We start from the raw sequence: 72,089 nt of genomic DNA, 5'->3' as shown, positions 1-72,089 counted from the left end.
TAGACTTCAGGGGTCAGCTGGTATTTAGCAATGATAGCGTCTTTTATGGCGGAATAATCTTCATCCTGCTCCATGGATAACTCCGCAAACGCGTCCAGCGCTTTGTAGCGCAACAGGGTAGTCAGGTGTCTGGCCCACTGCTCTTGGGGCAGACGATACTGACGGCAGGCTTTCTCAAAGGATCGCAAAAACAAGTCTATGTCAGTGTCCTTTTCAATGGGAGCAAATTTAAATTTTGCACTCACGTGTGATGCTGCTCCTTCCGCAGGAAAGTTGGGTGATGAGCTTCGGCTGGGTTGATGTATTCTGGCCATGCTCAGTTCATGCCGACGTTGGCTTTCTTCGCGCTCAGCCATGTACTGTAGGTACTTTACCAGGTCAGTGTCCATTAGTTTTTGGAGGGCCTGCTGCATCATAGGGTCCGTACAAATAGATAGTCCGGTACTGGCCGCTTCCGGGCGAGTACTTAAAGAAAAATTAGGATCCGTACTGAAATACTGCGCTGGGGGGCCAACAGGGCCCGCAGGATGTTCCCCCTCCGAGTAGTCAGGATTCTCAGTCTCCGGTTCTCCAGGACGAGTCAGATGGGCCGGTGTCTCCCGCAGTAGACACATCCAACAGCCGCAGTTGTTGGTTATCCCATCAGAACAAGTCTTTTATCAGGTCGGTCTTCGTCTTGCGACCGACTTCAATGCCCCGTTCTTGGCACAGATTTTCCAGATCTGCCAAAGCCATTTTCTTGTATTCCCCGGACATTTTCACGCCAAATAAAAGATAGATAAAGAAAACAAGATTTCGGGGAGGGTACTGGACTACACAGTCTCTCTGTACACACAGATAAATGTATTGCACTCAGCCACACCACCACCAAATTGGTTTGGTTCTGACAGAGGTAAATTAGTTAATCTCTGTTCAGATGTTCTAAACACATGCAAAAAGGAATCCCAGTAGCTGCCTACCAATATGTGACGAACTGCGACCGCCGCGGCCACAATACGTCACAAAACCGTCACAGCGCCCCTAGTGGTCAATCCGCAAACAGGCCTCCCGGCCACTTTCAGCCCACCGTACAGTCGATAGGCTGAAAGCGCAGGGAGTGGACCGCCGATTGACCGCAAGTAAGCGTGTGACGAACTGCGACCGGAACCACACACAGGGTAGTTTAACTGCCACAACCTTGCAATTTATGGGAGCAAGGAACCCACTATCTAGATAACAGAACAGAGTAGCTTTCTCTTCGGAGAGGCTAGGGTAAGTTTTTGCAGTGTTTGAAAACAGGCATATGGCTAGAGAAATGACTTGGAGGTCATTTATTATATATCTATATACAATACAAATTATCAAGATGCATAGTAATTATTAACACAATAATAAAGGAAAGTATAGTCCAATAAACAAAAAGAGAGAAAAGAAAGAAAATACTTAGTTTCCGCAGAAAAGATGTCCGTTGGTGAAATAGTCTGTTGCAGGGATAAAGTCCAAGAAGCCTTTGTCCAGTGTAATATGCCTTCAGCCCACGGGTTCTCTGGCTGAGGCCCTCTTCAGGTGTTGTTAAAAGTGGAGAACTCCTTTGGCAGATTCTAGGTCTTTGTTATAAAGGATCCCAGAATCAAGGCGGGAATTGAGAGTCCGCCTGCTGGGCAGGCTGTATTCCTGAGGTGAATGTCAGTTCTGAAATATGGCACATGCCATATCGCGGGATGTCTCCGCTGTACACAAGTAACAAGCACATATTCACATTCCCCACAAAATATGGAGTTCAGGGATACCAAATATTACTATTATAACTGGTTCTCTGATGGGGTAACACCATAACTTTATCTGGGCATCTCCTAGAGTTATATTTGTCATATGTACATGTCCAGTGAATTCTGAGTGACACGATGATGTAATTTTTACGTCCGTAAGATGCATGGGCTCTCTTAAAAAGGTAAAAATCATATCTCAGATTCATGTTGCAATCTGGGAAACCTTGGTGCCAGCCTGTCTGCAGCAAGCTAGCTTACAAGCCCCTTATGGCAGCGACACCAAATGGCTCCCCCCAGGTGTCGTCTTCACACCTAGCTGTGATATCTCTGCAGAAAGGGGAGCTCTTTTGTCAACCTAAGGAAGCCAGCTGTAATTGTGTTATCTGCTGGGCATCTATTGACTGACTTGAACTATGTTGTTTTCTGGGTACACAGAAGGAGACGCTCTGAGTAATCAAATTGTAGGTTCTGGGGCCTAGGGAAATAATTACTGTTTAATAGACCTACTGATCAATAAGGCAGAGTAATATTGATAATATTGGGAGGACAGTTCAATATTCTCGCAGATCATCCGTGACAGGTGTAGCCCCAGCCTCAGGCCGCTTTCACATGGTCAGTATTTTTCATCAGTAACTGTAAGCAAAAACCAGAAGTGGAACCTACAGAGAAAAAGTATAATGGTGCTTTCACATGCTTTTTGCGGTCAAAACACTAGCTCTAGATGTTAACCGAAGGTCTACAGAAGTAGAAATGCAGGACATACTGTATACATTTTAGTGCCTCTTCCATGTTTTAGATCCACTCCTGTTGTTGGCTTACAGCCATGGGAAAGCGGCCTTTTAGCCCTATGACCTTTTACAAATTCCAATAAAGTGTATTGTGTTATGCAAAAGTGTCCTATTAGTTTAGCATCGAGAACAAGAGACTGTACATTTAGGAGTTACGCAATACAAAACCACGACTGATGTCACAACATCTGGAGAGTTGGACTCCATTTAGACATCCAATACACTGAGCAATGATCAGGAAACAAGGTTCCTATGAGGCCAGGTCTTGCACTGAAATTCAGCCTAGGCATTTTATAACCAGCCCACTCGCTATATGGTAAATATGAAATATGTTTGTGCACCCCCACCCCACTGCTAATGACATATTTGGATGGACATATCACACATATTATACAGGAGAATAAAGCACTACATACCTATTACACCCAGAGACCTCTCCTCTGATGTACATGTTCTTTTTCATCATCGTCTCTATTTGGAATAGACTGACATGGTGAAATTTTTCAGCCTCGTCTCGTTTCTTGCTCACTTTTCCGTAACCCCCCCCATCCTGCTGCTTGCCCCAATACTATGCCCACTGCATAGCCCAAATGCCCCCAAATACTACACTGACGAAAGAACAGTGCCATTCAGTCCACCACATACTAGTTCTCCCCAAAGTCCTACCAATTCTAATTATCTCCTAGAGCAGGAGTGCACAACCTTTTCTGGTTGGGGGCCACATTGTCAGACTTAACCAATTTCAAGGGCCGAAAATAAAACTTAAAGGGATATTACCAACTGAAATACTGTATTTATGGTATATTGAACATCCAGTATATACCATAAATGTCTATTTACACTTCCAGGACTCCCATCTAATAGGAGAATACATGAAAGTTACATGTGAGCAGCCACCAGACATAGACACATGTCTGTTACCAGATTGTTGTGGGCCGCACAGAATGGTATCAAGGTCCACGTGTGGCCCCCGGGCCGCAGGTTGTGCATCCCTGCCGTAGAGCATCCTCATTATGTTATGCGATTCTCATCCTCTTTGTGTGGTGTCAAATCAATTAGAAGTATAAGTATGCATGTGCTATACTGCTTTCATAATGAGACCAGTTAGTTTCATGGAAAAGCACTTCCTCATCCCCCTGAAACAGAACAAGAGAGAGCTTTATTCAAGTTACATTCACATAGCAGACATGACATCACAAAAGGGGTCTTCCTTAAGAAAAGACTATTGGCTCCTTAACTTGATAGGAGTGGTTTCAACAACTTCTGAGTTGATTTACATATATCTCCCTAACACGTGTTGGGACTTTATTCTTTTATTATTTTACATTTGGCCGCTGGGACCATTAGTGTCCCTTGATTGACACGTGTTAATTCTAAAATGTAACATTTATTACTTGTCCTTAAAATAACTTAATTAGAACTCTATATTGACACTATAATTAAAATTGTCAGCATTGCCTGCCTATTAATAGTATTGACAGTATAGTCTGTAATTATCGAGTATGTCCACTAGATGGCTCTATGCAGCTGCTTGTTTCATACGTCCTTTATTATTCAGGCGTCTCTCTGCTTATGTGCTGCACGCTGTTATTCCCACAGCGTGTTAGCTACTGTGCCGCCTTCCTGGACTATGCTCTTATACTTTGTATCTCTCTCAGACATAAGTGCAGGCCAGGCTACCGCTGGCTAAAACGCTAACATCACTAGCTGCCCCCCCGACATGTTTCGCCGACCAGGCGACTCTGAGTTTCATGGCAACCTAACTTCCCCTCCCCATCCCGCAGTGACCTTAAGACAAAGAAATACACAAGGCTCATATATCTGGTTTGCTGCCATCTAGAAAAGAGTACTACAGGATGTTCACACTAATATATATATATATATTTATTAATTATATATACACACAGTACAGAGAGAGAAATCAAACCTATCTCTCACGATTACCTATAGTGCCCCCGACTGTGATAATGCCCCATGAGAGTGGCCCCTTTAGTAGTAGTACCCCACAGTATCACCAGTAGTAATATTGACCCATAGTGCCCTCAGTAGTAATAAGGCCTTCTGGAAAGCACCCAGTAGTAATATGGTCCAGTAAAATGCTTCCAATAGTAATAGGGCCCCTTCATAAGGCCCCCTATAAAGGCCCCTCCTAAGGTGTCTCCAGTAGTTATAATGCACGCCTGTAGTGCCCCTAGAAATTATAATGTCTCCATGTAGTGGTTATAATGCCTCCCTTTATTGCCCCGCTACTTATGCCCCTTCCTTGCAGTGCCCCCATTAGTTATAGTGTTAGCCTGTAGTGTTCTCAGTGGTTATAATGCCACCCTGTAATGCCTCTTCGAGTACCTCTCAATGTTTCAGTCTGTGAAGCAGGTCACAGGTCTCTTCTGGCCTACGACCTGAATTGCCCACATCCTGGTTCAGGCAGTCACATTGAAGTCATTGTGCCACCTGCATCCTGGCACAATAACGTAAAATTGGCCGCCTGAAACCCAGCACAGGTGGTCGGGATAACATCATTCCTTCGTGACCGCCTGCGCTGCCTCTTAGGCTTCAGGCCTAGTGGGGACCTCCCAAGTGTCCCTCTTTTGAAGGGACAGTTCCTCTTTTTGACCCAAGTCCTTCTGTCCCTCTTTGCGCCTTAAATGTTCCTCTTTTCGATCTGAGGTATAGATTTACATTATTATATTCACAATTTTCACCCAGAAATTGTTTGTCTGGTTCCTCTCTCTATATTTGAGCACATTTTGTATATTTTTCCATTATTTGATGCAGTTGGGATTTAAGAAATTTCCATATTCAGATTATTTTTGTGCCATTTCGTGAGAGAATACTATTGACATTTATAGATCTGTGTATAGAAAAATAGATCTTTCACACAACGAACCATAAGTGTCCCTCTTTAATCATCCAAAAAGGGAGGAATGCTAGTGGCCTGTGACCTATGAGAGTTAGACCAGGAACCATTGGTTCCTATGTCCGGCTGCACTATTCTACTGTATCGCCGTTCTGAGGATGGTAATACAGTTGTATCTGTGGCAGGCACTTCTTTTGCAGCCCTGGGCAACACATTTAGGGCCCAAGCCTCAGATGTTTTGGCCTCGGGCAGCCCACTACAGCACCAGCATATCTGGCATTTGCAAGAATTGCTAGTTAGGCAGTCCAGCCCTGGTTCTTATGAAGATTCATTGGCATTGCCTGTTCATTAGCTGATTTATATGCAACAATGACCACTACTGTACGAGGATGGATTACATTTACTACCATCACTCGTCCCCATACAGATTTATTGTTGGCAGTACCTGTTTACACAGAGCAATGTGCTGCCAAGAAACAATGATTTTATGTGCCACATACAAATGATTAGACATTAAACAAGCAAACAATGGCTGACATATTTAGGCTGGGTTGACATATTGCCGTATTGTGCATTGTTGAATCTACCTAGGTCACAGTAGCTCAACCAGCCTTAAAATTCTGGTCTAGGTGCACCCTCCACGACACATCCACCGTCGGTTAAGCAGAAATAGAAGATATATATATATATATTGGAGGGCACTCTGCTATCTGGTGTTGCATAGAATAATCAGATGCATATTTATATAAAAATAAAAATGTTTTGTATTCTTAAAAATACATATGAAAAGAATAAAGATAAAAAATAAAAATGGAATACTAATAAAAATAGAAGAAAAATATAAATTTTTTGTCCATGCATATAACTATATCATAGTGGGCTGAACATTGACCCTGTATGTTGGTTTGCAATAGGTTGGCAATAGTTTATATGCTGTGAGGGTGCAAATCTGCATTCAATCTCTAAATAAGAGAGTAAAACAATTACTGTAATCACATACTCATAAAAAAAAAACGAAAAATAGATCACTCCCTCCAATCTTTGGCCAGCAAAAACGTAAAAATAAATACATATCAAATGTGCACGATTTTCAGGCAAAAAATTGCAATCCTCCTTTTGTGATTCTTGCAGCTGACATATAGTGGACAAATAACCAGTCTAATATTTATAACAGCATGTCTTGGGTTTGTAGCCCCACTAGTAAATGAATTCATACTAGAAGTAATATTGTGTCCCTTCTATAGTCATAGGATGGTGTAAATTGTGTCTAGTTTATTTATAATCGTAGCAGTTATTTTGTTGCCACATTTCATGTTATTGTTACAAACACGCTGTGTACATTACCACTCTGTATGAACGGGCCACCTCTGTGTCCAGAATATAGCTAAAGATCACCGGCTCGGCTGGTGCAGAGTCCCACGTGTTTGGGAAGCTGTTACTTGAATCGGCCGCAGTATAATGTTATACAGGTCCTTCTCAAAAAATTAGCATATTGTGATAAAGTTCATTATTTTCTGTAATGTACTGATAAACATTAGACTTTCATATATTTTGGATTCATTACACACCAACTGAAGTAGTTCAAGCCTTTTATTGTTTTAATATTGATGATTTTGGCATACAGCTCATGAAAACCCAAATTTCCTATCTAAAAAAATTAGCATATTTCATCCGACCAATAAAATAAAAGTGTTTTTAATACAAAAAAAGTCAACCTTCAAATAATTATGTTCAGTTCTGCACTCAATACTTGGTCGGGAATCCTTTTGCAGAAATGACTGCTTCAATGCGGCGTGGCATGGAGGCAATCAGCCTGTGGCACTGCTGAGGTGTTATGGAGGCCCAGGATGCTTCAATAGCGGCATTAAGCTCATCCAGAGTGTTGGGTCTTGCCTCTCTCAACTTTCTCTTCCCAATATCCCACAGATTCTCTATGGGGTTCAGGCCAGGAGAGTTGGCAGGCCAATTGAGCACAGTAATACCATGGTCAGTAAACCATTTACCAGTGGTTTTGGCACTGTGAGCAGGTGCCAGGTCGTGCTGAAAAATGAAATCTTCATCTCCATAAAGCTTTTCAACAGATGGAAGCATGAAGTTCTCCAAAATCTCCTGATAGCTAGCTGCATTGACCCTGCCCTTGATAAAACAGTGGACCAACACCAGCAGCTGACATGGCACCCCAGACCCTCACTGACTGTGGGTACTTGACACTGGACTTCAGGCATTTTGGCATTTCCCTCTCCCCAGTCTTCCTCCAGACTCTGGCACCTTGATTTCCGAATGACATGCAACAGTCCAGTGCTGCTTCTCTGTAGCCCAGGTCAGGCGCTTCTGCCGCTGTTTCTGGGGAATGCGGCACCTGTAGCCCATTTCCTGCACACGCCTGTACACGGTGGCTCTGGATGTTTCTACTCCAGACTCAGTCCACTGCTTCCGCAGGTCCCCCAAGGTCTGGAATCGGTCCTTCTCCACAATCTTCCTCAGGGTCCGGTCACCTCTTCTCGTTGTGCAGCGTTTTCTGCCACACTTTTTCCTTCCCACAGACTTCCCACTGAGGTGCCTTGATACAGCACTCTGGGAACAGCCTATTCGTTCAGAAATTTCTTTGTGTCTTACCCTCTTGCTTGAGGGTGTCAATGATGGCCTTCTGGACAGCAGTCAGGTCGGCAGTCTTACCCATGATTGCGGTTTTGAGTAATGGACCAGGCTGGGAGTTTTTAAAAGCCTCAGGAATATTTTGCAGGTGTTTAGAGTTAATTAGTTGATTCAGATGATTAGGTTAATAGCTCGTTTAAAGAACCTTTTCATGATATGCTAATTTTTTGAGATAGGAATTTTGGGTTTTCATGAGCTGTATGCCAAAATCATCAATATTAAAACAATAAAAGGCTTGAACTACTTCAGTTGGTGTGTAATGAATCTAAAATATATGAAAGTCTAATGTTTATCAGTACATTACAGAAAATAATGAACTTTATCACAATATGCTAATTTTTTTAGAAGGACCTGTATATGCGGCTGCACTTGGATCTCCTGGCCGTGAGATGTCAGAGTAGACTCAGCCGATCCCCACTATTATGCTGTAGTGATCTATTGTGTTCAATTCCAATCCTGTAAAAAAACGCATTTGCTATACCGCATTCTCGAGTACACTGCTCCAAGGCACCGGATGCGTTTCGGAGTAACAAACTCCTTCTTCAGTGCTGAGCAGTGTGTATTTGCTTGCTGCATTTTAAAGGGTAATTCCTTAATCGGAGGAGGAGTGATATCTATGATCCCAATACATCTAAAAAACATAGACTGGAATGCGTCTATAGACAGTTTTGTGTATATATATATATATATATATATATATATATATATATATATATATATATATATATATATATATACACACACACACACACACACAGTACAGACCAAAAGTTTTGAAACACCTTCTCTTTCATAGAGTTTTCTTTGAAGCTCATCAAGAGAATGCCAAGAGTGTGCAAAGCAGTAATCAAAGCAAAAGGTGGCTACTGAAGAACCTAGAATATGACATATTTTCAGTTGCTTCACACTTTTGTGTTATGTATATAATTCCACATGTGTTAATTCATAGTTTTGATGCCTTCAGTGTGAATCTACAATTTTCATAGTCATGAAAATAAAGAAAACTCTTTGAATGAGAAGGTGTGTCCAAACTTTTGGTCTGTACTGTATATATATCTCTAAAAACCTGAATACTGAACCCTTAGGAGGATTTCTGATAAAAAATAACATAGAATTAAATAGGTGGGATTATAAGTAGCAACAAAGGTAAAAAATTTTTTAAAAAAAGTCAGTAAAAAAAAACGCATCTGCGTTCTCAATGTGTTTTAGGTGCGTTTTTTAATGTTCTGTCTATATTAGAGAGTTGATTAAACATGTCAACATAGGTTGCACCAATTACATGCACTTATAGATGTGGGTAATAGAATAGTAATCCACAAAATAGTTATAAATGCATATTTCAGATAATTTTCCCAATAAATTAAATACCAACATAATGATTGTTAAAAATGCTTTAGATTTGTTACTAAGTATTATGTAGAATAAGTCTATAGTGGCTCTCCCTCTTTTTCAAACGTGGTGATGGTGCACTGTTTTGAGTGACTCACCCCGTCACAACAAATATAAGAAGAAAGAAGAAAAACAGGCACTCACCATCTGGATTTTGAATTAAAATGTACCAATATCTTTATTATACTTTTCCACATAAAATGAAGATTAAAACATAAAATATAGAGCTGCTGCTTCTTTTTATGATCACTGGCTGGGGGGGGGGGGGTAGTTTCTTGTCTCTTGGTTGAAGATCACTAATTAGTACATTTATATTGTGATACCGTTTCAAATGCGTGTATATTAACAGTATGTTTATACTTTTAGAGGAAATATATCAAATATATATCACCTAAAATCTAGTAGGTTTTGTGCTAATATTTACACCATGAATTATGAATGCTTGATAGCTGAATACATATGATATTTTGCATAAAAAGTTGAGTACATTCAACATGAATTATAAGTGCTTAATAGCTGAGTACATAGTTAAAAGCTGTAATAAGATATTGTGCAAAGTACATTCACCATAAATTATTAATGCTTAATAGCTGAGTACATAATTGAGAGCTAGATACTTATGTGGTGCTTAAGATAAAAAGCCGAATACATAAAATCTCTGCAGGCTGAATACACAAAAAATATTTCCTCAAATTGGTTAAAAAAGTTTGTCCCAAAGAACAGAAAAAATATTCATTTTGTTCCACCGTACGTGAGTATAACTGTCACCGCCAGTTCAGTGAGAAGGTCTGACAGACGTCCTTCTCTACCTCTTGCATGATGTTCTTTGTTTTAGTTTCACTTTCTCATCTCATTTCCTTCTCCCAGGTGTCACCTATTTAGACTAATCCTCTTTCCTTTATATTCCCTCCCATACTGCCTCACTTTGCGGTTTATACTACTTCCTGCATTGTAGTGTTTACTGCTGGAGGCTTCTGCTGCTGCTTGTTCAGATAAGTCCTTTCATGTATTGTGTTTCCTTGCTGGCTTGATTCTAGGTGACCCCGACTCCCTCCGTATGAAGTGCAGGAAGCCGGTGGTCATGTCCCCTCACCATTATAGGGTTTTCAGGTGTCACACAGTCTTAGGTAAATGGGCATACAATCGTCTACCTTTGAGACCCTTGTATGTACTTAGCAGTCAGGGTGAGCTCTTAGGGTTTTATAGGGGTCACCTATATGCTCCTTAGTTTGGGATCAAGCCAGTCGGACGTTTATTCATAACTTCCAGCCATCTGCAACATCATCCGTGACAATAACCTTCCCTTTGTTGAGAGAGGTAGGGTTAAAGTCTCTGTGTTATAAAGTGTGAACTTGGTACATTCCTCCAATCAATAGTATAAATATGCATACATCTGCCCAATGGGTATATTAATGTTAATAGATTGATCCTTATGGCAGGAAACTGTTAATCCATCTAAGAATGGGTATTTAAGTCACTCCTGTTGATATGATCTCCAATTTACAGGTTGATGTGTTCCACAAGTTAGTATGTATTGGATACTATGGTGAGTATACTAGTTAGTTAGGTCTCTACTCACAAGAGACCTTTTTGTGTGCTGGCTGGCTGCGGGATGTCCCACCCGCTGCACAGCCACTCAACTGTCCTTGTTTCTCTGCCCGGCACTGCTTCTCTGTTCCCGATGGATTAGTGTAGCGGTCTCACATGGTTTAGAGCCTATCATGTGATGTAGGAATAGGTCACGTGCCTTTTCTGTTCGTGGAGTGACGCTTGTTCTTATTACGATTTAATGGGGATATTGCTTTGATTTCTTAGAATCATGTAGTGCTGGACATCCGATTAAGTATATAGAGGGTCCCGTCCTGTATCCACCAGACGCGTTTCAAAGTATTCCCACCTCTTCCTCAGTGGCCATGAGTAAGATCGTGTCCCGCCTGCTTTTTTATACTCACATTTTCTTTAGTTTTCCACAAAATGTGGAATGGATTTCTTTTATATTTCTACAGCTGATAAATGTAAGAGGTATCCATTCTTATCTTATATTTCATATGATATTGCTTCTCTACTATATAAATAAGCAAGAAGAGAAAAAAAGGGCAGTAAAATCAGTTGCGTTTCTATTGCGATTTGCATGCGTTTTTTGGGGTTTAATGTGTTTTTTTGTTATTGGTTGCTTAATTGCATGAAATGTGTTTTGTATAAAAGATAAACTTCATTATCCACAACAAAACCATTATTTTTCATATATTTAAAAAAAATCCAAGGATGGATCAGCTTCTGATTAGGGATGAGCGAACTCGAACTGTATAGTTCGGGTTCGTACCGAATTTTGGGGTGTCCCACGGACCCGAACATTTTCGTAAAAGTCCGGGTTCGGGTTCGGTGTTCGTCGCTTTCTTGGCGCTTTTGTGATGCTTTCTTGGCGCTTTTGTGATGCTTTCTTGGCGCTTTTTGAAAGGCTGCAAAGCAGCCAATCAACAAGCGCCATACTACTTGCCCCAAGAGGCCGTCACAGCCATGCCTACTATTGGCATGGCTGTGATTGGCCAGAGCACCATGTGACCCAGCCTCTATTTAAGCTGGAGTCACATAGCGCCGCCCGTCACTCTGCTCTGATTAGCGTAGGGAGAGGTTGCGGCTGCGACAGTAGGGCGAGATTAGGCAGATTAACTCCTCCAAAGGACTTGATTAACTGATCGATCTGCAGCTGTGCATCATTGAGCTGCTGAAATTCAAATGCTTACTGTTTTTAGGCTGCCCAGACCGTTTGTCAGTCACTTTTTTCTGGGGTGATCGGCGGCCATTTTGTGTCTTGTGGTGCGCCAGCACAAGCTGCGACCAAGTGCATTTAACCCTCAATGGTTGGTTGTTTTTTGGCTAAAGCCTACATCAGGGTGAAGCTGTCACACCAAGTGCATTTAACCAGCAATAGTCTGTTCATTTTTTGGCCATATACTACATCAGGGGCAAGCTGCGCCCGTCACCAAGTGCATTTAACCCTCAGTAGTGTGGTTGGTCAAGCTGTCACACCAAGTGCATTTAACCAGCAATAGTCTGTTCATTTTTTGGCCATATACTACATCAGGGGCAAGCTGCGCCTGTCACCAAGTGCATTTAACCCTCAGTAGTGTGGTTGGTCAAGCTGTCACACCAAGTGCATTTAACCAGCAATAGTGTGGTTATTTTTTGGCCATATCCCAGTCTAATTCTGTCAGTAAATCCATACCGGTCACCCAGCGCCTAAATACTAGGCCTCAAATTTATATTCAGCTGAATTTGAATACAATACATTGGGCCAAATAATATTTTTGTTGTTGTGGTGAACGATAACAATGAGGAAAACATCTAGTAAGGGACGCGGACGTGGACATGGTCGTGGTGGTGTTAGTGGACTCTCTGGTGCTGGGAGAGGACGTGGCCGTTCTGCCACATCCACACGTCCTAGTGTACCAACTACCTCAGGTCCCAGTAGCCGCCAGAATTTACAGCGATATATGGTGGGGCCCAATGCCGTTCTAAGGATGGTAAGGCCTGAGCAGGTACAGGCATTAGTTAATTGGGTGGCCGACAGTGGATCCAGCACGTTCACATTATCTCCCACCCAGTCTTCTGCAGAAAGCGCAGATGGCGCCTGAAAATCAACCCCATCAGTCTGTCACATCACCCCCATGCATATCAGGGAAACTGTCTGAGCCTCAAGTTATGCAGCAGTCTCTTATGCTGTTTGAAGACTCTGCTGGCAGGGTTTCCCAAGGGCATCCACCTAGCCCTTCCCCAGCGGTGGAAGACAGACTGCACTGACGCACAACCACTTATGTTTCCTGATGATGAGGACATAGGAATACCACCTCAGCATGTCTCTGATGATGACGAAACACAGGTGCCAACTGCTGCGTCTTTCTGCAGTGTGCAGACTGAACAGGAGGTCAGGGATCAAGACTGGGTGGAAGACGATGCAGGGGACGATGAGGTCCTAGACCCCACATGGAATGAAGGTCGTGCCACTGACTTTCACAGTTCGGAGGAAGAGGCAGTGGTGAGACCGAGCCAACAGCGTAGCAAAAGAGGGAGCAGTGGGCAAAAGCAGAACACCCGCCGCCAAGAGACTCCGCCTGCTACTGAACGCCGCCATCTGGGACCGAGCACCCCAAAGGCAGCTTCAAGGAGTTCCCTGGCATGGCACTTCTTCAAACAATGTGCTGACGACAAGACCCGAGTGGTTTGCACGCTGTGCCATCAGAGCCTGAAGCGAGGCATTAACGTTCTGAACCTGAGCACAACCTGCATGACCAGGCACCTGCACGCAAAGCATGAACTGCAGTGGAGTAAACACCTTAAAACCAAGGAAGTCACTCAGGCTCCCCCTGCTACCTCTTCTGCTGCTGCCGCCTCGGCCTCTTCTGCTGCTGCCGCCTCGGCCTCTTCCTCCGCCTCTGGAGGAACGTTGGCACCTGCCGCCCAGCAAACAGGGGATGTACCACCAACACCACCACCACCTCCGTCACCAAGCGTCTCAACCATGTCACACGGCAGCGTTCAGCTCTCCATCTCACAAAAATTTCCCTGGCCCTGAATGCCAGCATTTCTAAACTACTGGCCTATGAAATGCTGTCATTTAGGCTGGTGGACACAGACAGCTTCAAACAGCTCATGTCGCTTGCTGTCCCACAGTATGTTGTTCCAGCCGCCACTACTTCTCCAAGAGAGCCGTGCCTTCCCTGCACAACCAAGTATCCAATAAAATCAAGTGTGCACTGTGCAACGCCATCTGTAGCAAGGTCCACCTAACCACAGATACGTGGACCAGTAAGCATGGCCAGGGACGCTATATCTCCCTAACTGCACACTGGGTAAATGTAGTGGCAGCTGGGCCCCAGGCGGAGAGCTGTTTGGCGCACGTCCTTCCGCCGCCAAGGATCGCAGGGCAACATTCTTTGCCTCCTGTTGCCACCTCCTCCTTCTCGGCTTCCTCCTCCTCTTCTTCCACCTGCTCATCCAGTCAGCCACACACCTTCACCACCAACTTCAGCACAGCCCGGGGTAAACGTCAGCAGGCCATTCTGAAACTCATATGTTTGGGGGACAGGCCCCACACCGCACAGGAGTTGTGGCGGGGTATAGAACAACAGACCGACGAGTGGTTGCTGCCGGTGAGCCTCAAGCCCGGCCTGGTGGTGTGTGATAATGGGCGAAATCTCGTTGCAGCTCTGGGACTAGCCGGTTTGACGCACATCCCTTGCCTGGCGCATGTGCTGAATTTGGTGGTGCAGAAGTTCATTCACAACTACCCCGACATGTCAGAGCTGCTGCATAAAGTGCGGGCCGTCTGTTCGCGCTTCCGGCGTTCACATTCTGCCGCTGCTCGCCTGTCTGCGCTACAGCGTAACTTCGGCCTTCCCGCTCACCGCCTCATATGCGACGTGCCCACCAGGTGGAACTCCACCTTGCACATGCTGGACAGACTGTGCGAGCAGCAGCAGGCCATAGTGGAGTTTCAGCTGCAGCACGCACGGGTCAGTCGCACTGCGGAACAGCACCACTTCACCACCAATGACTGGGCCTCCATGCGAGACCTGTGTGCCCTATTTCGAGTACTCCACCAACATGGCCAGTGGCGATGACGCCGTTATCAGCGTTACAATACCACTTCTATGTCTCCTTGAGAAAACACTTAGGGCGATGATGGAAGAGGAGGTGGCCCAGGAGGAGGAGGAGGAGGAAGAGGGGTCATTTTTAGCACTTTTAGGCCAGTCTCTTCGAAGTGACTCAGAGGGAGGTTTTTTGCAACAGCAGAGGCCAGGTACAAATGTGGCCAGCCAGGGCCCACTACTGGAGGACGAGGAGGACGAGGATGAGGAGGAGGTGGAGGAGGATGAAGCATGGTCACAGCGGGGTGGCACCCAACGCAGCTCGGGCCCTTCACTGGTGCGTGGCTGGGGGGGGAAAGGCAGGACGATGACGATACGCCTCCCACAGAGGACAGCTTGTCCTTACCCCTGGGCAGCCTGGCACACATGAGCGACTACATGCTGCAGTGCCTGCGCAACGACAGCAGAGTTGCCCACATTTTAACGTGTGCGGACTACTGGGTTGCCACCCTGCTGGATCCACGCTACAAAGACAATGTGCCCACCTTACTTCCTGCACTGGAGCGTGATAGGAAGATGCGCGAGTACAAGCGCACGTTGGTAGACGCGCTACTGAGAGCATTCCCAAATGTCACAGGGGAACAAGTGGAAGCCCAAGGCCAAGGCAGAGGAGGAGCAAGAGGTCGCCAAGGCAGCTGTGTCACGGCCAGCTCCTCTGAGGGCAGGGTTAGCATGGCAGAGATGTGGAAAAGTTTTGTCAACACGCCACAGCTAACTGCACCACCACCTGATACGCAACGTGTTAGCAGGAGGCAACATTTCACTAACATGGTGGAACAGTACGTGCGCACACCCCTCCACGTACTGACTGATGGTTCGGCCCCATTCAACTTTTGGGTCTCTAAATTGTCCACGTGGCCAGAGCTAGCCTTTTATGCCTTGGAGGTGCTGGCCTGCCCGGCGGCCAGCGTTTTGTCTGAACGTGTATTCAGCACGGCAGGGGGCGTCATTACAGACAAACGCAGCCGCCCGTCTACAGCCAATGTGGACAAGCTGACGTTCATAAAAATGAACCAGGCATGGATCCCACAGGACCTGTCCGTCCCTTGTCCAGATTAGACATTAACTACCTCCCCTTAACCATATATTATTGTACTCCAGGGCACTTCCTCATTCAATCCTATTTTTATTTTCATTTTACCATTATATTGCGAGGCTACCCAAAGTTGAATGAACCTCTCCTCTGTCTGGGTGCCGGGGCCTAAATATATGCCAATGGACTGTTCCAATGTTGGGTGACGTGAAGCCTGATTCTCTGCTATGACATGCAGACTAATTCTCTGCTGACATGAAGCCAGATTGTCTGTTACGGGACCTCTCTCCTCTGCCTGGGTGCTGGGCCTAAATTCATGAAAATGGACTGTTACAGTGGTGGGTGACGTGAAGCCTGATTCTCTGCTATGACATGCAGACTAATTCTCTGCTGACATGAAGCCAGATTCTCTGTTACGGGACCTCTCTCCTCTGCTTGGGTGCCGGGGCCTAAATATCTGAGAATGGACTCTTCCAGTGGTGGGTGACGTGAAGCCAGATTCTCTGCTATGGGACCTCTCTCCAATTGATTTTGGTTAATTTTTATTTATTTAATTTTATTTCATTTCCCTATCCACATTTGTTTGCAGGGGATTTACCTACATGTTGCTGCCTTTTGCAGCCCTCTAGCCCTTTCCTGGGCTGTTTTACAGCCTTTTTAGTGCCGAAAAGTTCGGGTCCCCATTGACTTCAATGGGGGTCGGGACGAAGTTCGGATCCCGAACATTTCCGGGAAGTTCGGCCGAACTTCTCGAACCCGAACATCCAGGTGTCCGCTCAACTCTACTTCTGATTTGATAAATGAGTGTATGTTTTCTTTTTTGCATTCTTCTACTGTACTCTTTATTATATATAGTGATTTGTAGAAGAAAAGGGGTGCTGGTCTTACCCCGAGAGGAGATCATGGTGCCAAGAAATTGACCAGGCACACAATGTTCCATCAGTGAAAGACCTCCACCCCTGTCATAAGTTAAGACCTCCGGGTATCAGGGTTTTAAAGTCATAAATACATCTCGATTCCTGTCTTGACATTTTCAAAATATGGTTTGTTTAAAATGTAGAGATAGTGAATGTTTCTCATATCCATTTTTAGCTCAGAGATTCTTTTTTAAAAGTTCTTAGATCTTCCTACATATTGTTTTTTACATGGGCACTCTATTATGTATTTTACATTGGTGGAATTACATGATAGAATTCATCTTATTTCCCATGAGTAAGTATTGTTACTAGAGCATACTGTTGTAGTCTTTTTAGGAAATTTTGTGATTTTACAGTTCTTGCATCTACCACATTTATAGAATCCCTTTAGATTGAACCATCCATGTGGGATCAGACCTTTAGATTTTTTTGTTTTGACTGTTGGTGCTACTTTAAGGGATAAGTTTGGCGCTCTTGTGTATGTGATGCATGGAACATCAGTGAGTGGTGGACCTATCACTTTGTCTCTCAATATATGGTGCAAATGTTTTTTTATTATGGCCTCTATTTTTTTATATTGTGCATTATATGGTAATATCATCCTAATTTTTTCTTTCTGATTTCGATTCTCATTAATACTATTTCCTTTGGGTTAAAAAAAAGATTTCCTTTCTATGTTTCTAATTTTGGATAATGATCCTTCTAGTATTTGTGTAGGATTTTTTTTTGCCAAAAACAGTTTCTTCATTTCTACTGCTTCTTTTTCAAAATCTTTATTTGTACAGTTCCTCTTTAGGTGTCTAAATTGTCCCGCCGGCACATTAAGAAGCCATCTTGGTAGATGGCAGCTTGAAAAAAGAATATGACTATTTCTGGATATGGGCTTTTGGTTATTACCACAAATTATTTTGTTTGTTTGTGTTGTGATCTAAAAATTCTACTTGTTGTGTGCTGAATTTTGAAGAAAATTTACAATTATTTTAAATATTATTTATTAATTCCAAAAACTCCTTGATCTCGTTTTCAGTTTTATTCCAAATGAAAAAAATATTGTCTATGTAACGATGCTAGAGTACCAGGTCCTCCCCCAGCTTGAGAGCAATGTGTTGCTCTAACCAATGAGCCATAAACAAGTTGGCGTAGCTGGGGGCGAACCTGGTACCCATGGCAGTTTCTTTTATCTGTAAATAAAAATCTGTATCATAAATAAAATAATTGTGTGTTAATATAAATTCTACTCTTTTTATGAAGTCTATTTGTTCTTTCTGGAGGTGGCTATTTTTCTCTAATTGTATAGTTAGAACTTCTATCCCTTGTTCATGATTTATTTTTGTGTAAAATGAATTAACGTCAAGTGTGCCTATAATCCAATGCGATTCATACTGTAAATCTTCTATTTTTATGATCTGAGTTGTATCCTTAATATATGAAAATGTTTCTGTTAATTGTAATATTTTGTCTATGTATTGTGATAAATTCGATATTATTGAGTCTATGCCAGAGATTATTGGTCTGCCGGGAGGATTTGTTTAGTCTTTGTGGCATTTGGGATGCAATAAAATGCTGGTAACCACTGGCATATTTCCCAAGTGCATGACTGTATTCTCTGGTTGGGTTTTCCTTCAATTTCATATACGTAGTGTTATCTGATAATTGTCTCAAGCATTCCGTATCATATTCTTTGGCTCCCAAAATTACTATTGCCCCACCTTTATCTGCGGGTCTAATCACAATATTATCATGTTTTTGTAGCTTCTTGATCGCATGAATTTCTTGTGTATTTAGATTATTTTTATTTATTGCGTTCCCCTTAATTTTTCGTATATCTGTCTCTACATTCTTCCTAAAGGCTGCTATTGCGTGTCCAATTTCCCGCCTAGGGTACATTATTGATTTTTGTTTTAGATTTGTGTGTACATAGGAGTCTTTATTTTTATGATTTCTAATTATTGGATTAAAAAAAAATATATATTTCAGAAATATATCTTTCTGATGAATTTTTCTACCCCAATGACTATCAAATTTATTTGGTTGAGCCGTTGGTGCAAATTTTAGACCCTTATTGAGTAAACTAATTTGTGCTGGTGTGTTACTGAACTTAAATTTATTATCGCATCTTTATCGTCATTTTCTATTTGTTTCTGTAATTTGATCTTTTTCCTCTCTCCTCCCTGTCCTCTTCTTGTTCTCTTCTTCTTACATCTTGTGGGTACTGATGGTAATAATGATGAGGGTTGAGGGTAAATGTGTTCATTGTCTGTTGATTCTGTTGTGTATCCCCCCCATAGTGTGTTTTTTGTGGATATATTCTCCAATCCTCTTCCTGATTTTTCTCCCTGTGTCTTAAGTTGTATCTGTGTCCTGTTGGGGACGATTTGTGTTGTCTTGATTCTGGTGTTTGTTTCCTTATTTGCCCCTTTACACTGCTCGTTCCCTCCTGACAATCACTGGCTTGTCAGTGGAGGAAACCTCTGCATTTACATGTAAACATCTCCTCCACAGTATGGGGAGGAGCGGCTTATAATGCCATTGCTTGTCCCCATACAGAATCATTGTTTTCCGGGTAGAAAAGGCTGCTCAGACAGCACGATTGGCTGCTGACAAATCATTTTTTAAGTAACTGCATAAATGATCTTATTACCTGATGGACGAGTGTTTCACTCATTCATCAGGTAATCAGCAGATCATCTTACAAAGACTTGTTAGGAATTATTTGCCCAATGCTTGGGCAGTGTAAAGGGGCCTTTAGGGACTCATTTTTGTGTAAAAGCCTGGGCCACCCAATAAACCTCTAGCACTTTGCTGGGCTAGTTTGACCCTGGCCCCTGGGGTCCTATAAATTGAGCTGATGTCTGCAGAAAGGGACCAGTATTCAGTAGGAGAGACTCTGCAAGACTTCTTGAATGACCAGAAGAAGACACTGAGATGAAGATACCCTGCCACAGACCCTGGGCCACCACCCCTTTGGCCAGGGTATCAGCCTTCTAAGAAAAAGCTCAGGCCTTTCCTCAGCACAACACCTTCTACCAGAGAGGAAACTGGAGAAGTCAGCTCAGTGCCTTGCCTGTATTGTTTTACACTTGCGTTCTTCCAGTAAAAACGCAGTAGTTTACTGCAAACCCTGACTCTCTGGACTGATTTCCCATTGCCTGACACCTTGACAGTGTCTGGAGTTCAGATCCCCGTGATCAGTATTGATAGCCTATAATCTGCAAATTCTGGCACTTGAGGTGTTCTGAAACTACAACTCCCAGAATCCTCCTTTCTATGCATATCAGAGCAAAAAACAAGCCATGAGGAGGAAAGAACTGCCTGCAGTGCCCACAGACCTGATCGTGTGGTACAGATCTGGAGAAGGGTACTAAAATTCATTTCTGCTTCACGGAGAGTTCCCAAAAGCACAGTGGTCTCCATAATTCTGAAATGGAAGTTGTTTGGAATAGATTTGACCAAGAACCCAGTGGTCACTCTGGCTGAGCTCTTAAGATCCTGTGTGCATATGGAAACTTACAGAAGGTCAACCATCACCAATCTGGGCTTTATTGCAGAGTATCCAGAAAGAAGCCTCTCTTCCTTAAAAGACACATGAAAGCCCACACAGAGAAACAAAAAAATATTTGGTGAAACCAAGATTTAACTTTTTGGCCTAAATTCTCAGTGTTATGCCTGGAGTAAATGAGGCACTGCGCATCACCTGCCGAAAACTATATATTATTTCATATGCCCCCCCTGTTTTTACTTTCATACATATGGCAAAAAAATATTTGTCCCACACTAAATGGTTAAACGCCTCATCCCCTAGATTAGTATGGACAGGAGTGCATTTGTGTTCCATTGATGCGCTCCCCGCCTGTGCACCGGAACATCCGCGCCCTTCCTGGCCTCTATGTGTTCCACCAAAGCGTTCCACCGGGTCCGGACCAGAAGTAACATCGCCAGACCTAAATTTACCAATAAAGCAAGTAACAAGAAGCACCAATTGTGGAACTGCCGTTTCTTCCTAAGATTCTGCAGGCGATCCAGGCAAGAAAGGTTAGTTTTTGCTGATGTCTTGAGCTTTATCCCGCAAAACATCTCCCTGGTGAAGTGAGTCTTTAGTTTTGGGTCTTTAATTTATTCAATATTTATTCAATTATGGTTATGTATATCCCCCTCCCCGGAGATGTTTTGATGATTTTATGTTTTATGACCCCATGATATATTTTCCTATACTATACTGACATACTACTTGTTAGGTATATTGATGGACTAAAAGAAGTAACTGCTAGTCATTAGTTATACTCTACATAATTTCTACTATTACCTTCAACTGCTCTAAATCACTACTGTAACGAGGGGCCAGCGACGCATGCTTCCTTCGTAGCACTGCCGGCACCCTGCGCAAGGAGAGGGTCAAGAATCTCATCTCCATGGCAGCAGGCGAGCAGCAGAGGAGCTGATCGCCGATAATGATGATTGGCGCTCAGCTGTGTTGGGCTGTGTACTGTGAGTCCCATGACATTGGCCACGTCATGTGACTCACCAGCCAGCGCTATTTAAACAGGCAGCCTGCTGGCCACAGGTTGCCTGTGATTGGTCTTATTTAATTCACCAGCATATCGTCTGCTAGTGTTTGTTGTGTTTTGACCTCGGCTCCGTATTTTGACCTCTCTCTTGCTACCTCCTGCATTTGACGTGACCTCTTGGCTTTGACCCCGGCATGAGTTTGACTTGATCTTGCTTTTCCCTTTTGTATTGTTGTTCCTCCTAGCTCCTGACCTCGGCTCGTATTGACTTTGATATTTGATTAACCCCTCAGTGCCTGCCTGTCACTTTGTTTGTTGTTTTCTCCTTTATTGTATTCTCACCTTTAAGGCCCTGCACGTACTCAGATTAGGGACTGCCGTCAAGTTGTATACCGTCGCCTAGGGTGGACCGTGCAAGTTGGCAGGGCCAGAGGTGAGGGTGGAGCTCAGGACAGCAGTGGTTATACTACCCTTTTTTCATTCTTCTAATTTCATCTATGTAACGATTATTTTGTACATGTATAACCACTTTTGGCAGCCTTCCCATATTTCCAACCTTTTCCACCTTGTCCAGCCCTTAGGCGCCCTGCAGTTATTCTCTGATCCCTCTGAAGTTTATACCCAGGGGTTTCTCTGATTTTACGTGTTTTTTTTTTTTTCCTTTTTCCCTGACCCAATACTATCCCTACAGTGAAGCAGGGTCATGTGATCCTCCATATTAATCTTCCCTACTGTGTTTCGTTTGCTAGTGTACTGAATTTTAAAAGTAAAATAGCAGGTGCCATTTTACGCGATTCGTCCGAAGCGAATTGGGAAAACTTCAGAATCATTTGTAAGAAGAATTTTTGTGAAATTCACGGCAAATCGAATTCTCTTCTCATCTGGCTTAGTCACTGTGGTCCTGAAGTGACGAAGCTAGCAGCACTGCGCATGCACAGTACATACAGTGAGTCCAGAGGGGGAGGGTGTTGGGGACGTTGCAGGGAGCTAGGAGAGCACATGGGCGGTACTAGGATCTCTGAAGAGGTGGGCTTGGGCTCATTGAATAGGCAGGTTTGGACAAGCCCTGCTGGGCATTTTGTGGCTTATTTGCTTATAGAACAAACTTCATTTTCTTGCTATCTCAAATGGACAGAAGGATACCAAAGGTATGTTTTAAACCAAGTTTGAGTAAAGAGCAGCATCATAGCATTAGTTATACAGGTGAAATACTGCTAACATTCTTTTTATGCTTTAACCACCTCAGCTCCCCTAGCTTAAACACCCTTAATGACCAGACCACTTTTTACAATTCTGCACTACACTACTTTCACGGTTTATTGCTCAGTCATACAACTTACCACCCAAATTAATTTTACCTCCTTTTCTTCTCACTAATAGAGCTTTCATTTGGTGGTATTTCATTGCTGCTGACATTTTAACTTTTTTTGTTATTGATCGAAATTTACCGAAATGTTTGCAAAAAAATGACATTTTTCACTTTCAGTTGTAATTTTTTTTTTTAAACCTACATTTCTATATACGTTTTTCTCTAAATTTATTGTTCTACATGTCTTTGATTATAAAAAAAAATGCAATAAGTGTATATTTATTGGTTTGGGTAAAACTTATAGCGTTTACAAACTATGGTACAAAAATGTGAATTTCCGCATTTTGAAGCAGCTCCGACTTTCTGAGCACCTGTCATGTTTCCTGAGGTTCTACAATGCCCAGACAGTAGAAACCCCCCACAAATGACCCCATTTCGGAAAGTAGACACCCTAAGGTATTCACTGATGGGCATAGTGAGTTCATAGAAGTTTTTATTTTTTGTCACAAGTTAGTGGAAAATGATGATTTTATTTTTTCTTACAAAGTCTCATATTCCACTAAATTGTGACCAAAAATGAAAACTTCCAAGAACTCACTATGCCCATCATGAAATACCTTGGGGTGTCTTCTTTCCAAAATGGGGTCACTTGTGGGGTAGTTATACTGCCCTGGCATTTTAGGGGCCCTAATGCGTGAGAAGTAGTTTGAAATTCAAATGTGTAAAAAATGTCCTGTGAAATCTTAAAGGTGCTCTTTAGAATTTGGGCCCCTTTGTCCACCTAGGCTGCAAATAAGTGTCACACATGTGGTATCTCCGTACTCAGGAGAAGTTGGGCAATGTGTTTTGGGGTGTCTTTTTACATATACCCATGCTGGGTGAGAGAAATATCTCTAAAGGACAACTTTTCCCATTTTTTTTATACAAAGTTGTCATTATAGAGATTATTTTTTGTTTTTTCTCACAAAGTCTCCCTTTCCGCTAACTTGTGACAAAAAGTTCAATCTTTCATGGACTCAATATGACCCTCAGCGAATACCTTGGGGTGTCTTCTTTCCGAAATGGGGTCACATGTGGGGTATTTATACTGCCCTGGCACTTTAGGGGCCCTAAAGCGTGAGAAGAAGTCTGGAATATAAATGTCTAAAAATTTTTACGCATTTGGATTCCGTGAGGGGTATGTGAGTTCATGTGAGATTTTATTTTTTGTCACAAGTCAGTGGAAAAAAATCTTCTATGAACTCGCCATGCCCCTCAAAAGTGATCTTTTTATAGCGCTGCAGCGATTTTGCGGTGTTTTTGCAGTGATCAGAAAAAAATATATTTCTGTCACTGGTGGGTGGACTGAACACAAGTGTGCGCACAAGATCAGGCCTGATCGGGCGAACAGTGCGTTTTTTTGTAGAGCCTTTAGAACATGTCCTATTCTTATCCGCAATTGCGGACAAGAAAAGGCATTTTCTATATAGTTCTGGCAATGTGCAGATACGCAAAATGCGGAAAGCACATTGCCGGTGTCCGTGTTTTGCGGATCTGCTGTGTCCGTGTTTTGCGGTTCCACGGATCCGTAAAACACATACGGACGTCTGAATGGAGCCTTACAGGGGGGTGATCAATGACAGGGGGGTGATCACCCCATATAGACTCCCTAATCACCCCCCTGTCATTGATCACCCCCTGTAAGGCTCCATTCAGACGTCCGTATGTGTTTTGCGGATCCGATCCATGGATCCGCAAAACACATACGGACCTCTGAATGGAGCCTTACAGGGGGGTGATCAATGACAGGGGGATGATCAGGGAGTCTATATGGGGTGATCACCCCCCTGTCATTGATCACCCCCCCTGTAAGGCTCCATTCAGACGTCGTATGTGTTTTGCGGATACGATCCGTGGATCCATGGATCTGCAAAACACATACAGACCTCTGAATGGATCCTTACAGGAGCGTGATCAATGACAGGGGGGTGATCACCCCATATAGACTCCCTAATCACCCCCCTGTCATTGATCACCCCCTGTAAGGCTCCATTCAGACATCCGTATGTGTTTTGCGGATCCGATCCATGAATCCGTGGATCCGCAAAACACATACAGACCTCTGAATGGAGCCTTACAGGGGGGTGATCAATGACAGGGGGGTGATCAGGGAGTCTATATAGGGTGATCACCCCCCTGTAAGGCTCCATTCAGATGTCCGTATGTGTTTTGTGGATCCGATCCATGGATCCGTGGATCCGTAAAACACATACGGACATCTGAATGGAGCCTTACAGGGGGGTGATCAATGAGAGGGGGGTGATCAGGGAGTCTATATGGGGTGATCACCCCCCTGTAAGGCTCCATTCAGACGTCCGTATGTGTTTTGAGGATCCGCGGATCCATGGATCGGATCCGCAAAACACATACGGACCTCTGAATGGATCCTTACAGGAGCGTGATAAATGACAGGGGGGTGATCAGGGAGTCTATATGGGGTGATCACCCCCCTGTAAGGCTCCATTCAGACGCCCGTATGCGTTTTGCGGATCCGCAGATCCATGGATCCGCAAAACATAGACACCGCGGATCCGCCAAACTCATACGGACATCTGAATGGAGCCTTCCAGGGGGGTAATCAATGACAGGGGGGTGATCAATGACAGGGGGGTCTATATGGGGTGATCAGGGGGTTAATAATTGACAGGGGGGGGGTGTAGTGTAGTGGTGTTTGGTGCTACTTATTACACAGCTACCTGTGTCCTCTTGTGGTCGATCCAAGCAAAAGAGACCACCAGAGGACCAGGTAGCAGGTATATTAGACGCTGTTATCAAAACAGCGTCTAATATACCCTTTAGGGGTTAAAAAAATTGCATCTACAGCCTGCCAGCGAACGATCGCCGGTGGCAGGCTGTAGATCCACTCACTTACCTGCAGTTCCTGTGAACGCGTGCGCCTGTGTGCGCGCGTTCACAGGAAATCTCGCGTCTCGCGAGATGACGCCCCGGCGCGTCCAGGAGGAATAACAGGGCCGCCGCAAAGACGCAATCCTGCGTGCGGTGGTCCTGTACTGGTTAAGAACTTGCTAAATCTAACTACCTACATCTGCTCATGAGGGCAAGGAAGAGTTACTCCGTTTTATTCAAAGGACAGAAATGATCCCTGGATTGAGAGGTCTTTGCTAGGTAAATGTATCACATACACCAAGCACTATAGATCTCCAATCCCCTCATATATCAGTAATGAAAAACCCTATTCAGTTCACCAAACATTAGCACCGCCCTCATAAAAAATAAAATAATGTAACCAGCAACTATACCTGTGGATAACTCAATATGTAGATTAGTATATCAGGCGCTATCGGCCCTAATTCCCGCAGAGAATACTCCCAGTGTTCTGTAATATTCACTCACACACATTGAGAAAACCAAGCATGTAGTAACCGAATTTCTCCAGTAGTATAACGGTTCACTGGTGATTTCCTGCAACAGTTAAACAGGAAAAACCTGAAAAAAATAGTTGCAGAATGGGTAGATAGTAGTATTGTATCTGGTTTCCTGTACATTCATAGCTATAAAAGGAAGACATATAAAAATATCTAAATCACAATATTTGTGAAAAGATTGTGCAGAAAATAATACAATCCTTAGGATAGCCCAGCGGCAGGCAGCAATTAACTCATACCCTCCCTCACAAGATTATACAAATGTCTAAATTTCATTTTAAATTTTAAAATGTACATTTAACCCAAAGGGTTTCAGCATATTCAATTTCACTTTTTTAAGCTGTTAAATCCTATTACCTCCTTTTTGTGTATCTGTTATGTGATAGACATATCTAACTCTCACTGTGTCCTTTTCAGCAAAATGTTTGGGGACCAGTAAGGGTGGGTTCACATCACCTTTATGGATTCCGTTTTTGTTTTCCGTTATAACGGGAAATAACTAAATCCGTAAGATGGAAATCAAAATGGAAGCCTTTAAGAGGCATTCCGTTTTGATCCTTCATAATACAAGTATATGGGCAATCATAACAGATCAGTCTGGTTCCCGTTATGCAAGACTGATCCGTTATGATTGCCCATAGACTTCTATTATGATGGAAAGCAAAATGGAATGCCTATTAAAGGCTTCTGTTTTGCATTCCGTCATAATACAAGTCTATGGGCAGCATAACGGATCCGTCTGGTTTACATTATGCAGAACTGGACTATGCTGCCCATAGACTTGTATTATGAAGGATCAAAATGGAATGCCTCTTAAAGGCTTTCGTTTTGACTTCTGTCTTATGGATTCCGTTATTTTCCGTTATAACCATGTTATAACGGAAAACAAAAATGGAATCCATAACAGTGATGTGAACCCACCCCAAGTCTAAATGCATTTTTTTTGTTATTGCATATCTATTGTGGTTCATGGTGTTTTTAAATCGCAAGTAGTTTCTCATACAAATTGTAGAAAACATGGAAATTGGACATCATTAATCATTAATAACAAAAAATCTATCACAAGTTGAATAGTGTGTAATAACCCCAGATTATGTGGAAATAACAAGGTTCATTCCCTCTGTATTCTTTGTGAATCTGTTCTTTAAAGGGGTTATAACATGATAATCATATAGTACATGGCAATCTCTAACAGAGCTAAAGCCAGTCCTGTACTTAACATGGATTCAGAGCTCTTCCCAATAATTGGTCCAATTGCTTTGCAAGATTTATATCAAGCTGGCAGCTGATGGGGATGTCCTTTCTGGTGCAGCTGGGGGGGGGGGGTCTTTCTGATGCAGCTCTCACTCCCTATTACATCTCAGGAGGCAGTTGAAGGATGGAATTGAGCATGTGCATCCACCTCAGCAAGGTGGTCAGAGAAATAAGAAAGAACAAACAGCATGTGGCACTGTACAGATGCATTTTATTGAATAGCACAGCGGCTCTATGAAATTTGTAATTACATACAATTTCAAAAGTATTCTGCTGGTTTGAAAATGGCAGAATATTTGTGGGACAACTATAAAGCCTGTAGGTAGGGACAGACAAAGACAGTGAACCCTAACCTAGAATCCAGCCAAATTTCCCTACCTAATTGCAATATAAGCCCTACTTGGTAGAACTGCAACTGGAAGATGGTCCCTACTCTAAATAAGTGCAGAGATGGACAAACACCAACAGCAAAGCAGACTCGTACGTAAATGGGTGAGAACCAGATCGGCTACACAGTACCAAATGAGAGACAGAGGGTAGTCAGAAGACAAGCCGAGGTCAGAAGCACAGAGGAATCAGTATGCAAATGCAGGAATAGTGAACAAAGAACCTAGCCAGTGAAGCAAACAAGACTCTCACTGGCAATGGTGTATGGCCAGGAGGTGTTTAAATAGAGCGCCGAGTCCCTGGATTGAAACCTGATAGGTCCATGACTTGGCACTCCATTAGTCAGAAACACTAGTACAAAGTAATACAGCAGCGAGGCAATCAGCTCACCCCTAATCTCCACCAGCACACGCTCGCTGCAGGGAGAAACAGAGCATTGCATCCGGTTACTAAGGTTCCTGTTGTGTCACATGGGGACTAGGCTTAGCAGTGCATCTCTCCCGGCACAGCCATGCTGAGGCTGAGGATCGCGCCGCTGGAGCCCGGACAGGTAAGTTTGTTACAACAAGGCCTCCTATGGAGAATTGGCTAGTTAGAATGCTTATCCACAATAATTTTGATGGATGTACTCAGTTCACTATATGTGGACACCAATGGCATTCTAGAACTATTCTGCATTTTTTTTTTGTAATTAACTTAGCTCTTATAGCAGATTTTACCTTATCCAATTGCGCATAAATAGTACATTATGGAAAATTCCACTTTGAAATTTTGAACCATAGTAGATAATGCTGTTTCCAGCTTGTTCTCATCATTAATAATATGTTTAGTGTAAACATTGGTGTGCTGAGGAATTCATTTGATATACAGTACAGACCAAAAGTTTGGACACACCTTCTCATTCAAAGAGTTTTCTTTATTTACATGACTATGAAAATTGTAGATTCACACTGAAAGCATCAAAACTATGAATTAACACATGTGGAATTATATACATAACAAAAGTGTGAAACAACTGAAAATATGTCATATTCTAGGTTCTTCAAAGTAGCCACCTTTTGCTTTGATTACTGCTTTGCACTGCACACTCTTGGCATTCTCTTGATGCGCTTCAAGAGGTAGTCACCTGAATTGGTTTTCACTTCACAGGTGTGCCCTGTCAGGTTTAATAAGTGGGATTTCTTGCCTTATAAATGGGGTTGGGACCATCAGTTGCGTTGTGGAGAAGTCAGGTGGATACACAGCTGATAGTCCTACTGAATAGACTGTTAGAATTTGTATTATGGCAAGAAAAAAGCAGCTAAGTAAAGAAAAACGAGTGGCCATCATTACTTTAAGAAATGAAGGTCAGTCAGTCCGAAAAATTGGGAAAACTTTGAAAGTGTCCCCAAGTGCAGTCACAAAAACCATCAAGTGCTACAAAGAAACTGGCTCACATGCGGACCGCCCCAGGAAAGGAAGACCAAGAGTCACCTCTGCTGCGGAGGATAAGTTCATCCGAGTCACCAGCCTCAGAAATCGCAGGTTAACAGCAGCTCAGATTAGAGACCAGGTCAATGCCACACAGAGTTCTAGCAGCAGACACATCTCTAGAACAACCGTTAAGAGGAGACTGTGTGAATCAGGCCTTCATGGTAGAATATCTGCTAGGAAACCACTGCTAAGGACAGGCAACAAGTAGAAGAGACTTGTTTAGGCTAAAGAACACAAGGAATGGACATTAGACCAGTGAAAATCTGTGCTTTGGTCTGATGAGTCCAAATTTGAGATCTTTGGTTCCAACCACCGTGTCTTTGTGCGACGCAGAAAAGGTGAACGGATGGACTACATGCCTGGTTCCCACCGTGAAGCATAGAGGAGGAGGTGTAATGGGTGTGGGGGTGCTTTGCTGGTGACACTGTTGGGGATTTATTCAAAATTGAAGGCATACTGAACCAGCATGGCTACCACAGCATCTTGCAGCGGCATGCTATTCCATCCGGTTTGCTTTAGTTGGACCATTATTTATTTTTCAACAGGACAATGACCCCAAACACACCTCCAGGCTGTGTAAGGGCTATTTGACCATGAAGGAGAGTGATGGGGTGCTGCACCAGATGACCTGGCCTCCACAGTCACCGGACCTGAACCCAATCGAGATGGTTTGGGGTGAGCTGGACCACAGAGTGAAGGCAAAAGGGCCAACAAGTGCTAAGCATCTCTGGGAACTCCTTCAAGACTGTTGGAAGACCATTTCAGGTGACTACCTCTTGAAGCTCATCGAGAGAATGCCAAGAGTGTGCAAAGCAGTAATCAAAGCAAAAGGTGGCTACTTTGAAGAACCTAGAATATGACATATTTTCAGTTGTTTCACACTTTTTTGTTATGTATATAATTCCACATGTGTTAATTCATAGTTTTGATGCCTTCAGTGTGAATCTACAATTTTCATAGTCATGAAAATAAAGAAAACTCTTTGAATGAGAAGGTGTGTCCAAACTTTTGGTCTGTACTGTACACACATTATATATATATATATATATATATATATATATATATATATATATTTATTTGTGGTCAAGGCTACCAGTAAAATAACCCACCCTCCCCCCTTTACTCATAAAAGATACTTAACGGTTTGAATTGTGCCATAACCATTCTCGTCGAAGGTACACCTTAAAGAGGGCATACCCTGTGGGAGAATATTAAGAAAAGGGTGGGCAGGCAGGGAACGCTGATGACGTCCATGCCCCGTGTGGTAGGTGAGCAGCTGATAAAGGCGGCAGGGCGCCCCTCTCACAAATTCAGGCCAATAAATCGGCCTTTATATTTGTGGTCGAGGCTACCAGTAAAAGAACCCACCCTCCCCCTTTACTCATAAAAGATACTTAACGGTTTGAGTTGTGCCATAACCGTTCTCGTCGAAGGTACACCTGAAAGAGGCCAAAAAAACCAGCATGAAGTTCAAACACATTTATTATGATATTACAACACCAAACTCTGGAATATACCTATTAAAACATGACGAGCGCCAGCGGCCCAATTTATGAATAATATGTGCAGGCACTCGATTCTTGGAAGCAGCTGACGCTGCACCTATCCCAAAAGGATGCCCTGAAATTATGACTGGGTTGATACCTAAATTTACGGCCAAAACACGCACATGAGATACAAATTGGGAGGTGGATAGAGACTCCGAGCCGAAGGGTAACAAAGGAGTATCAGCACTGCGGTTGGCCAACGAGCATGACAACTTCTGCAACACCTGAACTGGACACCATTGGTGCGTGGTGCGTAAAAATTTGATCTGAGTAGGAGGACCTGACAGAGGTTTTGGTTACTGGTAAGGACAGGATAAAACCCTCTGAGCTAGGGAGTAATTGCCTGATGGCAAGAAAATTGCTTTTAGGTGATGAACAAGTGAACTCCCCCGGTCTCATGAACCTGTAAAAAGCCAAGTAAATCGCAGCTTTGATTACCAGGCTTTGTAGAACACCGAAGGGGCTCCTATCCAATAAGTCAGACATGCCTCTAAATACCATGCCGGAAATGGGTTGTCTACGGGAGCTGGAACCTGGACTACTATTCTGCAAACCTTTCAAAGTGGCCTTGACAACATGAACTGAGAACAATGACCTTCTCTCCGGATGTGAGAGTGACAAATGATGTTGGACACCAGCAAGATAAGTTCTGACAGTACTATACGAGAGGTTCATTTGTGCATGGCAATATCCGATGAAGGACAATATGTAGTCTATATGACTTAAATCGCCTTGTGAATGCTCCTGTTGGAACCTACCGCCAACCGGTGTTGTATGCTCTAGTTGTGTTGGCTGAGAGTGACCTGGCAAATAGAACATGGGCAGCAGCTAAATATTGATTTAACCCATTACTAGTGAGGCAAGATGAGGAGACGGTGTTCTTGAGGCATCGGCTTCGGGGTAAACCTGGGAAAACAGAGAGGAATCATCCTTAGCTAAAGCATCCACTGCTACCATCTGAGAGTCATGTACAAGGGTGCCACAAAAATGGAAATTATATACTAACGATAATTGCACCAGACGCCTCATGAATGACATTGCTAGTTGTGACTTGGATTTACCACTGCTCAGGATACTAATGGTAGTGGGACTATCGGAAGCAAAAACAACGGTACGGTCTGCCCAATAGCTACCCCAAACATAAGCTGCAGCCACCATGGGATATAACTCCCCTGCTTCTGCTGAGTGAAAAAACCCTGTGACCTTGAACATTTCTACTGGCCATGTCACGTTCAGCCAATGGGGGCCAAAAATGGCAGCAAAACCAGTATTGACCAAACTTTTAGAAAAAATAGGGGAGTTCTTCGAAACTGCTGGAATGAACATGGATACGCCATTCCAGTGACTCAAAAATTGATCCCACATGACTAGATCTGCTTGTGCTTGGTTATCCAGGAACACCAGACTATCTTGACAGGGGGCTTCTGAAAGGAGTGGTAATAAACATGCCACAAAAGACCTACACTGAGGAATGACGCGCATTGCAAAATTAAGCATGCCTAATAGTGACTGTAACTCAACCTTTGTGGTGACCCTACCAACTGTAAATTTGTGAATAACTTCCTTGACCCTTACTAATTTCTCTACCAGCAACTTGGCGGACATGCTCCGGGTATCTAAAACGATGCCTAGGAAGGTAATGGTGGTAGAAGGACCATCCACCTTCTCAGGGGAAACTGGAATCCCTAACTGTGCAAAACAGGCTAAGAGATTCTGTAAATCTTCCTGGATGCCCTGTGGAGATTCGATCAGTAGTAGGAAATCGTCTAGGCAGGGCCGGTGCTACCATAAGACCAAGCGGCTGCCTTAGGGCGCACCCTGGGGGAGGGCGGAAAAATGTGACATGGGGGGCTGATGGCTGACATGGGGGCATGATGGCTTACATGGGGGCATGATGGATGGGGGCTGATGGCTGATATGGGGGGCTTATGACTGACATGGCGGCATGATGGCTGACATGGGGGGCTGATGGATGGGGGCTGATGTCTGACATGGGGGTCTGATCTGAGGCTTTAGGGGTCTGATCTGAGGTCTGATTATCATTGGGGGTCTGATTGCTGGTCTGACCTGAGGTGTAATGGAAAATATTTTTTTCTTATTATCCTCCTCTAAAACCTAGGTGTGTCTTAGAGGGCGAAAAATACGGTCCTCAAACCAGCGATTGTCTGAAGCAGAGAGAAGATACCAGGACCACACAGAGGAGAAGCCAGCTGCTGCAGACGGGACCAGGGCCTGGTGAGCTGCGAGGGGGGGGCACCAAAATGTACCTTCGCTTGTGTTGGCAAAAATCCTTACACCGGCCCTGCGTCTAGGTAATGTATGACGTGTTCACAACCAAACTTGTTCTCCAGAATCCAGTGTAACGCTTTTGCCCAGCAACATAGACTGTTCTTAATACAATTTTATCTTTGTATTTTTGTAAGTATAATAAACCATTCTATCTGCAACCATTCGTACGTACTTCACCATTCCTGCGCCTTCCTTCCTCTCCGAGTTCTATGGAAGTGTGAGACGGGTGACATCTTAAAGTGACGCTCTGCTGGTGGGATCGTGGTTCTGATTAAGGTCTCCTGAATCAACGGCTCCTGCTTCTTGCCTGCTTTACAACTAAAGCTCCCTGATTGAAGACACACCGGTCTTTTTCTATGCGCATCACGAGCGACTTTTGTGAGTATATATCGCATGCACTTGATGCGATAGGTGTTTAGAACATACTACACCATAGTGCGTTTTTTTTTGTTACTGAATTTAGGTTTCCATGCAACTGTCGAGAATTAATGATTGAATGTGGTCCTTCTAACTGAAGATTTTTCCGAATGTAAGAAAGAAAAAAAGAACATTTAAAAGAATCTTCTCTTGCAGCGCAATCCTTTTTCTCATCATGAGGGAATTCAGGCTTGGGACATGTGCCCCGTGAGGAGCTGACAGATCAAAGATTAGTCTTTCTCTCTTACTAAATTTACCCGTGACCACCCCTATCGGACTAACTCTCCAGCGCTCAAATGGGGATGCTACAAAAGGGCCAATGACGTAACCTTTCTCTATTTCATTCTGTAACAGCCTGTCTATGGAACCAGGACTGTGTAAAGCAGACTGTAAATTCCTGCATTCGAAAGTATTTTCAGGTAAGGCCACAAGGCCTGTGTGGAAACCGGTTGTGAAACCAGACACGAGAAACTCGCAAAAATAAGAATCTTCATGCCCCTGCAAGTAAAACTGCAAGAGATCCACATTTACGACGCTCATGCAGGATTTATCAGTTTTTAATGAACATGCTACCTTGGGATGAGCTCTGAAACAATTAACGCAAATGTGTAACAGACGGCACTGGCTATAATTGCATGCAGAAAAATTATAATTGTTGCAGATCTGTGATCTGCCTAAGTACTTGATGGAACGACCGAGTTTATCCACTGACAAATTCTTTTTGCTAATTTCCGACGAACCTGCGGTAGGAGCTGAAGCATTGGACCCTGGAGCATTGGCAGCGTTGTGACACCACTCCCCTGTGTGATATATATCGACTGGCATGAGGAACATGCCGGGGCATTAAGACACGCAAAATGCCTACAGAATATTTCGGTGTCGATATTTGCCCAATTGGTGGTAAATTGGAATTGGCTAAGAGCCGCTGCCACTTTAGCGGAAAAGGAGCAATGGTAGTCATAAAAAGCAAAGCCTCCGTATTTATAACCCAACTCCGTAATCCTAAACATGTAGAGGTCCAATTCTTCTCTCCTATCAGGTCGAACGGAACAAATGATATCTCTATACAGACTAAATGCTAGCACAAATTCTGGGATGGTCAATTTCCTACTGAGTCTGAGATCTCAACCTTTCAGGATGACAGAGACATCACCACAAGCAATGACCCGATTATCTGACAGATCACGAGTGGCGATTAACAGGGATGCGAGGTTCACGTCCCTACCATCCAGGATGTCCTTTTTAATATTGGCAGGAGTAAAATGAGCTGGAGTAACATTGGGCACGGTAACGAAGTTACCTGAAGTGCTAGCTACTGGTGCAGCTGAGACCGACAACTGTGTAGGTGGTGAGGACAAGACCGTGACCCTTGACTCCACTGACTCCAATCTCGATTGTACATCAGAGATTGAGGATGTTAAACTATTCAGCATAACATGAAGTTGGGTCAAAGAAGTTTGAACGGTAGCCATCGAGACCTCTTGCTGACCAGTTTCTGCTGAGGTGGATACCAACAATCGATATAGCTCTGCTTTCCGGGCGGTGGCCGGAAAAGGAGTGCCTTTTTTTGTTAACTCAGACATTCATTTTGGTACAGTCCAATTCCGAAGTGAGGGAATACTGCCGGATTCTGAAATCCTGGAACCAAAGTCTTCACCAGAAGCGTCCATGATATCCGACACGTGAGACATGATAAGACTGTAGGGATAAACAAAATTTGACGTATGTAACCTGTACAGTCTGATGAACTGCCACCTAACACCCGTGAGCCTATATCGATAACGTGTCCGCTGAAACCGACATGCAAGAAAAGAACCAGCGACCCCTGGTGACAAAAAGGACAGCTGAGGGTTAATGAACAGAACTAGGCCCCATGCACACGGCCGTGTTTCACGGCCGTGTGCGGGCCGTGGAACCGCGGCCTGGATCCCTCCTGAGAGCAGGAGCGCACGGCGTCACTGGTTGCTATGACGCCGTGCGCTCCCTGCTGCCGCCGCAATACAGTAATACACTGGTATGATCTATACCAGTGTATTACTGTACTGTGCCGGCAGCAGGGAGCGCACGGCGTCATAGCAACCAGTGACGCCGTGCGCTCCTGCTCTCAGGAGGGATCCAGGCCGCGGTTCCACGGCCCGCACACGGCCGTAAAAAACACGGCCGTGTGCATGGGGCCCTAGGGTGCTGTAGAACCAGAAAAACGCGCAAGCCAGTGGAGAGAGGATCTTACCACAACAAAGGAACGAAATGCCTCTGTAGCACGGACCCTTTAGCGACTGAGGAAAAACAACCTGCCCATACAAGTTAATCAGACATGAGAAACCACAACCATAAAAGTTTCCACTAGCACACTAACAGAGCATAGTTTTATTTATTTTTTTCATTTATTTTTTTACTCCAGTTACTACCAAAGCTGCATGCAGCAACAGACAGCTTTTTTTTCCCAACAAGTAAGCATGGCTCATGCACAGTAACACGGGTAACGTATGCCAAGGACTAAACCACTAACAAGACTTCGAATGCAGCCTAAGACCGGAGCTAAAAAATAATAATAATTATTATTATTATATTATTAATAATATTATATTATTTTTTTATTGTTTTTTTTTTACTTGAAAGAGCTAGTGACCCACAGAAGCCTCTGACTTTGAATTTCCAACAGTGAGGGTGGCATGATGACATGAACCTGCACCCCCAGGGATCCCATTTGCACCTGCTCTACGCAAGCTTGCTGAAACGGACAGTACCATACTGTGGTCATTTATCTTTTACGGAACCCTGAGCAAAATGTGTACAGGATACCTAAGCAATCTGATCTACCTACTGGCCAAAATTATGAGTGAGCCAATGGCAGTCTGTATAGGTATAATATGTTACACAAGGCCACGGCTGCACAAGTAAGTAGGAACATCATATGCAGGGTAAAATTGATCTGTGTATTTCATATCCGACACAAACATGCACTGAGTACCATCAGTAGCAATGTTAAAACATGTAAGCCGCTCTTCTCCTTTTCCCCTCTTACTAACCAGAATGTTTAATAAATCATTACCTTGCAACCCTACCTGACTAAGAGCACGGTGGCCCGTGCCAGACTTTTGTAAGACAGAAGGTAACCAAGTGGAAGTTGTCATCAAACCGCCCCTTCCCCTTTTCCCCCCCACCTCTCTCTACGTCCCCTAACCTCGCCGAAATAGTAACCAACAAGAGAATGCAGACGGAGTCACGCTGACTCCTGCTACCTAAGCGCCAGTCGCGTGGGAGCTGAGAAGGCTGCCGGACTGCCGTTCCGGTGTGGGGATGTCCCTTCCATACCTCAAAGAGACCGACCGGACTGATGCGCTGATGCTGCGCTAAGAGGCAGCTACAACTTACCTGCCGCACGAGCAGCGCGGATGCCGACTGTAGAGGCGAGGAGGATCAGGTGATCGGAAGTTAGGCAGAGATCTTCCTGTGATGCTGGAGTCCCGGACGGCTTCTTAGCGCTGATGACGTCCGTGCCCCGTGTGGTAGGTGAGCAGCTGATAAAGGCGGCAGGGCGCCCCTCCCACAAATTCAGGCCAATAAATCGGCCTTTATACATTGTGAACTGTTACGCCTTCCTGCGGGGTTGTTTTGGGCCAAAACAGGTACACTGACACCTTTGTAGCTTGTGCGTCACACTGTTGCTAGTTTATTTTGCAAGTTGCTCAAATTAACAAACAAAACCAAAAACAATAGCCGTCTGGCTCCTGCCTATCTCACTCGGCAGCCCTAGCTAAACTCATAACACAAAACACAAAGAGCATTTTCAAGGGGAAAACAGAGCAACTTACAGTTCAGTAGTTAGGTGGAGAAGCTAACCGTTCTCTGAGCTCCTGGGCTTGCAGCTTCTCAAACAGACTGCCAGAGAGAGAGCTCCTGGGTCAGGGCTGCTGACTTAATTAGTACATCTGTGTGAGCAGTCCCCCCAGGGAGGTAGAACCCGGACTGGCTCCGGGTGGTCAGGGAACCCACCCAACTCTTCCCTGACCGGTTCCAGGACCCTAAACTGGTTTTCTTTTTCCCAGAAAGCTTCTGGATACAAGGAAAACCAAACCTTCCTGGAGCCTTTTAACACATGAAGTGCTGGAAACTTGGTGCAATGTACACACCATCCAGCACTTTCTCTGCAAAACATTGTGACACCCTGTCACAACATATACACTTCCAAGATATGTACTATAGGAAGTGAACCATAGTGTGCATAGATGAAATACAGTATAAATTAGAAGTTTTCTGGTTTCCTATAAATAAAACTGGATTTAATTATCGTTTAGGGAGTATAATGACTTTCAGACTGTTTTATTTAAAAAATAAAAAAAAATGTTTACAATAACAGAAGCTTTTTCCTGGCTGGGCATGAATACATGAAAGCATTTTTTGGGCCTCATCCTGTAGCTCATCCAAACGTGCACACAAAAAAAATTCAGGCGATGACATCATAAGGTTAAAGCAGGATTTTAGAACAATAGTTTCCAAGATTTTACAATTATTAATTCTGGTCTGATTTATAAAAAAATCAGACCCTGCAGTTCAACATCATCAGGTACAGTGCCTTGCAAAAGGATTCACCCCCTTAAATGTTTCTTATTTTGTTACATTACAGCCTTAAAGGGATTCTGTCACCTGCTTTTACCATTTTAAGCTGGCACCATCGCTATGTTCACTAAAGTACCTTATTTCCAGCAGTCTTTACTTTATTTCGTTATTTAGTTTTGATTTAAAAGCGCTTTTTATGTTATGCTAATGAGGCTCCAAGGTGCCCAGAGGGGCGTTTTTTTTCACTCTCCGGTGCCCAGTGACGCCCCCCTGCAGTGCCCAAGAACGCCTCCTGATCCTTAAATAACCTCCCACAGCCCGGCAAACGGTTCCGCCCCTCCCCACGTCATAGTCTACCTTATAGAAATGCCCCGTCCTTCTTCCTGTCTGCGGCCAGAAAACTCGCGCAGACGCAGTACCGCCTGCGGCCTGCGCCTGCGCGATCATCAACGTGCTGAGGGCAACAGCGCTCAGGTTACATCACTGGGCTCGGCGCATGCCCAGTGAGACTTTTGAGGCTGTTGCCCTCAGGAGGTTGATGATCGCGCTTTTAAATCAAAACTACAAAACGAAATTAAGTAAAAAGAAGACTGCTGGCTGCTGGAAATAAGGTACTTTAGTGAACATAGCGATGGTGCCAGCTTAAAATGGTAAAAGCAGATTCCCTTTAAGTTCAATATTTTTTTAATCTGAATTTTATGTGATGGATCAGAACACTATAGTCTAAGTTGGGGAAGTGAAATAAGAAAAATATATAAATAAAACTATTGTTTAGAAATAGAAAACAGAAAATTGTGCGTATGTATTCACCCCCTTTGTTAGGAAGACGATAAAAAGCTCTGGTGCAACCAGTTACCTTCAGAAGTCACATAATTAGCTAAATGATGTCCACCTGTGTGCAATCTAAGTGTCACATGATCTGTCATTACATATACACACCTTTCTTGAAAGGCCCCAAAGGCTGCAACACCTAAGCAAGAGGCATCACTAACAAAACACTGCCATGAAGACCAAGGGACTCTCCAAACTAGTAAGGGACAATGTTGTTGAGAAGTCAGGGTTAGGTCATAAAAAAATATCCAAATATTTGATGATCCCCAGGAGCACCATCAAATCTATCATAACCAAATGGAAAGAACATGGCACAACAGCAAACCTGCCAAGAGACGGCCGCCCACCAAAACTCTTAGACTGGGCAAGGAGGGCATTAATCAGAGAGGCAGCACAAAGACCTAAGGTAACCCTGGAGGAGCTGCAGAGTTCCACAGCAGAGACTGGAGTATCTGTACATAGGACGACAATAAGGCGTACGCTCCATGGAGTTGGGCTTTATGGCAGAGTGGCCAGAAGAAAGCCATTACTTTCAGCTAAAAACAAAAAGGCACGTTGTGAGTTTGCGAAAAGGCATGTGGGAGACTACCAAAAGGTATGGAGGAAGGGGCTCTGGTCTGATGAGACTAAAATTTAACTTTTCAGCCATCAAAGAAAACGCTATGTCTGGAGCAAACCCAACACATCACATCACCCAAAGAACACTGTGAAACATAGTGGTAGCTGCATCATGCTGTGGGGATGTTTTTCAGCAGCCAGGACTGGGAAACTGGTTAGAGTTGAGGGAAAGATGTTTGGTGCTAAATACAGGGATATTCTTGAGCAAAACCTGTACCACTCTGTGCGTGATTTGAGGCTAGAATGGAGGTTCACCTTCCAGCAGGACAATGACCCCAAACACACTGCTAAAGCAACACTTGACTGGTTTAAGGGGAAACATGTAAATGTGTTGGAATGGCCTAGTCAAAGCCAAGATCTCAATCCAATAGGAAATCTGTGGTCAGACTTAAAGATTGCTTTTCACAAGCACAAACCATCCAACTTGAAGGAGCTGGAGCAGTTTTGCAAGGAGGAATGGGAAAATATCCCAGTGGTAAGATGTGGCAAGCTCATAGGGACTCATCCAAAGAGACTTGGAGCTGTGATTGCCGAAAAAGGTGACTCTACAAAGTATTGACTTTAGGGGGGGTGAATAGTTATGCACATTTCTGTTATTTTGTCATATTTGTTGTTTACTTAACAATAAAAAAAAAATAAAAAAAAAATCTTCAATGTTGTGGGCATGTTCTGTAAATTAAATTATGCAAATCCTTAAACAATCCATGTTAATTCCAGGTTGTGAGGCTCCAAAATATTAAAAATGTCAAGGGGGGTGAATACTTTTGCAAGGCACTGTACATGCCACAAATTATGTCATACCTGCATTTAAGCCAACAATCACAAATAAACTGGAAAGGTCATAAATCCTTAAAACACCTCTCTAAATGACACGTGGACAAAAAAAACCATAAAGTACAATGAAAATAAACCCAGAAGCCGAAACTGCAATAAAAGTTTCAGAATTATTTGAGGGTCATATCTGCTTGTAATTTATAGGACATTCATAAAGGTTTATGGCATAATTTACTGAGGATGAGGCCGAGTAAAGTCCTTTTTTTCTACCATAAAATGTTAATGGATTATAGCACTGATTTGTGCAAAAAAAGCTCTTTGACCTTTAAAAAAAAAATCAGCAGATTTGCCCCTATGAAACTGACCTGTTGTATGTGTGCTTTACCAAACCTATATATGGTGTAAACTTATACCGTCTCTCTAGGCCGGCACTAGATTTATCACTGGGGCTTTGGAGCATGGTCAGACATTTTTTTAAACTCTATACCAACTGCTGGTTGGCTTTTTTGGAGTTTTACACCAGAATTGTGGTGCTAAATGTCGCATGTTAGCCCACAACCTTTTTCATAAAGCCACGTCCCTTTCTGGTAGGCCACAACCCTTGTCAAGCTATGGCAGAGAATTTTCATGAACTAGATGCTTCAAAAATGGGACGCTAACTAATTTTCATAGAAAACAAGTTTTTGGCAATTCTTTTGTTTTTCATTTCAGCAGTACTATAAAACTAAAAAATAAATGGAATATACAGTATATTCCTTCTGTAGCAGTCAGCACAAATGATAAAATCTCCTATAAAAATAGGTAATCCATTGTTAGTTTACTGCTGCTGTGAGCGGAACATCCCATCTGAAGGATAATTCTCATGTTAAAAGTATATAGTATGGTATAGAATTGGGCTAGGCACAGTATAACAGATCTAATGTTCTCTTGATAGGCTTATGCAAAGAGGTATACGGTGATACAGCATACATAAAAAATGTATCAGGAGGGCGTGGAATCCGACAGTTATAAATTTGTCTTAGTTGCATTATTACTAATGCTCAAATTTCACTGTTAAGCAAAGGACTTGGATTCTCACCAGCAGACAATGAAAAGTTTGCTGCAATTTAACACTGAGAGAAAGTGTTTCTATGTTGCTAATTAGAGATGGCCTTGCGGTTCGCCCGGCGGTGGTCTTGCGGCGAATTTTGCTCGTTCCCGATTCGCCAAACATGCGAACATATGGCGATGTCCGCTGGTGCCATATTCTTTTACATTGTGAAGAACTTTGACCCATGACACATCCATCAGGTGGTACAGGACAGCCAATTGAGACGTTTCAGCACATGGACATACCCCCTACCTTATAAATAAACCCGATCTGGCCGCCATTTTACATTCAGTCTTTTGCCAGTGTAGGGAGAGGTTGCTGTGTGGAGCAGGGACAGGCTGTTATGGACACCAAATGCAAGCTAATAGGGCCACAAAAGTCCTTTTAAGGACTGGTATAGGTGTGCCATCGATCGGTGTGCAGTATAGAGAGGTGTAATATACTTATAACATACTTTCTAATATGGAAAGTATATTATAGTGCAGTTGTATTGTGCAGCAGTTGTGTGTGGTTCTGCTGCGATACCGCAGCTACACAGAGTGTCAAACACTATTGGAACAAATAATTTCAACTGGTGTGATATTCCAGTTGCCCCCCCAAAAAACTGATTGAAGCAGGGGTGTGATACACCAATAATATACTTTTCTATATAGCGCATTTGGGTAGTGCAGCATTTGTTTGCGGTTTTGCTGCGTTACTTCAGCTACACAGAGTGACAAATGACATTGGAACTAATAATTTCTACTGGTGTGATATTCCAGTTGCCCCCCAAAAAACTGATTGAAGCAAGGGTGTTATATCCCAATAATATACTTTATATATAGTGCATTTAGGTAGTGCAGCATTTGTTTGCGGTTTTGCTGCGTTACCTTAGCTACAGATACTGACAAACGACATTGGAAGAAATAATTTCTACTGGTGTGATATACCAGTTGCCCCCCAAAAAAAGGGGGGGGGGGAGTGGGCTACAGTAAAATTGTTATTCAGTGACCGCATAATGTACCTCGAGCCACATAATCACAATTTCTTTTATGTCAGAGATTTTTTGTTGGAATTTTTGTCATGGATTCCCCCTCTAGTATGTCACTGTCCATGTTATGGGACTATTTGTACACTTCTACTAAGTATTTGGTGGCTGCAAGTATGACCTGAAGGTTTTTCAGGTTCGCCAGCCATTAAAGTGAATGGGGCCCGCCGCGAACTTGCGGTTCACAAACATTTGATCGCGTTCGCGAGCCGTCCTGGCCGATGTTCGTCCATCACTATTGGTAATTTCTAGACTAAAGAAACGGAACATGTCCAGTCTGGTGTGATTTCTGAAGACGTGGACATGCCTGCAACTAGAATTGATGAGAATCCTATGTGTCCAGGAATGAAAAGTGGGAGAGATTTATCAAACTGGTGTAAAGTAGAACTGGCTTAGTTGCCCATTGCAACCAGATTCCACCTTTCATTTTCCAATGGAGCTCTGAAAATGAAAGGTGGAATCTGATTGGTTGCTATGGGCAAATAAGCCAGTACTACTTTACACCAGTCTCAGGAGACCACATGGTGTCAAGTCACCTTCTTCAAACCACTTTTTTCCTCTTTTATTCTTATTGCAACTAGTGTTTGTCACGTCATATGTACACAAATAAGTTGCCTTGCATATTAAAACCAAATAAAGATTAACACGATACTTCACGTAATTCCTACGGAGTGCCTAAGTTTATTTCATCTTTGCTTACTACGGGGGTGGGACCCCACAACTAGAGCATCCAACCAATAGGACACGAGTGCCACTTCCCACTAAAAGTGTTTCTCCCCCAGTGGGTTTAATCCTGCTGAGCAGATGAACACGGTGTCAATTGCGAGCTCTATATTATGAATCTTTTCCATATTAGGCCCCATGCACACGACCATATCCGCAAATCTTGGCTCCACAAAATACAGATGTGGTCCACATTGCATCCCCACTATTTACTAAGCATGTTGCACCAGAATTATGGTGTACAATGCGCCAAAAAGAATGGTGCTTAGATTTGCGCCAAATATATTAACAGTTTTCTTCAGAATTTTCACCATAAAGAATGCATCATGCCAGAAATGACTTATAAATGTCAAAGTGGGCGGGGCCATCAAATTGGCGCATACTACTCCTTATTTATCATCCATTTATTTTTATCTAATATAAATGAGTTAAACAACAGGGTTTTGTCAGTAAATTGACATTCAACAAAAACAAAACAATAACAAAAATGTCCCGAGTCTGAGACAAAAGTCACAATTTACCAGTGGAAATGTCGCAAATATGCTTCAATAGTCACTAATATGTTTCAAAAGTCGCAATATGGCCTGGCAAGGGTGGCTGAAATGGCGCATTTTGGTTTAAAAAAGTTGCATTTTATTGCTATTGGCGTTAAAATGTTGCAAATCGAGAGAAATTGCCAGATAATAATATTTATATTTAAAAAAGTCACATTTTAAACGTGGTGTACACCTTTTGATATATGATGTGACATAAATCACCACTTTTGTTTTGCAATGTTATTGTGTATGTGTATTTTTTTTGTGCACATTACTCCATTATTGATAAATGTCCCCCATTGACTTCAACAGGTCTGTGGCCTACATTTTTCAGACAAGTATAAGACATGTTCTATTTTTTTTTTTTGCTGAAATATGGATTACCCATGTGCTTTCCGTATCTGTATGTCCATTATTTAAAAACATAGACTAAATAAATAGCTTTGAAACAAATGCAGGACAATCGTGATCTCTTTGTCAGAGCAGTGGACAAGGGAGGATAAGTTGTTGTCTTGCAAATCTATATGTCAAATCTAATGCAGTTACACTCAAGTGTAGGATTACATATCAGAGGGTGATCAGTAATCCTATGCCTTTAGTTCAGGCTTGGTTGAAGGTGCTGTTTAGAGATGAGCGAATCAAAGCTGATGAAGTGGAATTCGATGGGAATTTCAGGAAAAATTTGATTTGCACTGAAGCCGAATTTCCTCCTGCTTCGTGGTAACGAATCGCATTTGTTCCTAAAATGGCTGCTGCACGTGTGAGGACATGGAGAAAGGAACTCTGGGAAGGTGAGATCACCTATAATGCCAGGCATGCAGCCAATCAGCAGCCAGCCAGCTCTGTGATGTCACAGCCCTATAAATAGCGGCAGCCCTCTTAGATTCTGCCATTTACCAGTGTACTTAGCATTTGTGTAGAACAGGGTTCAGTAGGGGAGGTTACAGACTGGGTAATAGGAACAATACTGTTACACCTTGCTGCATTGACTGGGGATCCAAATTGCCATTATACAGCTCTGTAATTCCAGCAAACCGTTCTTGTTATTGGGGTGCAAGTGCTGTTTGATACAGCTATTAAAGACTTGATTGTGGTGAAAAAACTATTTATTAGTGCAGGAAAAAGATAAGGAGGAATCGTTCCACAGCATTTATGTAGAACAGGGTTCAGTAGGGGAGGTTACAGACTGGGTAATAGGAACAATCCTATTACACCATGCTGCACTGACTGGAGATCCAAATCACCATTGTACAGCTCTGTAATTCCAGCAAACCATTCTTGTTATTGGGGTGCAAGTGATGTTTGATACAGCCATTAACAGGGTTTATTACAAGAAAATATTTCTAGAGTATGTTTTATTTGCCCTTATGAGGTGCAGTCATATGTTGTGAAGCCCTTTTTGCAGTGTATTAGTGGCGAAAGAAAAATATATTTGCCCTTGTGCGGTGCAGTGATATACTCTAAAGGTCTGTTTGCTGTGTATTAGTGGCGAAATAAAAATATATTCGCCGTTCTGCATTGCACTTATCTGTTGAAAAGCCTTTTGTGTTGTGTAAAAGTAGAAAAAAGTTAGGGCCTAATTGCCGTTCAGCACTGCAGTGATATACTCTAAAGCAGGCATCTCAAACTGCGGCCCTCCAGCTGTTGCAAAACTACAACTCCCACAATGCCCTGCTGTAGGCTGATACCTGTAGGCTGTCCGAGCATGCTGGGAGTTGTAGTTTTGCAACAGCTGGAGGGCCGCAGTTTGAGATCCCTGCTCTAAAGGCCTGTTTGGCGTGTACTAGTGGCGAAAAAAAAAAAATATTCGCCGTTCAGCGTTGCACTTATCTGTTGAAAAGCCTTTTGTGTTATGTTAAAGTAGAAAAAAATAAGGGCCTAATGTTGTTCCTGCACAGCCACACCAGCAATTTGGCCAGGTGATGCCGCTTCCGCATCCATGTTGCCACGCCGTTGGTCCTGCGACAATATCTGCCTCTGCCTCCTCATCCTTCACCGTTTACTTAGCCTCCACTGCAGGGACAATTCATAGTGCGCCTCCAGCATACCACATGTGCAGGGCATGGCGGTGTCACAATGTTCTGCACCTTGTTTGCCTGGGCGAACAGTGTCACAAAGGAGAGGTACTGCTCTATGTCCTTCAGCAAGAAATTGAATCCTGGCTTTCTACACGACAACTAAAAATCTGAACCATGGTGACTGACAACGGAAAGAACATTGTGTCGGCACTGCATCAAGGAGGGGCGAGCCATGCGCTCTGCATGGCACACATGTTCAATCTGGTTGTCAAGTGGTTCCTGAAGTATTCCCACCCATCTGCAAGACATCCTAACTATGGCCAGGAAACTTTGCGTGCACTTAAGCCACTCGTACACCGCAAAGCACACCCTCCTCAAGATGCATCGGCAGAATGGCATCTCCCAATGTAGGCTGCTATGTGACGTTACACCCGTTGTAATTCCACCCTCCATATGTTGGACCCACTGTACAAACAGAGAAAGGCCATAAACGATTTCTTGATGATCCAAGCGGACAGGAGTACTCCCCTGTGTAACTTCGATGTCAGCCAGTGGCAGCTCATGCGTGACACCTGCCATTTGCTCAGGCCCTTTGAGGAGGCCAAGTTATTTGTCAGTCACCAGGACTATGGGATGAATGATGTCATTCCACTGCTTCATTTCCCGGAACAGGTGCTGGTAATTCTGGCTGGTCAGGGGACTGGAGATGTGGCAGCTACATCTCATGGCCATATGAGCACTGTGGGGGATGAACTGAAGGAGGAAGTGGAGGAGGACATTGGAGCACAAGCAATGTGTAGCAAAATGGGTGGTTTTGCTACAAAGGTAACAGGAGAGGAGGAGCAGGAGCAGCCAGAAGAGCTACAGGGCGATGAGGAAGATGAGGCAGAGGACCCAGACACACCGTAGCAGTATACAGTGGAGATGGAGGCACTCCGAGTCACTGACACCAATGGCCCGCTGACTGCTCACTTGCTTGGGTAGTTACAGCTGAATTGTAACTATTCGGCAGAGGGATGACTTCTGGCTCTCCACCTTGTTGGACCCTCTCTACCTGTCCAAAATGGGGGCCGTCATTGAAGATCCGCTGGACTACTGAGCAGCCAAACTGAATTTGTGGCCGCAAATGGCAGAGTTTGCCCTGGAAAAGCTGTCCTGCCCGGCCAGTAGTGTGGCACCAGAGCGGGTGTTTAGTGCGGCAGGGGCCATAGTTAGCCCAAGAGGAACTCGCCTGTCCACCCAAAATGTGGAGAGACTGACCTTTTATCAAGATAAATCAGGTGTGGATCAGCCAGGATTTCCAACTACCAATTCCTGATCCATCAGACTAGATCATCCATGGTGCCACACTAACACTTTGACAAAAGAGAACAGTTTATTCTGGTTACCTGCCTCAGCTACTATTCTGATGATGCCACCCACCTGATGCCACATATATGATGCCAAGTACTCCTTCTTTCACCCACCATCTTCAGCGGGTATGCTATGTCATCTTGCCACTCAGTGGCCTCCTGATGCTGCTGCCACCTCCACACTATGTCACCTTGCCACTCTGTGGTCTCCTCATGCAGCTTCCACCTCCACACTATGTCACCTTGCCACCTTGTGGCCTCCTCATGCTGCTGCCACCTCCACACTGTCACCTTGCCATTCTGTGGTCTTCTGATGCTGCTGCCACCTCCACACTCTGTCATTGTGCCACTCTGTGGCCTCCTGATGTTGCCGCCACCTACAGACTCTGTCATTGGGCCACTCTGTGGTCTCTTCATGCTGCTTTTACCTCACAACTATGTCATCTTGCCACTCTGTGGTCTTTTGATGCTTCCGCCACCTCCACACTCTGTCCATGTGCCATTCTGTGGCCTCCTGATGCTGCCGCCACCTCCACATTCTGTCATTGTGCCATTCTGTGGTCTTCACATGCTGCTTCCACCTCACTACTATGTCACCTTGTGGTCTTCTGATGCTGCCGCCACCTCCACATTCTGTCATTGTGCCACTCTGCGGCCTCCTGATGCTGCCGCCACCTACAGACTCTGTCATTGGGCCACTCTATGGTCTCCTATGCTGCTTTCACCTCACCACTATATCATAGTGCCATTTTTGGGACTTCTCGTGCTGTTTCCACCCTCCCCACTTCATGACTGGGCCACTATTTAACCATTTTGGCTTGGCTGGCATCATCATTTATTTGACCCTTTCTCTGATCTGTCAGAAGGAAGGTAAAATGAGACGCACAACAGATCCTCTCTGTGTAGCGGCTGTAAGGCCTGTATGGTCCCATCATAATTGGCTTATGATTTGGTAGCCAAAAGCAGGAGTGGGTACAAAACAGAGAAGACATGCAAATATTCCGTTCATGTGTCATCTCTGTTTTGGATCCACTCCTGTTTTTCTTGGCATTAGCAATAATGATGGATTAATGACCAAATGCTGACCGAGTGAAGGCGGATGCTCCACAGACAGGATCCGTTTTTTGTGGGTTATTGTTCTGACGGATCAGAGGAAGGGCAAAATAACCAGTGATGTCAACACAAACTTACTGCTGACATCCTCTCCACTCTTGTGTAGAGAAGGGTCGGCACTGCTGGATGGACGCGGTGCACGAGTCAGTGGGTAGACGTCCCAATACTTGCAATAAAAGGAAAAAAGACCGGCACTCGCGATGATGATGAATGTTGCGTTTCCTCTCCACTCTGTCAGAGGGCTCTACTTGTATAAGCATTTAATAGAACAGTTTCTGTAGACATCTATGTGGAATCAGCTGACTACGGTGTAAAAGGAGTGCGCTTCTTCTTGGCGCTAACATTGACCTGTAAGGCTGAGTTCATAGGGATGTAGTAGAGTTAATACTCATGATTTATGAGACGTGTTATCTAAACTAAGCAAACATCTTCAATTGCTTTTCAATGACTTTTGTCTCAAGATAACGCGATGAGTTAAAAAATTTGAGTTAAGAGCTTGAGTTCTAACGCTGCTACATCTGTACTTGAGTTATTTTGTCAGGTTTGGCCCTGTGACTGCCAAAATAAGTGAAGTGTGCAGTGATTCTAAGAGCGACGCCTGTCATCTGCATGTCATACGGACTCACAGTATTATTTCACTACCAAAGCAGACTCCCTATGCGTGTCACTGCAAAGCACAGTGTTCTACAACACTATAAAGGCTCTCTGTAGCCAGGAAATAGCCATTTTTTTAAGTAATATTCAGATCAAACCAAATGTTTTCAAAATTTGCTCATCACTAGTGCTGTTGTTGGGGAAGTTGTGGCATTGGGCATTTTAAATAAGATAGCACAATACTTAAAGGCTATGTACACCTTTGGGGACAATTTCTATTAATTTTTTATTTATTTTACGCACTTATATAGCTTTGGTATATTCCGCAGCGCTTTACAGACATTAGCATCAAGCTGTCTCCAATGGGGCTCACAATGTTAGTTCCCTATCAGTATGTCTTTGTAGTGTGGGAGGAAACCCATGCAAAACACGGGGAGAACATACAAACTCCATGCAGATGTTGGGCGGATTCGAACCTAGGACCCCAGAGCTGCAAAGCAACAGTGCTAACCACTGAGCCACCATTGCTTTTTACTAATTTGGGGCTAAAAATATTTTTTTTTACTTGGTCTTTATTAAAAATATTGAGCCGTTCTGTCACAAATGATTAACTGTTTTTCTACCTGTGTGCTTTCTACTTTTTGCCGGTCCCCTAATAACCCCATTTCAGGGAAAATGTATTAGTTACCACGAAGCACGAGGAAATTCGGCTTTGCAGCAGCTTCGGTTTAAAGTCAACTTCAGATATTTCAATTCGCTCAACCCTACCAAATACGTTTTGGGCTCTTTGAAAGAGTTAGAATACAGTGATAATTTTAATTAGGCTTCCTGTGATGTCAAAGGATTATCTTCTTCAGTACCTATTTATGGGTCAAAAAGATACCAATAGACCATCTTAATTCATAGAGTACCTACAGTGGATATAAAAAGTCTTCACCCCCCCCCCCCCCCCCCCCCCCCCCCGTTAAAATGTCAGGTTTCTGTGCTGTACAAAAATGAGACAAAGATAAATAATTTCAGAACTTTTTCCACCTTTAATGTGACCTATAAACTGTACCACTCAATTGAAAAACAAACTGAAATCGTTTAGGTGGAGGGAAGAAAAATAATAATAATGTGGTTGCATAAGTGTGCACACCCTCTTATAACTGGAAATGTAACTGTGTTCATAATTAAGCAATCACATTCAAAATCATGTTAAATAGGAGTCAGCATACACCTGCCATCATTTAAAGTTCCTCTGATTAACCCCAAATAAAGTTCTGCTGCTCTAGTTGGTCTTTCCTGAAATTTTCATAGTCGCATTCCACACCAAAAGCCATGGTCCACAGAGAGCTTCCAAAGCATCAGAGAGATCTCATTGTTAAAAGGTATCAGTCAGGAGAAGGGTACAAAAGAATTTCCAAGGCATTAGATATACCATGGAACACAGTGAAGACAGTCATCATCAAGTGGAAAAAATATGGCACAACAGTGACATTACCAAGAACTGGATGCCCCTCCAGAATTGACGAAAAGACACAAAGAAAACTGGTCTGGGAGGCTACCAAGAGGCCTACAGCAACTTTAATGGAGCTGCAGGAATATCTGGCAAGTACTGGCTGTGTGGTACATGTGACAACAATCTCCCGTATTCTTCATATGTCTGGGCATCAGAGTAGAGTTGCAAGACGAAAGCTTACGAAGAAAAACATCCAAGCCAGGCTACACTTTGCAAAAACACATCTGAAGTCTCCCAGAAGCATGTGGGAAAAGGTGTTATGGCCTGATGAAACCAAGGTTGAACTTTTTGGCCATAATTCCAAAAGATAGGTTTGGTGCAAAAACAACACTGCACATCACCAAAAGAACCCCATACCCACAGTGTAGCATGGTGGCGGCAGCATCATGGTTTGGGGCTGTTTTCTTCAGCTGGAACTGGGGCCTTAGTCAAGCTAGAGGGAATTATGAACAGTTCCAAATACCAGTCAATATTGGCACAAAACCTTCAGGCTTCTGCTAGAAAGCTGAACATGAAGAGGAACTTCATCTTTCAGCATGACAACGACCCAAAGCATATATCCAAATCAACAAAGGAATGGTTTCACCAGAAGAAGATAAAAAATTTGGAATGGCCCAGCCTGAATCCGATTGAAAATCTGTGGGGTGATCTGAAGAGGGCTGTGCACAGGAGATGCCCTCGCAATCTGACAGATTTGGAGTGTTTTTGCAAAGAAGATTGGGCAAATCTTGCCAAGTCAAAATGTTCCATGCTGATAGACTCATACCCAAAAAGACTGAGTGCTGTAATAAAATCAAAAGGTGCTTCAACAAAGTATTAGTTTAAGGATGTGCACACTTATGCAACCATATTATTTTATTTTTACATTTTTTTTCCCCTCTACCTAAAAGATTTCAGTTTGTTTTTCAATTGAGTGGTACAGTTTATAGGTCACATTAAAGGTGGAAAAAGTTCTGAAATGATTTATCTTTGTCTCATTTTTTGCATCACAGAAACCTGACATTTTAACAGGGGTGTGTAGACTTTCTATACCCACTGTATAGTATATTTGAAGGAAAACATTGTTGAAAACCATTTCGGTAGTATTCTTTTCCAAACTAGAGAAGCATCGATGGAAGTGCATTTTACCCCATTGTTTGCTAACATCTTCATGTGTGCTTGTGAAGAAAATGTCCTGAACCCCTAATAATCTTTTTTTTGCATCTCTTTGCAAAGTTTGGCTGCTTATAGAATACTTGTTATTTGCCTGGAGCTGCTCTCAAATGGAGTTTAATCAGTTTTTTTTATGACATTAACGATAATGATTTTCATAAACATTGTAAAACCTTTGGATGTTACATTGAAAGGTGATACTAAGGTTAAGAGCAAACCTTCCAGGAAGGAAACTGCTGGAAATTCAATGTTATCTGGTAATTATTGTCATCCTGGACATTCCATTAATATCATTCCGTATGGAGAATGAGTTCCTAGACGCCAACATTCTACAAACGATGTTATGTTTAACCCCTTAAGGACCCAGCGATCTTCTATTTTTTCAGTTTCATTTTTTTACTCCCTGCCTTTAGCGTTGAGCAAATCGAAGCATCCAAAGGGAGATCATAGGAAAAGTTTTTACACACTGTAGGAAGAGCATAGAGAGAATATAGGGAAAGTACAGGGACAGTGCAGGCTGTGTAATTAGAAGTTGAAAGGATAAGCAATTCCATTACACATTGTTTCTCAAATTTGGGTGAATAAGTTCTGTAATTTAACTGTAATTTAAGTGTTATTGGGGTGCCCACCTTGTTTAATAGATATGCATATCCAGTACGCCTTGATTCTCAAATTGGGGTACTTAAGGGTGGGTTCACATCTCATTTTCCATACTGTGGCATCCATTCACCATAGAGTTCCATTGTAAAAAAAAAGTACATTTTTTTACCATCGTAACGTGGTATGCTATGTATTTGTATCCTTTTTTTTGTAATGTATACATCAAATGGAGGCATAAAACGTGATGTCAACCCACCCTTAGCTGTCTAATGCTACTGTTATTGTGGTGTCCACCTTGTTAAATAGATAACCAATTCTTTTAAGCCTTGATTCTCAAATTAGGGTGAATCATTAGCGTAATTTAACTGTTATTAGGATGCCCACCTTAATTAATAGATACTCAGATCTATTACGCCTTGATTCTCAAATTGGGGTGAATAAGCTGTCTAATACTACTGTTATTGGGGTGTCCACCTTGTTAAATAGATAAGCAATCCTATTACATCTTGATTCTCAGATTGGTGTGAATAAGTAGTGTCATTTAACTGTTATTGGGGCTCCCCCTTGTTAAATAAATAAGCAGATCTATCACGTCTTGATTATCAAATTTGGCTCAAAAAGTAGTCTAATTTAACTGTTCTTGGGTTTTCCACCTTGTTTTATAGATAAGCAATGTCATTAGGCCTTGATTCTCAAATTAGAGTGAATAACCAGTCTTGTTCTACTATTATTGAGATGTCCACATTGACATTGAATAACTTATTTTACATATACAGTTACTGTTATTGTGCAGTATGTCCAACAGACAGGTGCCAGGGCCCTCCAAGGGTATGGGCAGTGGCAAAAATGTTGCTGGAGCCGGCAGAAGAAGGGGGATGTGGTAGCAGCAGCTGCAGGAACAGTCCAGAGCTGCCACTATCATCCAGCTTTATGTTTTGACCAGCAATCCAGCTGTCCTTGAATGGTTGACTTGGTCTTCAACATTATCTTAATTGACATCAGACAACCACAGCCAGGAGTCCGTTGGTTTCCTCTGACACCACACTTAGTTGGCTTGGCCCAGGAACAAAGTCTGTGCACACCTGTCCTGAACCTGCCTCTTTCTTTATCTGTTCCTTCCGATTGGGAAGTATTGTATGCTGCTGGCTCTTCTCTGCTTTTCAGCGAGGATGAGCCCTTTTGAGGACAATGAGCAGCTACTGCCCAGCCAAGATTTGGAAGATAGGTCCGCTGTTTCCTCTTGTAGGCATGCAAGTAGCAACGCGTGGGAGCAGGAGTTGTGAGCGGTCATGACACTGGTGTGGGTGATATGAGTGAGGAGCAGACAGTAGTGGATGATGTAACCTATCACACATGGGAGCCGGGTGAATAGGGGGCTTCATCATCATCATCAGGGGTGAGGGTGGCAGCTTGCCTGTGATACAGCAGCAGGGTGGCAGCATGTGGCTGAGCCAGCAGGGTGCAAGCATGGCCATAAGCCAGCAGGGTGGCAGCAGTGTGTGATCTGGAGCCAAATGTGCCCGGGTTAGACCATCTGCTACTCAGGTGCCTACCTGTCTGGAAACTAGTGGTGCATGGCAGTGGCAGGCAATCATCACGGAGTGGTGGGGGTAAAATGCCATACTCGCTGGTATTGGGAATTTTTCAGCCAAGGGATGTCAGCATGGCCGCATGTAGGATCTGTGGGCAGAAGGTGAAACTCGGCCAGGGTGCCAATGTTGGTACCACACCTTGCTTCAACACATGGAGCATCACCATAAAGTGGCCTAGGAAAGCCATGGCGTTAATGTTGTAGCTGGCCAGCTAAGATCTGTCCTAGGTTGCTAATATAGCTTATATGTTTATACAGCTAAACCTGCCAATAACTTTAATACAGTTCCTATGTTTGTGTGTTAAAGACAAAAGCAGAGTTATTTACAGTGACTTCATGTTTGGATGTCATAAAACTGTTATATACAGTGGGGCAAAAAAGTATTTAGTCAGCCACCAATTGTGCAAGTTCTCCCACTTAAAAAGATGAGAGAGGCCTGTAATTTTCATCATAGGTACACTCCAACTATGAGAGACAGAATGGGGGGAAATAATACAGGAACTCACATTGTAGGATTTCTAATGAATTAATTGGAAAATTCCTCGGTAAAATAAGTATTTGGTCACCTACAAACAAGCAAGATATCTGGCTCTCACAGACCTGTAACTTCTTCTTTAAGAGGCTCCTCTGTCCTCCACTCGTTACCTGTATTAATGGCACCTGTTTGAACTTGTTATCAGTATAAAATACACCTGTCCACAACCTCAAACAGTCACACTCCAAACTCCACTATGGCCAAGACCAAAGAGCTGTCGAAGGACACCAGAAACAAAATTGTAGACCTGCAATTGTAGACTGGGAAGACTGGATCTGCAATAGGCAAGCAGCTTAGTGTGAAGAAATCAACTGTGGGAGCAATTATTAGAAAATGGAAGACACACAAGACCACTGATAATCTCCCTCGATCTGGGGCTTCAAGCAAGATCTCACCCCGTGGGGTCAAAATGATCACAAGAACGGTGAGCAAAAATCCCTGCAGAGAGCTGGGACCAAAGTAACAAAGGCTACCATTGGTAACACACTACGCCGCCAGGGACTCAAATCCTGCAGTGCCAGACGTGTCCCCCTGCTTAAGCCAGTACATGTCAGGGCCCATCTGAAATTTGATAGATTTGGATGATCCAGAAGAGGATTGGGAGAATGTAATATGGTCAGATGAAACCAAAGTAGAGCTTTTTGGTAAAAACTCAACTCGTCGTGTTTGGAGGAGAAAGAATGAACACCAAAGAACACCATACCTACTGTGAAGCATGGGGTTGGAAACATCATGCTTTGGGGCTGTTTTTCCCCAAAAGGACCAGGACGACTGATCCGTGTAAAGGAAAGAATTAATGGGGCTATGTATCGTGAGATTTTGAGTGAAAACCTCCTTCCATCAGCAAGGGCATTGAAGATGAAACGTGGCTGGGTCTTTCAGCATGACAATGATCCCAAACACACCGCCTGGGCAACGAAGGGCAACGTAAGAAGCATTTCAAGGTCCTGGAGGGGCCTAGCCAGTCTCCAGATCTCAACCCCATAGAAAACCTTTGGAGGGAGTTGAAAGTCCATGTTGCCCAGCGTCAGCCCCAAAACATCACTGCTCTAGAGGAGATCTGCATGGAGGAATGCGCCAAAATACTAGCAACAGTGTGTGAAAACCTTATGAAGACTTAGAGAAAACATTTGACCTCTGTCTTTGCCAACAAAGGGCATATAACAAAGTATTGAGATGAACTTTTGTTATTGACCAAATACTTATTTCCCACCATAAATGGAGGCAAATAAATTCTTTAAAAATCAGACAATGTGATTTTCTTGATTTTATTTCTTATTATGTCTCTCATAGGTATACCTATGATGAAAATGACATGCCTCTCTCATCTGTTTAAGTGGGAGAACTTGCACAATTAGTGGCTGATTAAAAACTTTTTTGCCCCACTGTATTGTGTTCACAGAAGCAGAAAAGATAATATGCCTTTAAGATTCAATATATAATGTAAGGTAAGGTCAATGGCACAGCAGAAACAACAGAAAGCATAGAGTTAAACTGTTGCTGCTGGGCAGGAGTTTTGACCAATCACAGCCAGCCTCACACACAGCAAGAGTTTTGACAAATCACAGCCAGGCTCACACACATCCTGTGTGGGAAATTCCCCTAGCAGGAGCTGCTAGAATTATTTACCAGAGAGAGAAGCTGAACAGTCAATCACTCCACTAAGAGCTGTGTTTTATGGAAGCAGACAGGCCAAAATAGTTCCACCAATTGCAAACTACAAAGTTCACAATCCAAATTCAAATTCCATACTGCAATCCAAATTGCATACAACCATACCAGATCATACTCAACCAATCTGCAAATAGTTACTGCCACCTCTCAGAGAGATCATAAAGTGCTTAAATAACTTAAAGTGAGAGTACAGACACTCAAGAGAAGAAATATATCCACCATTTTATGTTGAATGACAAGATTGAATAGTGGAACCACCATCTTATGCATACCGCCATTTTGTGATATATTTTCAACACGTGTTATGTACATGGACTATCTGCTGCGGAGGCGGCAGTGTTATATATGAAGAAAAGTTGAAGTTAACAAAGAAGTTATTTCAAGCATTTGGTGTGCTCTTTAAACCTACTGTTTCCATAGAACGGCGCTAGAGAAATTACAGAGTAATAGGCAGTCTGGTTAGACTAAAAAGTCAGAGATATCAGAATTCGTCTAATGCCCCAGTGCAAAAGGCACTTCAGAGTGCTGCACCTGCCACAGTGGAACTATTACCCTCAGAGGGCGAAGTGATAGTGTTCCTCAACTTGCACAGTAAAGAGCGCATTAGAGCAGCGGAGCGCCAGCATATACCGTCGTGCAGCAACTGTTCCCTGAGTGAGCAAGCAAAGACACCTCAGCGGTGCTACCATAGAGGCCATAGAACATCTGCATTAGTCAAACTGCAGCCGACTCTTAAAGTGGCAGAACGGCAAACGCAAAATAGTCAGAGAAAGAGCGCCTGCGATCCCTAGAGAGAGAGAGACAGAGACACATGGTGGGAGGCCAAAGTGCAGAGCTAGAGTGCCCGCACTTCTATCCATGGAGAGACCACGTACTGCAGCCAGCTAGTTTTCCGCCTTTAGGCCCAAAGCCTGCAGCAGCGTATCCAAGCCAGCGCATTGCAAGTCTGCACAGAGCATCACAAGTCATCGCAAGTCATCGCAGAGAATTGCAAGTCAGCACAGAGCATCCCATCATCAAGAAAAGACATGTCTCCTTTAAGACAGACATTTGTTCCTGCTCTTCAGAATAAGGCCAGAGCTTTCCTTATTACTTATCATTGCACATAGGTTTTGGTATAAAGTGACATTTTCGTGTTCAGGAATAAAAGACAAAGGACAGTTTCTAATACACGGACTCTAAAGCAATTAAAGTAAAAGTCATTTGATTCTGCATTTGTCAGTATTGCATTTAAAGTGAAAGGCATCTTATTATTTGTATTGATTGTGATAGCATTGAAAGTAAAATGTCTGAGCCTAGTATTACCATGCCACTGTTAGAGGATGCAAAGATAGATAGAGTAGAAGTTGAAGTGCAAGGTAACCTGTCTGAGGTAGTAGAGTCTGATGCAGCATTAGTCTTGCCTCAAACAAATATAGCTCAAGCGGATGAACTAAGACGTTTATCACGTGCCAGACCCCAAAGATTCTTGAAAATAAATTTGGAGCAAAAAGCAGAGCTGAAATGAAAAAAGTTTGCCAGAATGTATGATAAGTGGAAATTATACATTAGAGACATTTGTAAAAAGCTAAAGCAAGGAAGTATAAAAGGGAACTTGAGTGATATGGTAGAAACGGTAGAAGAATCTGAATCAGAGCTCATGGCAGCATATGTCATATGCTGCCTGTAGGTTGTTTACGACAACTTCCCAGGATATTGTACTGAACATGGACACATGTACTGCAGTCACTAAAGATTTAGTAAAGCTCATGAGAGAACTTTCATCTACATCTAATTATGATGTGTCACACCACTGTACCACTGTGACCACTGAACTCCACACTCACCCCTGTCCCTGCCTACTTGCCTCACAAGTCCTAGCGACAAGGGACAACTGATCGACAAACCCTTAGCTAGGCTAGTGCAGGGAAGACAAACAACACATAAACAGAAAGGTCAAACAAGCCGCGTCAAAACCAAGAGAGCAGAAGAGGTACCAGAGGAGCAGAGAATCGTCAGGACAAGCCGAAGTCAAACCAGAGGATGAGATGGACGGGAAATCAGAAGCCAAGCAGGAACAAACAAACAAACCAGGTGAGTATCATGCAGAAAGGACCTCAATAACAGGCAATCTGTGGCCAGCAGATTGCCTGTTTAAATAGTGCACTAGTGGAGTCATGTGACGTGGCCAGTGTCACATGACTCCTGAGTTCCAATGCAGCCCATACAGCCGAGTGCCGAGTGATCAGCTCGGCACTCAACCCCAGTGTGGTTCCCACGGAAACGGGCAATGCCGGTTGCGATGATGATGCAAGCACGCCTCGGCCGTGCCCGCCTCCTGGAACCATGCACAGAGCGCATCGTGACAGTACCCCCCCCCCCCCCTTCCACGCGGGGCCACCGGACCCAAGGCCCCAGGCGACAGCTTCTCAGGATGTTCCAAATTAAACATTTTTACAAGCCTAGTGGCATGAGCATCCTTATCTGGTACCCAGGACCTTTCCTCAACATCAGATTTTTGTGATCAGTAACAACGGTAACAGTGTTTAGCCCCCTCAAGGAAATGTCTCCACTCCTCAAATGCCCATTTAATGGCCAGCAATTCGCGATTCCCCACATCATAATTTCCCTTGGTTGGGGAATTTTTTTTGGGAAAAGAAGGCACAAGTCCTTAAATTCGTAAGACTAGCGGGACCTTGAGAGAGGATCGCCCCCACTCCGTACTAAGAGGCATCCACCTCCACAATGAAAGGGTCTCTCTTGATCCGGCTGATTCAAAACTGGAGCGCAGCTGAAAGCCTTCTAAAGTGTCTCAAATGCTTCAGTAGTCTCAACAGACCAGTTCTCCAGGTCCGCCCTTTTTTTGGTGAGGTCGGTCAAGGGCCTCGCAATTACCAAAAAATTCTTTATAAATCTGCGGTAATAATTAGCAAATCCTAAAAAACGTTGTAAGGCTTTTAAGGATGACGGCCTTACCCAGTCTAAAATTGCCAATACCTTGCTAGGATCCATTTTAAAAGCATGAGGAGTGAGGACATACCCAAGATACAGAATCTCTTGTACCCCAAAAACACATTTCTCCTGTTTGGCCGCCAATTGATTCTTCCTCAAAACCGCCAATACTTGTTTCACATGAGACACATGACTCTCAAAATAAGGGGAAAAAATCGAAACATCATCAAGGTAAGCAATTATAAATTTACCCAAGAATTCCCTTAAAAATATTGTTCATAAAGTTTTGAAACACATCTGGCGCATTGCGGAGTCCAAAAGGCATAACAAGATATTCGAAGTGTCCAGCTGGTGTATTGAAAGCTGTCTTCCACTCGTCTCCCTCCTTAATTCGAATCAAGTTACAGTTGCAAGAAAAAGTATGTGAACCCTTTGGAATGATATGGATTTTTGCACAAATTGGTCATAAAATGTGATCTGATCTTCATCTAAGTCACAACAATAGACAATCACAGTCTGCTTAAACTAATAAAACACAAAGAATTTAATGTTACCATGCTTTTATTGAACATACCATGTAAACATTCACAGTGCAGGTGGAAAAAGTATGTGAACCCTTGTATTTAATAACTGGTTGAACCTCCTTTGGCAGCAATAACTTCAACCAAACGTTTCCTGTAGTTGCAGATCAGACGTGCACAACGGTCAGGAGTAATTCTTGACCATTCCTCTTTACAGAACTGTTTCATTTCAGCAATATTCTTGGGATGTCTGGTATGAATCGCTTTCTTGAGGTCATGCTACAGCATCTCAATCGGGTTGAGGTCAGGACTCTGACTGGGCCACTCCAGAAGGCGTATTTTCTTCTGTTTAAGCCATTCTGTTGTTGATTTACTTCTATGCTTTGGGTCGTTGTCCTGTTGCAACACCCATCTTCTGTTGAGCTTCAGCTGGTGGACAGATGACCTTAAGTTCTCCTGCAAAATGTCTTGATAAACTTGGGAATTCATTTTTCCTTCGATGATAGCAATCTGTCCAGGCCCTGATGCAGCAAAGCAGCCCAAAACCATGATGCCCCCACCACCATACTTCACAGTTGGGATGAGGTTTTGATGTTGGTGTGCTGTGCCTCTTTTTCTCCACACATAGTGTTGTGTGTTTCTTCCCAACAACTCAACTTTGGTTTCATCTGTTCTGTATTTTACCAGTACTGCTGTGGAACATCCAGGTGCTCTTGTGCAAACTGTAAACGTGCAGCAATGGTTTTTTTTGGACAGCAGTGGCTTCCTCCGTGGTATCCTCCCATGAAATCCATTCTTGTAGTGTTTTACGTATTCGTAGATTCGCTAACAGGGATGTTAGCATGTGCCAGAGACTTTTGTAAGTCTTTAGCTGACACTCTAGGATTCTTCTTCACCTCCTTGAGCAGTCTGTACTGTGCTCTTGTAGTCATCTTTACAGGACAGCCACTCCTAGGGACAGTAGAAGCAGTGCTGAATTTTCTCCATTTACATACAATTTGTCTTACAGTGGACTGATGAACGGCAAGGCTTTTGGAGATACTTTTATAACCCTTTCCAGCTTTATGCAAATCAACAATTCTTAATCGTAGGTCTTCTGAGAGCTCTTTTGTGCAAGGCATCATTCACATCAGGCAATGCTTCTTGTATAAAGCAAACCCAGAACTGGTGTGTGTTTTTTATAGGGCAGGGCAGCTGTAACCAACACCTCCAATCTCATTGATTGGACACCTCACTCCAATTAGCTCTTGGAGATGTCATTAGTCTAGGGGTTCACATACTTTTTCCACCTGCACTGTGAATGTTTACATGGTGTGTACAATAAAAACATGGTAACATTTAATTATTTTTGCTTATTAGTTTAAGCAGACTGTGATTGTCTATTGTTGTGACTTAGATGAAGATCAGATCACATTTTATGACCAATTTGTGCAGAAATCTATATCATTCCAAAGGGTTCACATACTTTCTATTGCAACTGTATATGCCCTGTGGCAATGTGAACATTGAGGTGTGCTGTAAAGTCATGGGGAAGCAGGATAAAAGGGGTATTGTGTGCACCGGGAGCATGTCACGAAGGGGCCCGGCCTTGGTGGAGTAAAAGCCCTAGTTCAGGTGTCCACTAAAATAGTTGGGGGACACCATGTAGATAGTTTAGCTGTTTCAGCTAGTTCAGGGTGGGCTTTTACTGGGAACAGGCAATGTGTTGAGTTCCCCAGGTTCCAGTCCAGGACTTGAGGCCTGCTCATGTCCAGGGATCCTATTTAATCCTGCTACTGGATCTTGGGTGTGTCTCACTCTGGGGAGTGTGTTATCCGGAAACAGAGGCCTGTTAAGTCTCTGCATGTGTGGTCTCAGCTGGGCTAGGCTGAGGAACCACGAGGCTGAGTGACAGCCTGTCATTTGGGGGACACAGTGATGCCTGCGGCACAAGGGTCACAAGGCCAGAGTCGGGAGGACTGCTGGACCAGAATCCCTCAAAGGGACTTGCATTTGCTACAGCCTGGAGGCTGCTGGACTATTGGGCTGAGAAAGCCACACCTGAGACAGTGTGTGAACTGTGATGTATATTTGAGTCAGAGAGATACGTCATATGTTTAGTTAGAGCCTAGAGGGGCAAGTGTTTATTATTTTGTGCGGTTGTCACACGCAATGAGTTGAAGCTGCGATTTTATAACCTGTTTTGCTGAAACGTCCGGAGTAAAACACGAGTTAAAACACGGACATTCTACACAATTGGTGGAGGATGCGGGCAAGTTGTCCATGAGAAAAGGGGCAACATCAGCCGGTTGCTAGGGGCAACAATGAGCAAGAGCAGGTGCTGCTGAATCCTGCTGTGGTGAAGTTAAAGGGCCAAAAGCCTGTTTGTTCGGTGGAGCAGGTGCTGGTTGTGCTATTGTGGACTATTTTTGCTGTGGTGCAGAGTTTTAAAGGGCCAGAGGCCCAGAGAAGAGACTGTTGTTGTCACTATGAGGTCTGTGCAGACCCACCTGCAGCAGGACTACGCAATGGATGATTGTGAGGCCAGAATATCTGATACAGAAAGATCCTGCAAGTTGGTGATTGGGGGAATCCCGCTGTGGGTCACTTTAGATTCCTGCCAACGCGTGTCCCGGGTTAAGCCCGAAGAACTGGACTTTCTAAAGAGGGGGCCAGAGACAGATGTCACCGTGTCTCTGACCTTTATCACGGACTATGGCCCTGTGCAATTCAAGCTCCTAAAATGTGAGACCCTGGAAGAGGAGTTTGTGCTCGGCAAAGACTTTCCGTTCTTATGGCAGCTATGGAGAAGAAAAAAGCCTTTGAGTTGTGCGGCCAAAAGATGTGTGCCGTTGCCAAGGGCAACCGTTGGGAAGACAAGATGGAGAACAGTGTGGTTTTCCGGAGTTCCTATATTACCTGCGACTGTGCACAGAGTCCAAAAGGGTGCGGCTGGAGTGACTGTCCAGGAAAAGTCGGGACTCCAGGCCATGCTGTTTCCGGTGGCAACGTTTGCAGTAAGGAGTCTGCCGGTGTTCGGGATACCAGGAACCAAGAGAAGGCTGGTGATCTTGGTAGAGATGTCCTGGGAATATCGTCGCCTCCCGAATCCACGACGTCAGGTGGTAAGACTGTTCCTGTTAATAGTTGTGTAGCAGGTCCAGTGACCGTGAGCCGGCCGCAGTGGAAACCGGCTGGGTCAGTGACAAAAAATCACTGAGGCGAAAAACCGTCTCGGAAGTGTATGACATTGTGAAAAAAACTCTGAAGTGTCTGAACAGGCGGGTAAGCCTGTTGCGGATACTCCCTCACAGGAACCTGCAGGGGTGAAGGTTTCTGGGTCGCCCAAAGAACCTGTGATCAAAGCTAGATTTGGGGTGGTGAAAGTCAGAGATCCCATGCTAGCCTGGGTAAGAGGTAACATGATGGCCGGCCCAGAGACCTATAGAGTGTTACATGTTCGGGACAATTATGTGGATAATACGGACTATTAGGTGGTTTTCACTGAGGGACAGTCTTCGGTGAGAACTGGGACTTGTGAACCTGATGTTACAAATACGCTCATACATGAGGGAATGGTGGGTCGTAATTTCCCCTTATGCTTGGAAGTTTTAAGTAATGGAGACACTTCTGCAGAGAGTGACAAAACTCCTGCAGAACCTGCACCTGTCCCTTTAAATGATAATGTGAAGGAGCTGCACATTGAGAACAAGGCTGCAGATAAGGTGCAAAGTGATGCTACCATGTTTGCCGAAATGCATAATGGAAATATAATGTCATGTGAAATATGTGATAATAATGACATGCCTTTTCCTTTGCAGGCTGTGATTGGGGAAGAAGCTCCCGCTATTGGTAAACATGTGTCTGATTTAAAGTGTTGATAAATGTTGAAGGAACACCACTAAGAGACCCCATTGTAGACAATGTGGTGGGGATAGAGTATGTACCACATGTACCAGAAGTGGATATGCAGTCTCCACGGGGTTCTATGGTTACTGAGGAAATGTCCAAGGTGGGGATTAGCTCATGTGCCCCTAGAGGTCAGCATTAATAATGACACTAGTAACATAGGCGATATATGTGCTGTGACCATTAGCAACTCAGAGAGGAAAGCTACCAGGTCAAAGTATTGCGAAACTCAGGCGGTTACTAGTAGCGACCAGATGACAGCTATACCTGAGGTGACGAGAGCTGAGTGGGGAGACGGCAGCCTAGTGTCTGAGACCCATACCCAGGCAGGGGTAGATAACCTGACAGGTCAGTACAGCTACAAACTTGATGCTTTCCCTCGCTTCACACAGTCCCTAGATACACTGGGAGAATAGGACTGAAGATGGTGGTGCCATGGTGCCGGCCGAGGCAGAGAAGAAGATAGAAGATGTATCTGCTGAACCAGTTGATGGGGATGATGTGGATGCAAAAGACAAGAGACTCATGGCAGTGTGTGGCTAGGACCTGGTCATAAAAGACCGTTCCTCTGCTGTCAATGCCCTCCAGAAAGCCAGCAGTCTGCTGGGGAAGAAATACAGGGTGACGGACGACCAGTATGAGGATCCTGTCTACTACGATGGACTGGCTCTCCTGAATCCTGCCTGAAGGGAGAGCAATATGCTGGGTGAGCCTATGAAGAAAATACCAGAAGACAACGAGTCTAGTGAAGACCCCGGTGTCCTCAGTACCACCAACCTTGATGAGAAAGAGGAGGACGGGTTCAGATTGGAAGTATATGATGCGTTGTCTGAGAAGGATGATAAAGCTAACAAAGTGAAGGAAGACTCTAAAGGAGACTCAAAGGCTGAAAAAGCTAAGGCCGATGAGTTGGAGTGGGAGAAATCGTCAGATGTTCCAGAGACCAAGAATAAGGCTGAAGAGAGGTCTGCCGAAGTGGGGAGAGCCACTGAAAAAGTAGAAGACTCTGAAACTGAAGCCAAACCTGAGGTAACACCTGTGGGGACTAAAGAAAAAAGAGAAGTACTATCTGGTGGTAGAATAAAGAAACAAAGTGAGTGTGAACACCAGGTGACATTAGAGCGGCTGAAGGCTGACCAGCCAGATCTCCAACAAAAGGTGGAGGCGGGAACTCCCAGTGGAAAACGCGGCTGTAAAGGTTGCGGAAGTTAAAGGTTGGGGGCCTGAGAAGAAAACTGGAAAAGAAGCAAGCCAGAAAGCTAAGTTTATGACAAACCAAGCTCTGATGGGCTGGGTCTGGCAAAATAAAGGGAAGCCTGAGACGCTGGCCATCTCTTCCAGGGGGAACGTTGAGCTGGAAGATGGCAGTATAATGCGGATGCCCTATCACAAGCATCCGGTTGGTACATGTGTTCACCCCCACAGGTATGAACAGAGGGAGGGGATATGTGGCAATGTGAACATTGAGGTGTGCATTAAAGGCACGGGGAAGCAGGATAAAAGGGGTGTTGTGTGCACTGGGAGCGTGTCACCAAGGGGCTCGGCCTTGGTGGAGTAAAAGCCCTAATTCAGGTGTCCACTAAAATAGTTGGGGGACACCATGTAGATAGTGTTGCTGGTTCAGCTAGTTCAGGGCGGGCTTTTACTGGGACCAGGCAATGTGTTGGGTGGGTGCCTGTTCCCTAGGTTCCAGTCTGGGACTTGATGCATGCTCGTCCAGGGAGGCTGCTGGACTATTGGGCTGAGAAAGCCACACCTGAGACAGTGTGTAAACTGTGATGTATAGGTGAGTCAGAGAGACACGTCATATGTTTAGTTAGAGCCTAGAGGGGTAAGTGTTTATTATTTTGTGTGGCTGTCACACGCGATGAGTTGAAGCTGCGACTTCATAACCTGTTTTGCTGAAACGTCCGGAATAAAACACGAGTTTGTTTGGACATTCTACCCTTGTCTGGTGAAGTAATCTGTGATGGCGACCCCCTAAAAGTAAACGATCTCTTCCAGCCTCCTTTAGATCAATTTTAGAGAACCAGGAAGCCCCCATTACCTGATTAAACAAATCAAGAATCAATGGAAGGGAGTATTGATTCTTGATCATAATCTTATTCAACTCCCGGTAGTCGATGCAAGGTCTGAGGCCTCCATCTTTCTTTTTGACAAAGAAAAATCCCACCCCCATAGAAGATACAGAAGGCTTAATATGTCTCTTGCTGAGACTCTCTTCAACATAATCTTCCATGGCCTTGCGTTCAGGTCTAGAAAGATTATAGATACGTCCCTTAGGATGTCTGACCCCCTTTACCAATTCAGTGGTGCAATCATAAGGTCTATGGGGCGGTAGCAACTCGGGGTTCGAGGAGGAGAACACATGCATATATTCCTTTAAGAGTAAAGGCAATGTATTGGATTCTGCTGAGACCCCCGCTTGCACTACGGACAAGCACGAGTCGCATTCAACCCCCCATTTCACCAATTCCCCCTTAATCCAGTCAATAATGGGGTTATGTACAATAGAAACAAGCCCCTTGTCGGCGATCTCTACGAGTCATCCCAACCTGCATGGGTTCCTCAGAAGAGAAATCGGCTCTACTCACAGGACAGACCTCTGACTGGAGCACCTCCTGGGGAAAAAGCAAACGTTCCTGCCGTCTCTCCCTAACACATCTGTCAAGTCAAAAAGCGTGTGTCATAGTCTCCTCTAATGTATCAGGAAGCTGGTAGTTCACTACAGGTCTTTGAGATTTTCAGACAACCCTGACCTGAACTGGCTTTTTAGGGCTGGTTCATTCCAGCCAGAAGGAGCACACCATCTCCTGAACTGGGTACAATACTCTTCGGCTGGTTGGTCTCCCTGTACCAAATCCTTAAGAGCGGTCTCAGCTACCATGGCCCTGCAGGTTCATCATACAAGGTACCCAGGGCCTGGAAGAACCCCTCGACAACCAGCGTCAGAAGGCAAGGAAAAAGCCCAATCCTGGGGATCTTCCTGGAGATGGCAGATTACAATGCCCACGTGCTGGCTCTCAGAACCGGATGACAAGGGGCGTAATCAGAAATAAAGTTTACAATTCTCTTTGAAAGACAGAAACTTTCTACGGTCACCTGAGAATGGTTCGGGAAGCTTAATCTGAGGCTCCATATGATGATTAGATACATGCGGAGTGGAGGCACTCTGTCCTGACTCACGTAAATTGAGTTTCTTCCCTAATTCCTGAGTCAGATTCGAAACATGCTCCATCAGGGTAACCAGAGGGTTCATGATAACAGTGGTAATGTGGGTCTGTTATTCTGTCACACACACAGGGGGTGGGGTAGTGACCACTGAACTACACCCTCACCCCTGTCCCTGCCTACTTGCCTCGCAAGTCCTAGCGACAAGGAACAACTGGTCGACAAACCCTTAGCTAGGATAGTGCAGGGAAGACAAACAACACATAAACAGAAAGGTCAAACAAGCTACTTTAAAACCAAGAGAGCAGAAAAGGTACCAGGAGAGCAAGCAGAGATTCGTCAGGACAAGCCGAAGTCAAACCAGGAGAGCACGCCGAGACCAGAGGATTAGACAGAAGGGAAATCGGAAGCCAAGCAGGAACAAACAAACCAAGTGAGTATCATGCAGGCAATCTGTGGACAACAGATTGCCTGTTTAAATAGTGCACTAGTGGAGTCATGTGACGTGGCCAGCATCACATGACTTCTGAGTTCCAATGCAGCCCATACAGCCGAGTGCCGGAGTGATCAGCTCGGCACTCAGCCGAGCGCGCCTCAGCCGTGCCCACCTCCTGGAACCATGCACCGAGTGCATCATGACATGATGAAGTTAAAGCAAGAAGTAGAATGAACAAACTTTTTATGAGAGACTATGCTAGATCATTAGGTGGTACCACAATCTGAAGTGTGACTTCCTTCGCTAGCAGAAGTGCCACCCACATATCAGAGTCCTCAAATACTTCAGCCAAAAAAAAGGAATTAGCTAAACAACTTACTGTCAAGAAAGCAGAAATTGAGATGGAAGCTACCATCGAGGCACAGCGCCAACAGATGGCTGAAAAGGATGCACAACGCCATCAAAAGGAAGCTGAAATGGAGGCACTGCGCCATCAAATGGAAGCTGAAATGGAAGCACAGCGCAGACAGATGAAAATTCTGGTAAGGCAGAAAGAAGTTAAAATTATAGAAGCCAGACTCAGAGTATACGAGGAGATTATGAGTCAGAGTAGTCATAGGTCCAAATCAGTACCAAGTGAAGAAACAGACTCCTACTCTCCTTCCTACACCCAGGAGAATGAAAGGAAATCTCCAGCATGTAGTGAACAAATAAATCATTATCCTTCCATCCCTGCTCAGAAAGACAAAGAGAGACCTAGGCCAGTGTTAGGAAAATGATGTGTGAATTTACCCTCTATCTCTACTGGAAAAGAAGAAGAAAGGGACTCACCTAATTCAGAAATAAGAAAAAAAAATAGAACCAGATGATTCTATTCCTAGATGCCACGGCAATGCTCAAGAGAATGTTACAATCATTGTCCCAGCAAGACCACAGAGAACATTCCTAGCTAGACTTCCCGTTCCGGAACCTACTGGATTTTCAGGAGACGTACTGACGTTCATAGAGTGGAAGGCAAGTTTTGAAATGATCATTGAGCTTCATTGCTTCAGTTTATTTGACAAGTTATTCTACCTTCAAGGATATGTTAGTGGGGAAGTTCTTGAAGGTAACTTCTATAGAAAAGAAGAAGCCTACAAGTATGCTTGGGAAAAAATAAATGCAAGATATGGTCATCCTTTCTTAATACAAAGAGCTTTTAGAGAGAAATTGAATAACTAGCCTAAAATAGGTCATAAAGAACACTTCAGACTCCAAGAGTATGGTGACTTCCTGCAAGCATGCAGCAATGCCATCCCACATGTTCAAAATCTAGAAGTACTGAACGACTATCTAGAAAACCACAGGATGCTAGCCAAGCTACCTGAAGAAGTGGCTTCTAGATGGAATTGCTATGTGACTGAACAGTTAGATCTAGGCAAGAACTTCCCAAGTTTTAAAGAGTTCTCTGAGTTCGTCAATATAGAAGCAAGGATAGTATGTAATCCAGTAACATCATCTTACGTCTTAAAATCCTTAGAAGAAAGGCCTGCAAGAGAGATAAGACATGCAAGAGCAGCTAGCTTTGCAACCAACACAGCAGCTAAAGATCCAGATACCTACGAGAGCAAGTCCAAAGTCACTACTGGGATCAGTAGAGAGACAGAACCGACAAATCTTCAGACTACCTTCAAATGTATGTTCTGTGGAGAGAACCACTCCATACACAAGTGCCAAAAATTGAAGGAGAAGTCCCCAGATAAAAAGAAGAGGTTTGTACTGGAGAACCAACTGTGTATTAGGTGTCTAAGAAAAGGCCATGTTACTAAGGAGTGTAAGAAAAAGGCCACAGGCAGCTTTTTTAAAGGACGCCATCCTACACCACTACATGAAGAACGTCCAAAGAAATCCTCAATACCTAAAGAAACTGAGGAAGAAAATAAAGTATCGTTATTCTTTTGCAGAGTGAGGGAAGGAGAAAGCAACGGCACATCAATGGTACTACCAGTTTGCATTTAAAATCCTAAAAGGAGGAACAAGAAGGTATACACCTATGCGCTACTGGATGCCCAGAGTGACGACACCCCCTTATTGCTCAAGAAATCTGCAAGAAATTACAAGTGGCTACAGAACCAGTGAAGCTTAAACTCACCACAATGATGGGGAGAGACACATTAGTGAACAGCCAAAGGTTCAAAGGACTGAGAGTTAGAGGACTTCATTCAAACTTCACATTAGATCTACCTCTGGCTTATACAAAAGATGATATATCTCTAGATCGAGATTGCATACCTTCCTGTCAAACAGACAATAAATTGGAGCACCTATCTGTCATATCTCATGAAATGTCCCCGCTGAAGAAGTTTGGTGTTGGACTGTGGATAGGCTACGATTGTACCGAAGCCTTGCTACCACGAAAGGTAATCACAGGAGGAAAGGGGGAACCCTACGATGTTCAAACTGATCTAGGATGGGGTGTTGTTGGAAGAAAACAGCAGATTGCAAACTCAAGACAGGTGACAGGATTGTCTCATAGAATATCTGTCCAAGAGTTACCAACTGTAAGTCCAGCAAAAGTAATCAAGATCCTTGAATCCGACTTTGCAGATATAAGTTCTAAAGAAAAGAGTGTATCCCAAGAAGACAAAAAGTTTGTACACACTCTAGAAGAAAGTATTAAGCAGAATCAACAAGGTCATCTTGAAATGTCCTTACCCTTTAGAGAGCAACCTCGTCTGCCAAATAACAGAAATCTTGCACTAGCAAGATTTAAATGTTTGAAGAAAAGGATGGGAAGAGATCCCAAACTCAAGAATGATTATTTGAAATTCATGGAAGAAGGACATGCAGAGAAAGTTAATAACTAACCTAAAGAAGGAGAAGTGTGATACATCCCACATCAAGGTGTCTGCCACTCAAAAAAAAAACAGATAAGATTAGAGTAGTATTTGATTGCTCAGCAAAGTACAATGGTATTCTATTGAATGATCATCTACTAAAAGGACCAGATCTTACAAACACTCTGCCTGGAGTACACTGTAGATTCAGAAAGTATCCCGTAGCAGTCATGTGTGACGTTGAAAAGATGTTCCACCAGTTTCATGTGAAGAATGAAGATAGAGACTTCCTGAGGTTTCTATGGTGGGAGAACGGAGATACAGAAACAGAGCCAGCAGAATACAGAATGAAAGTACACTTCTTTGGAGCAGCATCGTCTCCAGGTTGTGCCAATTATGGTATGAAGTACCTGGCCAATCAGAATGAAAATGATTGCCCATCAGCAGAAAATTTTCAGATGAAAAACTTTTATGTAGATGATGGTCCCATAAGTCTAGAGTCCACAGAATCTGCAATCAAATTAGTGAAAGAAAGAGTTATTCGCAAGAGGAAATCTGCGCCTTCATAAATTCATCTCAAACAACAGAGAGGTATGGGAATCCATCAGTGACTCTGAACGTGCCGCAACAATCAAGAATGTAGATCTCAATTATGATCATCTTCCAGTCCAGAACATACTTGGATTGGGATGGAATGTAGAGAATGACAAGTTCTTCTCTGAGGTATCTATTGAAGAGAAAGTTGCAACTAGACATACAATTCTTTCCGCAGTGGCTTCTATATATGATCCATTGGGATTCTTGGCTCCAGTAATCATTTGAGCAAAAGAAATACTACAAGAATTATGCAGACAAAAGTTGGGATGGGACGAGTCCATACCTGAAAATTTGAGGCCAAGGTGGAAGAGTCGGATAAGAGACTTGCAAAACTTAAGAGAAGTTCGAATACCAAGATGTTTTTTACCTCATGATTTCGGAAAGTACAAGAAAATAGAACTTAATCATTTTTCAGATGCCAGTAGTTATGGTTATGGTCAATGCTCCTACATATAGAGTAATAGGATATGAAAAGATACACTGTGCCCTGGTTATGAGAAAGGCCAAAGTTGCACCTACCAGTATTCAGACAATACCAAGACTTGAACTGACAACAGCCGTAATTTCAGCACCAGTAAGCAAGTTTCTGAGAGAAGAATTGGAATTAAAAATAGATAAAGACTATATTTGGACAGACTCACAAGTTGTCTGTCACCACCAGACATCTGAGAAGCTCTGACAGACGTTCTTCAGAACCTCCTCCTTGAGGTTCCTTTTGTTTTGCTTTCGTTTTCTCATCTCGTTAGCCTCTCTCAGCTGTCATGTAGTTGCACTGATTGCATCCCTTTAAATCCCTTCCCATACTGCATCACTTCGCGGTTTATACAACTTCCTGGAGTGTGTGCATGCTGGATGCTACTACTGAGTCTTCTACAGATAAGTTTGTTCATTCATTTGTGTTTTCCTGTTTGCTGCATCCTAGGTGACCCTGACTCCCTCCGTATTAAGTGTAGGGAGCCGGTGGTCGTGTCCCCTCACTATTATAGGGTGTTCAGGTGTCATACAGTTGAGGAACGAGGATATGCAATCATCTACCATAGAGATTTTTGCATAGGCTGAGCAGTGAGGGAGAGAGCCAGGTCTGTTACAGAGCTTACCCTCTGGTTTCTTAGTTTTGGATCCAGTCAGTCGGATCTTCATTTTGTGTCTTCTAGTTTCTGTACACCTTCCGTGACATTATAAACCGCCCCCTAGTTTCTGTACACCTTCCGTGACATTATAAACCGCCAAAACCGTCTCAAGCATGGATCCGGTTTCACTTTTGACTGAACACATGCAGGGTCTTTCATTGGAGGTAGCAGATCTCCGTAAAACTGTTTCTCAGTTTCAGGTGACCGGTTCAGCTTGCATTCATGGAGTTTGTTCTGAGCCTAAGATCTCGCTCCCGGATACGTTCTCCGGGGGTAGTGAGAATTTTGTTCGTTTTAGAGAGGCTTGCAAACTCCATTTTCGCCTACTACCCCATTCCTCTGGTGATGAGGAGCAGAGGGTGGGGATCATCATCTCGCTGCTCAGGGATAACGCTCAGTCCTGGGCCTTCTCGCTGCCGGTGGGGGCACGGCCCCTCTGTTCAGTGGATGATTTTTTTTTAGCCCTGGGTCAGATATATGATGATCCGGATCGTATTGCTCTGGCTGAGTCTAGACTACGTCTTTTATGCCAGGGTAAACAGTCCGCAGAGATATACTGTTCAGAATTTCGGAGATGGGCAGCTGATACTGGTTGGAATGATGCTGCACTCCGAAGTCAATTTTGCCATGGTCTTTCAGAGGGATTGAAAGATGCATTTGCCTTTCATG

This window comes from Bufo gargarizans, chromosome 1 (genome assembly GCF_014858855.1).
Source record: "Bufo gargarizans isolate SCDJY-AF-19 chromosome 1, ASM1485885v1, whole genome shotgun sequence".
Taxonomy (NCBI): domain Eukaryota; kingdom Metazoa; phylum Chordata; class Amphibia; order Anura; family Bufonidae; genus Bufo; species Bufo gargarizans.
This window is presented reverse-complemented; position numbering follows the sequence as displayed.